Below are 72,089 nucleotides of genomic sequence, written 5' to 3'. Positions count from 1 at the left end.
GACTCTGATTCCCCAACTCTGATTCCCTGCCTCTGATTCCCCATCTCCGATTCCGCACATCGGATTCCCTGCCTCTGATACCCCGCCTCTGATTCCCCGCCTCTGATTCCCTGCTTCTGATTCCCAACCTCTGATTCCCCACCTCTGATTCCCCATATCTGATTCCCCGCCTCTGTTTCCCCGCCTCTGATTCCCCGCCTCTGATTCCCCATATCTGATTCCCCGCCTCTGATTCCCCAAGTCTGATTCCCCGCCTCTGATTCCCCATATCTAATTCCCTGCCTCTGATTCCCCGCCTCTGATTCCCCGCCTCTGATTCCCTGCCACTGATTCCCTGCCCCTGATACCCCACCTCTGATTCCCCATATCTGATTCCCTGCCTCTGTTTCCCCGCCTCTGATTCCCCGCCTCTGATTTCCCATATCTGATTCCCCGCCTCTGATTCCCCAAGTCTGATTCCCCGCCTCTGATTCCCCAGCTCTGAATCCCCGCCTCTGATTCCCCGCGTCTGTTTCCCCGCCTCTGATTCCCCGCCTCTGTTTCCCCATATCTAAGTCCCCGACTCTGATTCCCCAACTCTGATTCCCCACCTCTGATTCCCCAGCTCTGATTCCCCGCCTCTGATTCCCCGCATCTGATTCCCTGCATCTGATTCCCAGCCTCTGATTCCCTGCCTCTGATTCCCAACCTCTGATTCCCCACCTCTGATTCCCCATATCTGATTCCCCGCCTCTGTTTCCCCGCCTTTGATTCCCCGCCTCTGTTTCCCCATATCTGATTCCCGGCCTCTGATTTTCCGCCTCTGATTCCCCGCCTCTGATTCCCTGCCTCTGATTCCCCATCTCCGATTCCGCACATCGGATTCCCCGCATCTGATTCCCTGCATCTGATTCCCAGCCTCTGATTCCCTGCCTCTGATTCCCAACCTCTGATTCCCCGCCTCTGTTTCCCCATATCTAAGTCCCCGACTCTGATTCCCCAACTCTGATTCCCCACCTCTGATTCCCCAGCTCTGATTCCCCGCCTCTGATTCCCCGCATCTGATTCCCTGCATCTGATTCCCAGCCTCTGATTCCCTGCCTCTGATTCCCAACCTCTGATTCCCCACCTCTGATTCCCCATATCTGATTCCCCGCCTCTGTTTCCCCGCCTTTGATTCCCCGCCTCTGATTCCCCAAGTCTGATTCCCCGCCTCTGATTCCCCATATCTAATTCCCTGCCTCTGATTCCCCGCCTCTGATTCCCCGCCTCTGATTCCCTGCCACTGATTCCCTGCCCCTGATACCCCACCTCTGATTCCCCATATCTGATTCCCCGCGTCTGTTTCCCCGCCTCTGATTCCCCGCCTCTGTTTCCCCATATCTAAGTCACCGACTCTGATTCCCCAACTCTGATTCCCCACCTCTGATTCCCCAGCTCTGATTCCCCGCCTCTGATTCCCAGCATCTGATTCCCTGCATCTGATTCCCAGCCTCTGATTCCCTGCCTCTGATTCCCAACCTCTGATTCCCCACCTCTGATTCCCCATATCTGATTCCCCGCCTCTGTTTCCCCGCCTTTGATTCCCCGCCTCTGTTTCCCCATATCTGATTCCCGGCCTCTGATTTTCCGCCTCTGATTCCCCGCCTCTGATTCCCTGCCTCTGATTCCCCATTTCCGATTCCGCACATCGGATTCCCTGCCTCTGATTCCCCGCCTCTGATTCCCCGCCTCTGATTCCCTGCTTCTGATTCCCAACCTCTGATTCCCCACCTCTGATTCCCCATATCTGATTCCCTGCCTCTGTTTCCCCGCCTCTGATTCCCCAACTCTGAATCCCCGCCTCTGATTCCCCAGCTCTGATTCCCTGCCTCTGATTCCCCGTGTTTGATTCCCTGCCTCTGATTCCCTGCCCTGATTCCCCATCTCTGATACACCGCCTTTAATTCGCCACCGCTGATTCCCCATATCTGATTCCCCGCCTCTGTTTCCCCGCCTCTGATTCCCCGCCCCTGTTTCCCCATATCTGATTCCCCACCTCTGATTCTCCTACTCTGCTTCCCCGCCTCTGATTCCCCAGCTCTGATTCCCCGCCTCTGATTCCCCATTTTTGATTCCCTGCCTCTGATTCCCCGCCTCTGATTCCCCATCTCTGATTCACCGCCTTTGATTTGCCACCTCTGTTTCCCCATATCTGATTCCCCACCTCTGTTTCCCCGCCTCTGATTCCCCGCCTCTGATTCCCCATATCTGATTCCCCGGCTCTGATTGTCCACCTCTAATTCCCCGCCTCCGATTCGCCAGCTCTGATTCCCAGCCTCTGATTCCCCGCATCTGATTCCCTGCCTCTGATTCCCCGCCTCTGATTCCCCATCTCTGATTCACCGCCTTTGATTCGCCACCTCTGATTCCCCATATCTGATTCCCCACCTCTGTTTCCCGGCCTCTGATTCCCCGCCTCTGATTCTCCATATCTCATTCCCCGCCTCTGAATCCCCATCTCTGATTCCCGGACTCTGATTCCCCACCTCTGATTCCCGGCCTCTGATTCCCCGCCTCTGATTCCCCGCCCCTGATTCCCTGCCTCTGATTCCCCATCTCCGATTCCGCACATCGGATTTCCTGCCTCTGATTCCCCGCCTCTGATTCCCCGCCTCTGATTCCCTGCTTCTGATTCCCAACCTCTGATTCCCCACCTCTGATTCCCCATATCTGATTCCCCGCCTCTGTTTCCCCGCCTCTGATTCCCCGCCTCTGATTCCCCAACTCTGAATCCCCGCCTCTGATTCCCCAGCTCTGATTCCACGCCTCTGATTCCCCGTGTTTGATTCCCTGCCTCTGATTCCCTGCCATGATTCCCCATCTCTGATTCACCGCCTTTAAATCGCCACCTCTGATTCCCCATATCTGATTCCCCGCCTCTGTTTCCCCGCATCTGATTCCCCGCCCCTGTTTCCCCATATCTGATTCCCCACCTCTGATTCTCCTACTCTGCTTCCCCGCCTCTGATTCCCCAGCTCTGATTCCCCGCCTCTGATTCCCCATTTTTGATTCCCTGCCTCTGATTCCCCGCCTCTGATTCCCCATCTCTGATTCACCGCCTTTGATTTGCCACCTCTGTTTCCCCATATCTGATTCCCCACCTCTGTTTCCCCGCCTCTGATTCCCCGCCTCTGATTCCCCATATCTGATTCCCCGGCTCTGATTGCCCACCTCTGATTCCCCGCCTCCGATTCGCCAGCTCTGATTGCCCGCCTCTGATTCCCCGCATCTGATTCCCTGCCTCTGATTCCCCGCCTCTGATTCCCCATCTCTGATTCACCGCCTTTGATTCGCCACCTCTGATTCCCCATATCTGATTCCCCACCTCTGTTTCCCGGCCTCTGATTCCCCGCCTCTGATTCTCCATATCTCATTCCCCGCCTCTGAATCCCCATCTCTGATTCCCGGACTCTGATTCCCCACCTCTGATTCCCGGCCTCTTATTCCCAGCATCTGATTCCCGGCCTCTGATTCCCGGCCTCTGATTCCCCGCTTCTGATTCTGATTCCCTGCCTCTGATTCCCCATCTCTGATTCCGCACATCTGATTCCCTGCCTCTGATTCCCTACCTCTTATACCCCATATCTGATTCCCCACCTCTGTTTCCCCGCCTCTGATTCCCCGCCTCTGTTTCCCTATATCAAATTCCCCACCTCTGATGCCCCAACTCTGATTCCCCGCCTCTGATTCCCCAGCTCTGATTCCCCGCCTCTGATTCCCCGCATCCGATTCCCCATATCTGATTCCCCGCCTCTGTTTCCCCGCCTCTGATTCCCCGCCTCTGTTTCCCCATATCTGATTCCCCGCCTCTGATTCCCAACTATGATTCCCCGCCTCTGATTCCCCAGCTCTGATTCCCTGCCTCTGATTCCCTGCGTTCTATTCCCTGCCTCTGATTCCCCGCCTGTGATTCCCCATCACTGATTCACCACCTCTGATTCCCCACATCTGATTCCCCATATCTAATTCCCCGCCTCTCTTTGCCCGCCTCTGATTCCCCGCCTCTGTTTCCCCATATCTGATTCCCCGTCTCTGAATCCCCAACTCTGATTCCCTGCCTCTGATTCCCCAGCTCTGATTCCCCGCCTTTGATTCCCCCCGTCTGATTCCCAGCCTCTGAATCCCCGTGTCTGATTTCCTGCCTCTGATTCCCCGCTCTGATTCCCCATCTCTGATTCACCGCCTCTGATTCCCCACCTCTGATTCCCCATCTCTGATTCCGCACATCCGATTCCCTGCCTCTGATTCCCCAACTCTGATTCCCCGCCTCTGATTCCCCATCTCTGATTCCCCACCTCTGATTCCCCGTGTTTGATTCCCTGCCTCTGATTCCCCGCCTCTGAATACCAGCCTCTGATTCCCCATATCTGATTCCCCGCCTCTGATTCCCTGCCTCTGATTCCCCAGCTCTGATTCCCCGCCTTTGATTCCCCCCGTCTGATTCCCAGCCTCTGAATCCCCGTGTCTGATTTCCTGATTCTGATTCCCCGCCTCTGATTCCCCATCTCTGATTCACCGCCTCTGATTCCCCATCTCTGATTCCCCACCTCTGATTCCCCGTGTCTGATTCCCCGTGTCTGATTCCCTGCCTCTGATTCCACGCCTCTGATTCCCCATATCTGATTCCCTGCCACTGATTCCCCGCCTCTGATTCCCCATCTCTGATTCACCACCTCTGATTCCCGGCCTCTGATTGCCCACCTCTGATTCCCCGCCTCTGATTCGCCAGCTATGATTCCCCCCCTCTGATTCCCCGCGTCTGATTCCCCGCCTCTGATTCCCCAACTCTAATACCCCGCCTCTGATTCCCCAGCTCTGATTCCCCTCCTCTGATTCCCCGCATCTGATTCCCTGCCTCTGATTCCACGCCTCTGATTCCAGGCCTCTGATTCCCAACCTCTGATTCCCCACCTCTGATTCCCAATATCTGATTCCCCGCCTCTGTTTCACCGCCTCTGATTCCCCGCCTCTGTTTCCCCGCCTGTGATTCCCCAGCTCTGATTCCCCGCCTCTGATTCCCCATATCTGATTCCCATCCTCTGATTGCCCACCTCTGATTCCCCGCCTCTGATTCGCCAGCTCTGATTCCCCGCCTCTGATTCCCCGCATCTGATTCCCTGCCTCTGATTCCCTGCCTCTGATTCCCCATCTCTGATTCCCCGCCTGTGATTCCCCAGCTCTGATTCCCCACCTCTGATTCCCCAGCTCTGATTCCCAGCCTCTGATTCCCCGTGTTTGATCCCCTGCCTCTGATTACCTTCCTCTGATTCCCGGCCACTGATATCCCGCTTCTGATTCTGATTCCCTGCCTCTGATTCCCCATCTCTGATTCAACACATCTGAATCCCCGCCTCTGTTTCCACGCCTCTGATTCGCTGCCTCTGATTCCCAACCTCTGATTCCCCACCCCTGATTCCCCATATCTGATTCCCCGCCTCTGTTTCCCTGCCTCTGATTCCCCGCCCCTGTTTCCCCATATCTGATTCCCCGCCTCTGATTCCCCAACTCTGATTCCCCGCCTCTGATTCCCCAGCTCTGATTCCCCGCCTCTGATTCCCCGTGTTTGATTCCCTGCCTCTGATTCCCCGCCTCTGATTCCCCATCTCTGATTCACCGCCTTTGATTCGCCACCTCTGATTCCCCATATCTGATTCCCCACCTCTGTTACCCCGCCTCTGATTCCCCACCTCTGATTCCCCATATATCATTCCCCGCCTCTGAATCCCCATCTCTGATTCCCGGACTCTGATTCCCCACCTCTGATTCCCGGCCTCTTATTCCCGGCATCTGAATCCCGGCCTCTGATTCCCGGCCTCTGATTCCCCGCTTCTGATTCTGATTCCCTGCCTCTGATTCCCCATCTCTGATTCCGCACATCTGATTCCCTGCCTCTGATTCCCCACCTCTGATTCCCCATATCTGATTCCCCGCCTCTGTTTCCCCGCCTCTGATTTCCCGCCTCTGTTTCCCCATATCTAATTCCCCACCTCAGATGCCCCAACTCTGATACCCCGCCTCTGATTCCCCAGCTCTGATTCCCCGCCTCTGATTCCCCGCATCCGATTCCCCATATCTGATTCCCCGCCTCTGTTTCCCCGCCTTTGATTCCCCGCCTCTGTTTCCCCATATCTGATTCCCCGCCTCTGATTCCCAACTATGATTCCCCGCCTCTGATTCCCCAGCTCTGATTCCCCGCCTCTGATTCTCCAGCTCTGATTCCCCGCCTCTGATTCCCCGCGTTCTATTCCCTGCCTCTGATTCCCCGCCTGTGATTCCCCATCTCTGATTCACCACCTCTGATTCCCCACCTCTGATTCCCCATATCTAATTCCCTGCCTCTGATTCCCCGCCTCTGATTCCCCGCCTCTGATTCCCTGCCACTGATTCCCTGCCCCTGATACCCCACCTCTGATTCCCCATATCTGATTCCCTGCCTCTGTTTCCCCGCCTCTGATTCCCCGCCTCTGATTCCCCATATCTGATTCCCCGCCTCTGATTCCCCAAGTCTGATTCCCCGCCTCTGATTCCCCAGCTCTGAATCCCCGCCTCTGATTCCCCGCGTCTGATTCCCCGCCTCTGATTCCCCGCCTCTGTTTCCCCATATCTAAGTCCCCGACTCTGATTCCCCAACTCTGATTCCCCACCTCTGATTCCCCAGCTCTGATTCCCCGCCTCTGATTCCCCGCATCTGATTCCCTGCATCTGATTCCCAGCCTTTGATTCCCCGCCTCTGTTTCCCCATATCTGATTCCCGGCCTCTGATTTTCCGCCTCTGATTCCCCGCCTCTGATTCCCTGCCTCTGATTCCCCATCTCCGATTCCGCACATCGGATTCCCTGCCTCTGATTCCCCGCCTCTGATTCCCCGCCTCTGATTCCCTGCTTCTGATTCCCAACCTCTGATTCCCCACCTCTGATTCCCCATATCTGATTCCCCGCCTCTGTTTCCCCGCCTCTGATTCCCCGCCTCTGATTCCCCATATCTGATTCCCCGCCTCTGATTCCCCAAGTCTGATTCCCCGCCTCTGATTCCCCATATCTAATTCCCTGCCTCTGATTCCCCGCCTCTGATTCCCCGCCTCTGATTCCCTGCCACTGATTCCCTGCCCCTGATACCCCACCTCTGATTCCCCATATCTGATTCCCTGTCTCTGTTTCCCCGCCTCTGATTCCCCGCCTCTGATTCCCCATATCTGATTCCCCGCCTCTGATTCCCCAAGTCTGATTCCCCGCCTCTGATTCCCCAGCTCTGAATCCCCGCCTCTGATTCCCCGCATCTGTTTCCCCGCCTCTGATTCCCCGCCTCTGTTTCCCCATATCTAAGTCCCCGACTCTGATTCCCCAACTCTGATTCCCTTCCTCTGATTCCCCATCTCCGATTCCGCACATCGGATTCCCTGCCTCTGATTCCCCGCCTCTGATTCCCCGCCTCTGATTCCCTGCTTCTGATTCCCAACCTCTGATTCCCCACCTCTGATTCCCCATATCTGATTCCCCGCCTCTGTTTCCCCGCCTCTGATTCCCCGCCTCTGATTCCCCATATCTGATTCCCCGCCTCTGATTCCCCAAGTCTGATTCCCCGCCTCTGATTCCCCATATCTAATTCCCTGCCTCTGATTCCCCGCCTCTGATTCCCCGCCTCTGATTCCCTGCCACTGATTCCCTGCCCCTGATACCCCACCTCTGATTCCCCATATCTGATTCCCTGCCTCTGTTTCCCCGCCTCTGATTCCCCTCCTCTGATTCCCCATATCTGATTCCCCGCCTCTGATTCCCCAAGTCTGATTCCCCGCCTCTGATTCCCCAGCTCTGAATCCCCGCCTCTGATTCCCCGCGTCTGTTTCCCCGCCTCTGATTCCCCGCCTCTGTTTCCCCATATCTAAGTCCCCGACTCTGATTCCCCAACTCTGATTCCCCACCTCTGATTCCCCAGCTCTGATTCCCCGCCTCTGATTCCCCGCATCTGATTCCCTGCATCTGATTCCCAGCCTCTGATTCCCTGCCTCTGATTCCCAACCTCTGATTCCCCACCTCTGATTCCCCATATCTGATTCCCCGCCTCTGTTTCCCCGCCTTTGATTCCCCGCCTCTGTTTCCCCATATCTGATTCCCGGCCTCTGATTTTCCGCCTCTGATTCCCCGCCTCTGATTCCCTGCCTCTGATTCCCCATCTCCGATTCCGCACATCGGATTCCCTGCCTCTGATTCCCCGCCTCTGATTCCCCGCCTCTGATTCCCTGCTTCTGATTCCCAACCTCTGATTCCCAACCTCTGATTCCCCATATCTGATTCCCCGCCTCTGTTTCCCCGCCTCTGATTCCCCAACTCTGAATCCCCGCCTCTGATTCCCCAGCTCTGATTCCCTGCCTCTGATTCCCCGTGTTTGATTCCCTGCCTCTGATTCCCTGCCCTGATTCCCCATCTCTGATACACCGCCTTTAATTCGCCACCGCTGATTCCCCATATCTGATTCCCCGCCTCTGTTTCCCCGCCTCTGATTCCCCGCCCCTGTTTCCCCATATCTGATTCCCCACCTCTGATTCTCCTACTCTGCTTCCCCGCCTCTGATTCCCCAGCTCTGATTCCCCGCCTCTGATTCCCCATTTTTGATTCCCTGCCTCTGATTCCCCGCCTCTGATTCCCCATCTCTGATTCACCGCCTTTGATTTGCCACCTCTGTTTCCCCATATCTGATTCCCCACCTCTGTTTCCCCGCCTCTGATTCCCCGCCTCTGATTCCCCATATCTGATTCCCCGGCTCTGATTGCCCACCTCTAATTCCCCGCCTCCGATTCGCCAGCTCTGATTCCCCGCCTCTGATTCCCCGCATCTGATTCCCTGCCTCTGATTCCCCGCCTCTGATTCCCCATCTCTGATTCACCGCCTTTGATTCGCCACCTCTGATTCCCCATATCTAATTCCCCGCCTCTCTTTGCCCGCCTCTGATTCCCCGCCTCTGTTTCCCCATATCTGATTCCCCGTCTCTGAATCCCCAACTCTGATTCCCTGCCTCTGATTCCCCAGCTCTGATTCCCCGCCTTTGATTCCCCCCGTCTGATTCCCAGCCTCTGAATCCCCGTGTCTGATTTCCTGCCTCTGATTCCCCGCTCTGATTCCCCATCTCTGATTCACCGCCTCTGATTCCCCACCTCTGATTCCCCATCTCTGATTCCGCACATCCGATTCCCTGCCTCTGATTCCCCAACTCTGATTCCCCGCCTCTGATTCCCCATCTCTGATTCCCCACCTCTGATTCCCCGTGTTTGATTCCCTGCCTCTGATTCCCCGCCTCTGAATACCAGCCTCTGATTCCCCATATCTGATTCCCCGCCTCTGATTCCCTGCCTCTGATTCCCCAGCTCTGATTCCCCGCCTTTGATTCCCCCCGTCTGATTCCCAGCCTCTGAATCCCCGTGTCTGATTTCCTGATTCTGATTCCCCGCCTCTGATTCCCCATCTCTGATTCACCGCCTCTGATTCCCCATCTCTGATTCCCCACCTCTGATTCCCCGTGTCTGATTCCCCGTGTCTGATTCCCTGCCTCTGATTCCACGCCTCTGATTCCCCATATCTGATTCCCTGCCACTGATTCCCCGCCTCTGATTCCCCATCTCTGATTCACCACCTCTGATTCCCGGCCTCTGATTGCCCACCTCTGATTCCCCGCCTCTGATTCGCCAGCTATGATTCCCCCCCTCTGATTCCCCGCGTCTGATTCCCCGCCTCTGATTCCCCAACTCTAATACCCCGCCTCTGATTCCCCAGCTCTGATTCCCCTCCTCTGATTCCCCGCATCTGATTCCCTGCCTCTGATTCCACGCCTCTGATTCCAGGCCTCTGATTCCCAACCTCTGATTCCCCACCTCTGATTCCCAATATCTGATTCCCCGCCTCTGTTTCACCGCCTCTGATTCCCCGCCTCTGTTTCCCCGCCTGTGATTCCCCAGCTCTGATTCCCCGCCTCTGATTCCCCATATCTGATTCCCATCCTCTGATTGCCCACCTCTGATTCCCCGCCTCTGATTCGCCAGCTCTGATTCCCCGCCTCTGATTCCCCGCATCTGATTCCCTGCCTCTGATTCCCTGCCTCTGATTCCCCATCTCTGATTCCCCGCCTGTGATTCCCCAGCTCTGATTCCCCACCTCTGATTCCCCAGCTCTGATTCCCAGCCTCTGATTCCCCGTGTTTGATCCCCTGCCTCTGATTACCTTCCTCTGATTCCCGGCCACTGATATCCCGCTTCTGATTCTGATTCCCTGCCTCTGATTCCCCATCTCTGATTCAACACATCTGAATCCCCGCCTCTGTTTCCACGCCTCTGATTCGCTGCCTCTGATTCCCAACCTCTGATTCCCCACCCCTGATTCCCCATATCTGATTCCCCGCCTCTGTTTCCCTGCCTCTGATTCCCCGCCCCTGTTTCCCCATATCTGATTCCCCGCCTCTGATTTCCCAACTCTGATTCCCCGCCTCTGATTCCCCAGCTCTGATTCCCCGCCTCTGATTCCCCGTGTTTGATTCCCTGCCTCTGATTCCCCGCCTCTGATTCCCCATCTCTGATTCACCGCCTTTGATTCGCCACCTCTGATTCCCCATATCTGATTCCCCACCTCTGTTACCCCGCCTCTGATTCCCCACCTCTGATTCCCCATATATCATTCCCCGCCTCTGAATCCCCATCTCTGATTCCCGGACTCTGATTCCCCACCTCTGATTCCCGGCCTCTTATTCCCGGCATCTGAATCCCGGCCTCTGATTCCCGGCCTCTGATTCCCCGCTTCTGATTCTGATTCCCTGCCTCTGATTCCCCATCTCTGATTCCGCACATCTGATTCCCTGCCTCTGATTCCCCACCTCTGATTCCCCATATCTGATTCCCCGCCTCTGTTTCCCCGCCTCTGATTCCCCGCCTCTGTTTCCCCATATCTAATTCCCCACCTCAGATGCCCCAACTCTGATACCCCGCCTCTGATTCCCCAGCTCTGATTCCCCGCCTCTGATTCCCCGCATCCGATTCCCCATATCTGATTCCCCGCCTCTGTTTCCCCGCCTTTGATTCCCCGCCTCTGTTTCCCCATATCTGATTCCCCGCCTCTGATTCCCAACTATGATTCCCCGCCTCTGATTCCCCAGCTCTGATTCCCCGCCTCTGATTCCCCAGCTCTGATTCCCCGCCTCTGATTCCCCGCGTTCTATTCCCTGCCTCTGATTCCCCGCCTGTGATTCCCCATCTCTGATTCACCACCTCTGATTCCCCACCTCTGATTCCCCATATCTAATTCCCTTCCTCTGATTCCCCGCCTCTGATTCCCCGCCTCTGATTCCCTGCCACTGATTCCCTGCCCCTGATACCCCACCTCTGATTCCCCATATCTGATTCCCTGCCTCTGTTTCCCCGCCTCTGATTCCCCGCCTCTGATTCCCCATATCTGATTCCCCGCCTCTGATTCCCCAAGTCTGATTCCCCGCCTCTGATTCCCCAGCTCTGAATCCCCGCCTCTGATTCCCCGCGTCTGTTTCCCCGCCTCTGATTCCCCGCCTCTGTTTCCCCATATCTAAGTCCCCGACTCTGATTCCCCAACTCTGATTCCCCACCTCTGATTCCCCAGCTCTGATTCCCCGCCTCTGATTCCCCGCATCTGATTCCCTGCATCTGATTCCCAGCCTTTGATTCCCCGCCTCTGTTTCCCCATATCTGATTCCCGGCCTCTGATTTTCCGCCTCTGATTCCCCGCCTCTGATTCCCTGCCTCTGATTCCCCATCTCCGATTCCGCACATCGGATTCCCTGCCTCTGATTCCCCGCCTCTGATTCCCCGCCTCTGATTCCCTGCTTCTGATTCCCAACCTCTGATTCCCCACCTCTGATTCCCCATATCTGATTCCCCGCCTCTGTTTCCCCGCCTCTGATTCCCCGCCTCTGATTCCCCATATCTGATTCCCCGCCTCTGATTCCCCAAGTCTGATTCCCCGCCTCTGATTCCCCATATCTAATTCCCTGCCACTGATTCCCCGCCTCTGATTCCCTGCCTCTGATTCCCTGCCACTGATTCCCTGCCCCTGATACCCCACCTCTGATTCCCCATATCTGATTCCCTGCCTCTGTTTCCCCGCCTCTGATTCCCCGCCTCTGATTCCCCATATCTGATTCCCCGCCTCTGATTCCCCAAGTCTGATTCCCCGCCTCTGATTCCCCAGCTCTGAATCCCCGCCTCTGATTCCCCGCATCTGTTTCCCCGCCTCTGATTCCCCGCCTCTGTTTCCCCATATCTAAGTCCCCGACTCTGATTCCCCAACTCTGATTCCCTTCCTCTGATTCCCCATCTCCGATTCCGCACATCGGATTCCCTGCCTCTGATTCCCCGCCTCTGATTCCCCGCCTCTGATTCCCTGCTTCTGATTCCCAACCTCTGATTCCCCACCTCTGATTCCCCATATCTGATTCCCCGCCTCTGTTTCCCCGCCTCTGATTCCCCGCCTCTGATTCCCCATATCTGATTCCCCGCCTCTGATTCCCCAAGTCTGATTCCCCGCCTCTGATTCCCCATATCTAATTCCCTGCCTCTGATTCCCCGCCTCTGATTCCCCGCCTCTGATTCCCTGCCACTGATTCCCTGCCCCTGATACCCCACCTCTGATTCCCCATATCTGATTCCCTGCCTCTGTTTCCCCGCCTCTGATTCCCCTCCTCTGATTCCCCATATCTGATTCCCCGCCTCTGATTCCCCAAGTCTGATTCCCCGCCTCTGATTCCCCAGCTCTGAATCCCCGCCTCTGATTCCCCGCGTCTGTTTCCCCGCCTCTGATTCCCCGCCTCTGTTTCCCCATATCTAAGTCCCCGACTCTGATTCCCCAACTCTGATTCCCCACCTCTGATTCCCCAGCTCTGATTCCCCGCCTCTGATTCCCCGCATCTGATTCCCCGCATCTGATTCCCAGCCTCTGATTCCCTGCCTCTGATTCCCAACCTCTGATTCCCCACCTCTGATTCCCCATATCTGATTCCCCGCCTCTGTTTCCCCGCCTTTGATTCCCCGCCTCTGTTTCCCCATATCTGATTCCCGGCCTCTGATTTTCCGCCTCTGATTCCCCGCCTCTGATTCCCTGCCTCTGATTCCCCATCTCCGATTCCGCACATCGGATTCCCTGCCTCTGATTCCCCGCCTCTGATTCCCCGCCTCTGATTCCCTGCTTCTGATTCCCAACCTCTGATTCCCAACCTCTGATTCCCCATATCTGATTCCCCGCCTCTGTTTCCCCGCCTCTGATTCCCCAACTCTGAATCCCCGCCTCTGATTCCCCAGCTCTGATTCCCTGCCTCTGATTCCCCGTGTTTGATTCCCTGCCTCTGATTCCCTGCCCTGATTCCCCATCTCTGATACACCGCCTTTAATTCGCCACCGCTGATTCCCCATATCTGATTCCCCGCCTCTGTTTCCCCGCCTCTGATTCCCCGCCCCTGTTTCCCCATATCTGATTCCCCACCTCTGATTCTCCTACTCTGCTTCCCCGCCTCTGATTCCCCAGCTCTGATTCCCCGCCTCTGATTCCCCATTTTTGATTCCCTGCCTCTGATTCCCCGCCTCTGATTCCCCATCTCTGATTCACCGCCTTTGATTTGCCACCTCTGTTTCCCCATATCTGATTCCCCACCTCTGTTTCCCCGCCTCTGATTCCCCGCCTCTGATTCCCCATATCTGATTCCCCGGCTCTGATTGCCCACCTCTAATTCCCCGCCTCCGATTCGCCAGCTCTGATTCCCCGCCTCTGATTCCCCGCATCTGATTCCCTGCCTCTGATTCCCCGCCTCTGATTCCCCATCTCTGATTCACCGCCTTTGATTCGCCACCTCTGATTCCCCATATCTGATTCCCCACCTCTGTTTCCCGGCCTCTGATTCCCCGCCTCTGATTCTCCATATCTCATTCCCCGCCTCTGAATCCCCATCTCTGATTCCCGGACTCTGATTCCCCACCTCTGATTCCCGGCCTCTTATTCACAGCATCTGATTCCTGGCCTCTGATTCCCGGCCTCTGATTCCCCGCTTCTGATTCTGATTCCCTGCCTCTAATTCCCCATCTCTGATTCCGCACATCTGATTCCCTGCCTCTGATTCCCTACCTCTGATACCCCATATCTGATTCCCCGCCTCTGTTTCCCCGCCTCTGATTCCCCGCCTCTGTTTCCCTATATCTAATTCCCCACCTCTGATGCCCCAACTCCTATTCCCCGCCTCTGATTCCCCAGCTCTGATTCCCCGCCTCTGATTCCCCGCATCCGATTCCCCATATCTGATTCCCAGCCTCTGTTTCCCCGCCTCTGATTCCCCGCCTCTGTTTCCCCATATCTGATTCCCCGCCTCTGATTCCCAACTATGATTCCCTGCCTCTGATTCCCCAGCTCTGATTCCCTGCCTCTGATTCCCTGCGTTCTATTCCCTGCCTCTGATTCCCCGCCTGTGATTCCCCATCACTGATTCACCACCTCTGATTCCCCACATCTGATTCCCCATATCTAATTCCCCGCCTCTCTTTGCCCGCCTCTGATTCCCTGCCTCTGTTTCCCCATATCTGATTCCCCGTCTCTGAATCCCCAACTCTGATTCCCTGCCTCTGATTCCCCAGCTCTGATTCCCCGCCTTTGATTCCCCCCGTCTGATTCCCAGCCTCTGAATCCCCGTGTCTGATTTCCTGCCTCTGATTCCCCGCCTCTGATTCCCCATCTCTGATTCACCGCCTCTGATTCCCCACCTCTGATTCCCCATCTCTGATTCCGCACATCCGATTCCTGCCTCTGATTCCCCAACTCTGATTCCCCGCCTCTGATTCCCCATCTCTGATTCCCCACCTCTGATTCCCCGTGTTTGATTCCCTGCCTCTGATTCCCCGCCTCTGAATACCAGCCTCTGATTCCCCATATCTGATTCCCCGCCTCTGATTCTTTGCCTCTGATTCCCCAGCTCTGATTCCCCGCCTTTGATTCCCCCCGTCTGATTCCCAGCCTCTGAATCCCCGTGTCTGATTTCCTGATTCTGATTCCCCGCCTCTGATTCCCCATCTCTGATTCACCGCCTCTGATTCCCCATCTCTGATTCCCCACCTCTGATTCCCCGTGTCTGATTCCCCGTGTCTGATTCCCTGCCTCTGATTCCACGCCTCTGATTCCCCATATCTGATTCCCTGCCACTGATTCCCCGCCTCTGATTCCCCATCTCTGATTCACCACCTCTGATTCCCGGCCTCTGATTGCCCACCTCTGATTCCCCGCCTCTGATTCGCCAGCTATGATTCCCCCCCTCTGATTCCCCGCGTCTGATTCCCCGCCTCTGATTCCCCAACTCTAATACCCCGCCTCTGATTCCCCAGCTCTGATTCCCCTCCTCTGATTCCCCGCATCTGATTCCCTGCCTCTGATTCCACGCCTCTGATTCCAGGCCTCTGATTCCCAACCTCTGATTCCCCACCTCTGATTCCCAATATCTGATTCCCCGCCTCTGTTTCACCGCCTCTGATTCCCCGCCTCTGTTTCCCCGCCTGTGATTCTCCAGCTCTGATTCCCCGCCTCTGATTCCCCATATCTGATTCCCATCCTCTCATTTCCCACCTCTGATTCCCCGCCTCTGATTCGCCAGCTCTGATTCCCCGCCTCTGATTCCCCGTATCTGATTCCCTGCCTCTGATTCCCCGCCTCTGATTCCCCATCTCTGATTCCCCGCCTGTGATTCCCCAGCTCTGATTCCCCACCTCTGATTCCCCAGCTCTGATTCCCAGCCTCTGATTCCCCGTGTTTGATCCCCTGCCTCTGATTACCTTCCTCTGATTCCCGGCCACTGATATCCCGCTTCTGATTCTGATTCCCTGCCTCTGATTCCCCATCTCTGATTCAACACATCTGAATCCCCGCCTCTGTTTCCACGCCTCTGATTCCCTGCCTCTGATTCCCAACCTCTGATTCCCCACCCCTGATTCCCCATATCTGATTCCCCGCCTCTGTTTCCCTGCCTCTGATTCCCCGCCCCTGTATCCCCATATCTGATTCCCCGCCTCTGATTCCCCAACTCTGATTCCCCGCCTCTGATTCCCCAGCTCTGATTCCCCGCCTCTGATTCCCCGTGTTTGATTCCCTGCCTCTGATTCCCCGCCTCTGATTCCCCATCTCTGATTCACCGCCTTTGATTCGCCACCTCTGATTCCCCATATCTGATTCCCCACCTCTGTTACCCCGCCTCTGATTCCCCGCCTCTGATTCCCCATATATCATTCCCCGCCTCTGAATCCCCATCTCTGATTCCCGGACTCTGATTCCCCACCTCTGATTCCCGGCCTCTTATTCCCGGCATCTGAATCCCGGCCTCTGATTCCCGGCCTCTGATTCCCCGCTTCTGATTCTGATTCCCTGCCTCTGATTCCCCATCTCTGATTCGGCACATCTGATTCCCTGCCTATGATTCCCCACCTCTGATTCCCCATATCTGATTCCCCGCCTCTGTTTCCCCGCCTCTGATTCCCCGCCTCTGTTTCCCCATATCTAATTCCCCACCTCAGATGCCCCAACTCTGATACCCCGCCTCTGATTCCCTAGCTCTGATTCCCCGCCTCTGATTCCCCGCATCCGATTCCCCATATCTGATTCCCCGCCTCTGTTTCCCCGCCTTTGATTCCCCGCCTCTGTTTCCCCATATCTGATTCCCCGCCTCTGATTCCCAACTATGATTCCCCGCCTCTGATTCCCCAGCTCTGATTCCCCGCCTCTGATTCCCCAGCTCTGATTCCCCGCCTCTGATTCCCCGCGTTCTATTCCCTGCCTCTGATTCCCCGCCTGTGATTCCCCATCTCTGATTCACCACCTCTGATTCCCCACCTCTGATTCCCCATATCTAATTCCCTGCCTCTGATTCCCCGCCTCTGATTCCCCGCCTCTGATTCCCTGCCACTGATTCCCTGCCCCTGATACCCCACCTCTGATTCCCCATATCTGATTCCCTGCCTCTGTTTCCCCGCCTCTGATTCCCCGCCTCTGATTCCCCATATCTGATTCCCCGCCTCTGATTCCCCAAGTCTGATTCCCCGCCTCTGATTCCCCAGCTCTGAATCCCCGCCTCTGATTCCCCGCGTCTGTTTCCCCGCCTCTGATTCCCCGCCTCTGTTTCCCCATATCTAAGTCCCCGACTCTGATTCCCCAACTCTGATTCCCCACCTCTGATTCCCCAGCTCTGATTCCCCGCCTCTGATTCCCCGCATCTGATTCCCTGCATCTGATTCCCAGCCTCTGATTCCCTGCCTCTGATTCCCAACCTCTGATTCCCCACCTCTGATTCCCCATATCTGATTCCCCGCCTCTGTTTCCCCGCCTTTGATTCCCCGCCTCTGTTTCCCCATATCTGATTCCCGGCCTCTGATTTTCCGCCTCTGATTCCCCGCCTCTGATTCCCTGCCTCTGATTCCCCATCTCCGATTCCGCACATCGGATTCCCTGCCTCTGATTCCCCGCCTCTGATTCCCCACCTCTGATTCCCTGCTTCTGATTCCCAACCTCTGATTCCCCACCTCTGATTCCCCATATCTGATTCCCCGCCTCTGTTTCCCCGCCTCTGATTCCCCAACTCTGAATCCCCGCCTCTGATTCCCCAGCTCTGATTCCCCGCCTCTGATTCCCCGTGTTTGATTCCCTGCCTCTGATTCCCTGCCCTGATTCCCCATCTCTGATACACCGCCTTTAATTCGCCACCGCTGATTCCCCATATCTGATTCCCCGCCTCTGTTTCCCCGTCTCTGATTCCCCTCCTCTGTTTCGCCATATCTAATTCCACGCCTCTGATTCCCCAACTCTGATTCCCCGCCTCTGATTCCCCAGCTCTGATTCCCTGCCTCTGATTCCCCGCATCTGATTCCCTGCCTCTGATTCCCCGCCTCTGATTCCCTGCCTCTGATTCCCAACCTCTGATTCCCCACCTCTGAATCCCCATATCTGATTCCCCGCCTCTGTTTCCCCGCCTCTGATTCCCCGCCTCTGTTTCCCCATATCTGATTCCCCGCCTCTGATTCCCCAACTCTGATTCCCCTCCTCTGATTCGCCAGCTATGATTCCCCGCCTCTGATTCCCTGCATCTGATTCCCTGCATCTGATTCCCCGCCTCTGATTCCCCTTCTCTGATTCTCCACCTCTGATTCCCCACCTCTGATTCCCCATCTCTGATTCCGCTCATCCGATTCCCTGCCTCTGATTCCCCGCCTCTGATTCCCCGCCTCTGATTCCCTGCCTCTGATTCGCAACCTCTAATTCCCCACCTCTGATTCCCCATATCTGATTCCCCGCCTCTGTTTTCCTGCCTCTGATTCCCGGCCTCTGTTTCCCCATATCTGATTCCCCTCCTCTGATTCCCCAACTCTGATTCCCCGCCTCTGTTACCCCGCCTCTGATTCCCCATCTCTAATTCATCACATCTGATTCCCCACCTCTGCTTCCCCATCTCTGATTCTCTACCTCTGATTCGCCACCTCTGATTGCCCATATCTGATTCACCGCCTCTGTTTCCCCGCATCTGATTCCCCGCCTCTGATTCCCCATATTTGATTCCCCGCCTCTGATTCCCCATCTCTGATTCCCGGACTCATTCCCCAACTCTGATTCCCCGCCTCTGATTCCCCATATTTGATTCCCCTCCTCTGATTTCCCATCTCTGATTCCCGGACTCTGATTCCCCAACTCTGATTTCCCCGCCTCTGAATCCCCAGCTCTGATTTCCCGCCTCTGATTCCCCACCTGTGATACAACATATCTGATTCCCGGCCTCTGTTTCCCCGCCTCTGATTCCCCACCTCTGATTCACCATATCTGATTCCCCGCCTCTGATTCCCCACCACTGATTCCCCTCCTCTGATTCGCCAGTTATGATTGCCCGCCTCTGATTCCCCGTTTCTGATTCCCTGCCTCTGATTCCCCGCCTCTGATTCCCCATGTCTGACTCACCACCTCTGATTCCCCACCTCTGATACCCCATCTCTGATTCCGCACATCCGATTCCCTGCCTCTGATTCCCCGCCTCTGATTCCCCGCCTCTGATTCCCTGCCTCTGATTGGCACCTCTGATACCCCGCCTCTGATTCCCCATCTCTAATTCATCACATCTGATTCCCCACCTCTGCTTCCCCAGCTCCGATTCTCTACCTCTGATTCGCCACCTCTGATTCCCAATATCTGATTCACCGCCTCTGTTTCCCTGCCTCTGATTCCCCATATCTGATTCCCCGCCTCTGATTCCCCATCACTGATTCCCGGTCTCTGATTCCCCACCTCTGTTTCCCGGCCTCTGATTCCCAATCCCTGATTCACCGCCTCTGACTCCCAGTGTCTGATTCCCTGCCTCTGATTCCCCGCCTCTGAATCCCCTCCTCTGATTCCCTGCCTCTGATTCCCCGCCTCTGATTCCCCATGTCTGACTCACCACCTCTGATTCCCCACGTCTGATACCCCATCTCTGATTCCGCACATCCGATTCCCTGCCTCTGATTCCCCGCCTCTGATTCCCCGCCTCTGATTCCCTGCCTCTGATTCGCAACCTCTTATTCCCCACCTCTGATTCCCCATATCTGATTCCCCGCCTCTGTTTCCCCGCCTCTGATTGGCACCTCTGATACCCCGCCTCTGATTCCCCATCTCTAATTCATCACATCTGATTCCCCACCTCTGCTTCCCCATCTCCGATTCTCTACCTCTGATTCGCCACCTCTGATTCCCAATATCTGATTCCCCGCCTCTGTTTCCCCGCCTCTGATTCCCCACCTCTGATTCCCCATATCTGATTCCCTGCCTCTGATTCCCCAACTCTGATTCCCCGCCTCTGATTCCCCAGCTCTGATTCCCCGCCTCTGATTCCCCACCTCTGATCCAACATATCTGATTCCCCGCCTCTGTTTCCCCGCCTCTGATTCCCCACCTCTGATTCCCCATATCTGATTCCCCGCCAATGATTCCCCACCTCTGATTCCCCGCCTCTGATTCGCCAGCTATGATTCCCCTCCTCTGGTTCCCCGCATCTGATTCCCCGCCTCTGATTCCCCGTGTCTGACCCTGCCTCTGATTCCACGCCTTTGATTCCCCATCTCTGATTCACCACCTCTGATTCCCCACCTCTGATTCCCCATCTCTGATTCTGCACATCCGATTCCCTGCCTCTGATTCCCCGCCTCTGATTCCCCGCCTCTGATTCCCTGCCTCTGATTCGCAACCTGTTATTCCCCACCTCTGAATCCCCATATCTGATTCCCCGCCTCTGTTTCCCTGCCTCTGATTCCCCGCCTCTGTTTCCCCATATCTGATTCCCCGCCTCTTTTTCACCGCCTCTGATTGGCACCTCTGATACCCCGCCTCTGATTCCCCATCTCTAATTCATCACATCTGATTCCCCACCTCTGCTTCCCCATCTCTGATTCTCTACCTCTGATTCGCAACCTCTGCTTCCGAATATCTGATTCACAGCCTCTGTTTCCCCGCTTCTGATTCCCCGCCTCTGATTCCCCATATCTGATTCCCCGCCTCTGATTCCCCATCTCTGATTCCCGGTCTCTGATTCCCCACCTCTGTTTCCCGGCCTCTCATTCCCCATCCCTGATTCACCGCCTCTGATTCCCAGTGTCTGATTCCCTGCCTCTGATTCCCCGCCTCTGAATCCCCTCCTCTGATTCCCTGCCACTGATTCCCCGCCCCTGATTCCCCACCTCTGATACCCCATATCTGATTCCCCGCCTCTGTTTCCCCGCCTCTGATTCCCCACCTCTGATTTCCCATATCTGATTCCACGACTCTGATTCCCCGCCTCTGATTGGCCGCCTCTGATACCCCGCCTCTGATTCCCCATCTCTAATTCATCACATCTGATTCCCCACCTCTGCTTCCCCATCTCTGATTCTCAACCTCTGATTCGCCACCTCTGATTCCCCATATCTGATTCACCGCCTCTGTATCCCCGCCTCTGATTCCCCGCCTCTGATTCCCCATATTTGATTCCCCGCCTCTGATTCCCCATCTCTGATTCCCGGACTCTGATTCCCCAACTCTGATTCCCCGCCTCTGATTCCCCAGCTCTGATTTCCCGCCTCTGATTCCCCACGTCTGCTTCCCCATCTCTGATTCTCTACCTCAGATTCGCCACCTCTGATTGCCCATATCTGATTCACCGCCTCTGTTTCCCCGCCTCTGATTCCCCGCCTCTGATTCCCCATATTTGATTCCCCTCCTCTGATTTCCCATCTCTGATTCCCGGACTCTGATTCCCCAACTCTGATTTCCCCGCCTCTGATTCCCCAGCTCTGATTTCCCGCCTCTGATTCCCCACCTCTGATACAACATATCTGATTCCCGGCCTCTGTTTCCCCGCCTCTGATTCCCCACCTCTGATTCACCATATCTGATTCCCCGCCTCTGATTCCCCACCACTGATTCCCCTCCTCTGATTCGCCAGTTATGATTGCCCGCCTCTGATTCCCCGTTTCTGATTCCCTGCCTCTGATTCCCCGCCTCTGATTCCCCATCTCTGACTCACCGCCTCTGTTCCCCTGCCTCTGATTCCCCGCCTCTGATTCCCCATATCTGATTCCCCGCCTCTGATTCCCCATCTCTGATTCCCGGTCTCTGATTCCCCACCTCTGTTTCCCGGCCTCTGATTCCCAATCCCTGATTCCCCGCCTCTGAATCCCCTCCTCTGATTCCCTGCCACTGATTCCCCGCCCCTGATTCCCCACCTCTGATACCCCATATCTGATTCCCCGCCTCTGTTTCCCCGCCTCTGATTCCCCACCTCTGATTCCCCATATCTGATTCCCTGCCTCTGATTCCCCAACTCTGATTCCCCGCCTCTGATTCCCCAGCTCTGATTCCCCGCCTCTGATTCCCCACCTCTGATCCAACATATCTGATTCCCCGCCTCTGTTTCCCCGCCTCTGAATCCCCACCTCTGATTCCCCATATCTGATTCCCCGCCTATGATTCCCCACCTCTGATTCCCCGCCTCTGATTCGCCACCTCTGATTCCCCATCTCTGATTCTGCACATCCGATTTCCCTGCCTCTGATTCCCCGCCTCTGATTCCCCGCCTCTGATTCCCTGCCTCTGATTCGCAACCTGTTATTCCCCACCTCTGAATCCCCATATCTGATTCCCTGCCTCTGTTTCCCTGCCTCTGATTCCCCGCCTCTGTTTCCCCATATCTGATTCCCCGCCTCTGTTTCACCGCCTCTGATTGGCACCTCTGATTCCCCGCCTCTGATTCCCCATCTCTCATTCACCGCCTCTGATTCCCCATCTCTGATTCCCCACCTCTGATTCCCCGCCTCTGTTTCACCGCCTCTGATTGGCACCTCTGATACCCCGCCTCTGATTCCCCATCTCGAATTCATCACATCTGATTCCCCACCTCTGCTTCCCCATCTCTGATTCTCTACCTCTGAATCGCAACCTCTGATTCCGAATATCTGATTCACTGCCTCTGTTTCCCCGCTTCTGTTTCCCGGCCTCTCATTCCCCATCCCTGATTCACCGCCTCTGGTTCCCAGTGTCTGATTCCCTGCCTCTGATTCCCCGCCTCTGAATCCCCTCCTCTGATTCCCTGCCACTGATTCCCCGCCCCTGATTCCCCACCTCTGATACCCCATATCTGATTCCCCGCCTCTGTTTCCCCACCTCTGATTCCCCACCTCTGATTTCCCATATCTGATTCCACGACTCTGATTCCCCGCCTCTGATTGGCCGCCTCTGATACCCCGCCTCTGATTCCCCATCTCTAATTCATCACATCTGATTCCCCACCTCTGCTTCCCCATCTCTGATTCTCAACCTCTGATTCGCCACCTCTGATTCCCCATATCTGATTCTCCGCCTCTGTATCCCCGCCTCTGATTCCCCGCCTCTGATTCCCCACATTTGATTCCCCGCCTCTGATTCCCCATCTCTGATTCCCGGACTCTGATTCCCCAACTCTGATTCCCCGCCTCTGATTCCCCGCCTCTGATTCGCCAACTATGATTCCCCTCCTCTGGTTCCCCGCATCTGATTCCCCGCCTCTGATTCCCCGTGTCTGACCCTGCCTCTGATTCCACGCCTTTGATTCCCCATCTCTGATTCACCACCTCTGATTCCCCACCTCTGATTCCCCATCTCTGATTCTGCACATCCGATTCCCTGCCTCTGATTCCCCGCCTCTGATTCCCCGCCTCTGATTCCCTGCCTCTGATTCGCAACCTGTTATTCCCCACCTCTGAATCCCCATATCTGATTCCCTGCCTCTGTTTCCCTGCCTCTGATTCCCCGCCTCTGTTTCCCCATATCTGATTCCCCGCCTCTGTTTCACCGCCTCTGATTGGCACCTCTGATTCCCCGCCTCTGATTCCCCATCTCTCATTCACCGCCTCTGATTCCCCATCTCTGATTCCCCACCTCTGATTCCCCGCCTCTGTTTCACCGCCTCTGATTGGCATCTCTGATACCCCGCCTCTGATTCCCCATCTCTAATTCATCACATCTGATTCCCCACCTCTGCTTCCCCATCTCTGATTCTCTACCTCTGAATCGCAACCTCTGATTCCGAATATCTGATTCACTGCCTCTGTTTCCCCGCTTCTGTTTCCCGGCCTCTCATTCCCCATCCCTGATTCACCGCCTCTGATTCCCAGTGTCTGATTCCCTGCCTCTGATTCCCCGCCTCTGAATCCCCTCCTCTGATTCCCTGCCACTGATTCCCCGCCCCTGATTCCCCACCTCTGATACCCCATATCTGATTCCCCGCCTCTGTTTCCCCACCTCTGATTCCCCACCTCTGATTTCCCATATCTGATTCCACGACTCTGATTCCCCGCCTCTGATTGGCCGCCTCTGATACCCCGCCTCTGATTCCCCATCTCTAATTCATCACATCTGATTCCCCACCTCTGCTTCCCCATCTCTGATTCTCAACCTCTGATTCGCCACCTCTGATTCCCCATATCTGATTCTCCGCCTCTGTATCCCCGCCTCTGATACCCCGCCTCTGATTCCCCATCTCTAATTCATCACATCTGATTCCCCACCTCTGCTTCCCCATCTCTGATTCTCAACCTCTGATTCGCCACCTCTGATTCCCCATATCTGATTCTCCGCCTCTGATTCCCTGCCTCTGATTCGCAACCTGTTATTCCCCACCTCTGAACCCCCATATCTGATTCCCTGCCTCTGTTTCCCTGCCTCTGATTCCCCGCCTCTGTTTCCCCATATCTGATTCCCCGCCTCTGTTTCACCGCCTCTGATTGGCACCTCTGATTCCCCGCCTCTGATTCCCCATCTCTCATTCACCGCCTCTGATTCCCCATCTCTGATTCCCCACCTCTGATTCCCCGCCTCTGTTTCACCGCCTCTGATTGGCACCTCTGATACCCCGCCTCTGATTCCCCATCTCTAATTCATCACATCTGATTCCCCACCTCTGCTTCCCCATCTCTGATTCTCTACCTCTGAATCGCAACCTCTGATTCCGAATATCTGATTCACTGCCTCTGTTTCCCCGCTTCTGTTTCCCGGCCTCTCATTCCCCATCCCTGATTCACCGCCTCTGATTCCCAGTGTCTGATTCCCTGCCTCTGATTCCCCGCCTCTGAATCCCCTCCTCTGATTCCCTGCAACTGATTCCCCGCCCCTGATTCCCCACCTCTGATACCCCATATCTGATTCCCCGCCTCTGTTTCCCCACCTCTGATTCCCCACCTCTGATTTCCCATATCTGATTCCACGACTCTGATTCCCCGCCTCTGATTGGCCGCCTATGATACCCCGCCTCTGATTCCCCATCTCTAATTCATCACATCTGATTCCCCACCTCTGCTTCCCCATCTCTGATTCTCAACCTCTGATTCGCCACCTCTGATTCCCCATATCTGATTCTCCGCCTCTGTATCCCCGCCTCTGATTCCCCGCCTCTGATTCCCCATATTTGATTCCCCGCCTCTGATTCCCCATCTCTGATTCCCGGACTCTGATTCCCCAACTCTGATTCCCCGCCTCTGATTCCCCAGCTCTGATTTCCCGCCTCTGATTCCCCACCTCTGCTTCCCCATCTCTGATTCTCTACCTCTGATTCGCCACCTCTGATTGCCCATATCTGATTCACCGCCTCTGTTACCCCGCCTCTGATTCCCCGCCTCTTATTCCCCATATTTGATTCCCCGCCTCTGATTCCCCATCTCTGATTCCCGGACTCTGATTCCCCAACTCTGATTCCCCGCATCTGATTCCCCATATTTGATTCCCCTCCTCTGATTTCCCATCTCTGATTCCCGGACTCTGATTCCCCAACTCTGATTTCCCCGCCTCTGATTCCCCAGCTCTGATTTCCCGCCTCTGATTCCCCACCTCTGATACAACATATCTGATTCCCGGCCTGTGTTTCCCCGCCTCTGATTCCCCACCTCTGATTCACCATATCTGATTCCCCGCCTCTGATTCCCCACCACTGATTCCCCTCCTCTGATTCGCCAGTTATGATTGCCCGCCTCTGATTCCCCGTTTCTGATTCCCTGCCTCTGATTCCCCGCCTCTGATTCCCCATCTCTGACTCACCGCCTCTGTTTCCCTGCCTCTGATTCCCCGCCTCTGATTCCCCATATCTGATTCCCCGCCTCTGATTCCCCATCTCTGATTCCCGGTCTCTGATTCCCCACCTCTGTTTCCCGGCCTCTGATTCCCAATCCCTGATTCCCCGCCTCTGAATCCCCTCCTCTGATTCCCTGCCACTGATTCCCCGCCCCTGATTCCCCACCTCTGACACCCCATATCTGATTCCCCGCCTCTGTTTCCCCGCCTCTGATTCCCCACCTCTGATTCCCCATATCTGATTCCCTGCCTCTGATTCCCCAACTCTGATTCCCCGCCTCTGATTCCCCAGCTCTGATTCCCCGCCTCTGATTCCCCACCTCTGATCCAACATATCTGATTCCCCGCCTCTGTTTCCCCGCCTCTGATTCCCCACCTCTGATTCCCCATATCTGATTCCCCGCCTATGATTCCCCACCTCTGATTCCCCGCCTCTGATTCGCCAGCTATGATTCCCCTCCTCTGGTTCCCCGCATCTGATTCCCCGCCTCTGATTCCCCGTGTCTGACCCTGCCTCTGATTCCACGCCTTTGATTCCCCATCTCTGATTCACCACCTCTGATTCCCCACCTCTGATTCCCCATCTCTGATTCTGCACATCCGATTCCCTGCCTCTGATTCCCCGCCTCTGATTCCCCGCCTCTGATTCCCTGCCTCTGATTCGCAACCTGTTATTCCCCACCTCTGAATCCCCATATCTGATTCCCCGCGTCTGTTTCCCTGCCTCTGATTCCCCGCCTCTGTTTCCCCATATCTGATTCCCCGCCTCTGTTTCACCGCCTCTGATTGGCACCTCTGATACCCCGCCTCTGATTCCCCATCTCTAATTCATCACATCTGATTCCCCACCTCTGCTTCCCCATCTCTGATTCTCTACCTCTGATTCGCAACCTCTGATTCCGAATATCTGATTCACCACCTCTGTTTCCCCGCTTCTGATTCCCCGCCTCTGATTCCCCATATCTGATTCCCCGCCTCTGATTCCCCATCTCTGATTCCCGGTCGCTGATTCCCCACCTCTGTTTCCCGGCCTCTCATTCCCCATCCCTGATTCACCGCCTCTGATTCCCAGTGTCTGATTCCCTGCCTCTGATTCCCCGCCTCTGAATCCCCTCCTCTGATTCCCTGCCACTGATTCCCCGCCCCTGATTCCCCACCTCTGATACCCCATATCTGATTCCCCGCCTCTGATTCCCCGCCTCTGATTCCCCATCTCTCATTCACCGCCTCTGATTCCACATCTCTGATTCCCCACCTCTGATTCCCCGTGTCTGATTCCCCGTGTCTGATTCCCTGCCACTGATTCCCCGCCTCTGATTCCCCATCTCTGATTCACCACCTCTGATTCCCGGCCTCTGATTGCCCACCTCTGATTCCCCGCCTCTGATTCGCCAGCTATGATTCCCCCCCTCTGATTCCCCGCGTCTGATTCCCCGCCTCTGATTCCCCAACTCTAATACCCCGCCTCTGATTCCCCAGCTCTGATTCCCCTCCTCTGATTCCCCGCATCTGATTCCCTGCCTCTGATTCCACGCCTCTGATTCCAGGCCTCTGATTCCCAACCTCTGATTCCCCACCTCTGATTCCCAATATCTGATTCCCCGCCTCTGTTTCACCGCCTCTGATTCCCCGCCTCTGTTTCCCCGCCTGTGATTCCCCAGCTCTGATTCCCCGCCTCTGATTCCCCATATCTTATTCCCATCCTCTGATTGCCCACCTCTGATTCCCCGCCTCTGATTCGCCAGCTCTGATTCCCCGCCTCTGATTCCCCGCATCTGATTCCCTGCCTCTGATTCCCCGCCTCTGATTCCCCATCTCTGATTCCCCGCCTGTGATTCCCCAGCTCTGATTCCCCGCCTCTGATTCCCCAGCTCTGATTCCCAGCCTCTGATTCCCCGTGTTTGATCCCCTGCCTCTGATTACCTTCCTCTGATTCCCGGCCACTGATACCCCGCTTCTGATTCTGATTCCCTGCCTCTGATTCCCCATCTCTGATTCACCACATCTGAATCCCCGCCTCTGTTTCCACGCCTCTGATTCCCTGCCTCTGATTCCCAACCTCTGATTCCCCACCCCTGATTCCCCATATCTGATTCCCCGCCTCTGTTTCCCTGCCTCTGATTCCCCGCCCCTGTTTCCCCATATCTGATTCCCCGCCTCTGATTCCCCAACTCTGATTCCCCGCCTCTGATTCCCCAGCTCTGATTCCCCGCCTCTGATTCCCCGTGTTTGATTCCCTGCCTCTGATTCCCCGCCTCTGATTCCCCATCTCTGATTCACCGCCTTTGATTCGCCACCTCTGATTCCCCATATCTGATTCCCCACCTCTGTTACCCCGCCTCTGATTCCCCACCTCTGATTCCCCATATATCATTCCCCGCCTCTGAATCCCCATCTCTGATTCCCGGAATCTGATTCCCCACCTCTGATTCCCGGCCTCTTATTCCCGGCATCTGAATCCCGGCCTCTGATTCCAAGCCTCTGATTCCCCGCTTCTGATTCTGATTCCCTGCCTCTGATTCCCCATCTCTGATTCTGCACATCTGATTCCCTGCCTCTGATTCCCCACCTCTGATTCCCCATATCTGATTCCCCGCCTCTGTTTCCCCGCCTCTGATTCCCCGCCTCTATTTCCCCATATATAATTCCCCACCTCAGATGCCCCAACTCTGATACCCCGCCTCTGATTCCCCAGCTCTGATTCCCCGCCTCTGACTCCCCGCATCCGATTCCCCATATCTGATTCCCCGCCTCTGTTTCCCCGCCTTTGATTCCCCGCCTCTGTTTCCCCATATCTGATTCCCCGCCTCTGATTCCCAACTATGATTCCCTGCCTCTGATTCCCCAGCTCTGATTCCCCGCGTTCTATTCCCTGCCTCTGATTCCCCGCCTGTGATTCCCCATCTCTGATTCACCACCTCTGATTCCCCACCTCTGATTCCCCATATCTAATTCCCCGCCTCTGTTTGCCCGCCTCTGATTCCCCGCCTCTGTTACCCCATATCTGATTCCCCGTGTCTGATTCCCTGCCTCTGATTCCCCGCCTCTGATTCCCCGCCTCTGATTCCCTGCCACTGATTCCCTGCCCCTGATACCCCACCTCTGATTCACCATATCTGATTCCCTGCCTCTGTTTCCCCGCCTCTGATTCCCCGCCTCTGATTCCCCATATCTGATTCCCCGCCTCTGATTCCCCAACTCTGATTCCCCGCCTCTGATTCCCCAGCTCTGAATCCCCGCCTCTGATTCCCCGCGTCTGTTTCCCAGCCTCTGATTCCCCGCCTCTGTTTCCCCATATCTAAGTCCCCGACTCTGATTCCCCAACTCTGATTCCCCACCTCTGATTCCCCAGCTCTGATTCCCCGCCTCTGATTCCCCGCATCTGATTCCCTGCATCTGATTCCCAGCCTCTGATTCCCTGCCTCTGATTCCCAACCTCTGATTCCCCACCTCTGATTCCCCATATCTGATTACCCGCCTCTGTTTCCCCGCCTCTGATTCCCCGCCTCTGTTTCCCCATATCTGATTCCCGGCCTCTGATTCTCCGCCTCTGATTCCCCGCCTCTGATTCCCTGCCTCTGATTCCCCATCTCCGATTCCGCACATCGGATTCCCTGCCTCTGATTCCCCGCTTCTGATTCCCCGCCTCTGATTCCCTGCTTCTGATTCCCAACCTCTGATTCCCCACCTCTGATTCCCCATATCTGATTCCCCGCCTCTGTTTCCCCGCCTCTGATTCCCCAACTCTGAATCCCCGCCTCTGATTCCCCAGCTCTGATTCCCCGCCTCTGATTCCCCGTGTTTGATTCCCTGCCTCTGATTCCCTGCCCTGATTCCCCATCTCTGATACACCGCCTTTAATTCGCCACCGCTGATTCCCCATATCTGATTCCCCGCCTCTGTTTCCCCGTCTCTGATTCCCCTCCTCTGTTTCGCCATATCTAATTCCACGCCTCTGATTCCCCAACTCTGATTCCCCGCCTCTGATTCCCCAGCTCTGATTCCCTGCCTCTGATTCCCCGCATCTGATTCCCTGCCTCTGATTCCCCGCCTCTGATTCCCTGCCTCTGATTCCCAACCTCTGATTCCCCACCTCTGAATCCCCATATCTGATTCCCCGCCTCTGATTCCCCGCCTCTGATTCCCCGCCTCTGTTTCCCCATATCTGATTCCCCGCCTCTGATTCCCCAACTCTGATTCCCCTCCTCTGATTCGCCAGCTATGTTTCCCCGCCTCTGATTCCCTGCATCTGATTCCCTGCATCTGATTCCCCACCTCTGATTCCCCAACTCTGATTCTGCTCATCCGATTCCCTGCCTCTGATTCCCCGCCTCTGATTCCCCGCCTCTGATTCCCTGCCTCTGATTCGCAACCTCTAATTCCCCACCTCTGATTCCCCATATCTGATTCCCCGCCTCTGTTTCCCTGCCTCTGATTCCCGGCCTCTGTTTCCCCATATCTGAATCCCCTCCTCTGATTCCCCAACTCTGATTCCCCGCCTCTGATACCCCGCCTCTGATTCCCCATCTCTAATTCATCACATCTGATTCCCCACCTCTGCTTCCCCATCTCTGATTCTCTACCTCTGATTCGCCACCTCTGATTGCCCATATCTGATTCACCGCCTCTGTTTCCCCGCATCTGATTCCCCGCCTCTGATTCCCCATATTTGATTCCCCGCCTCTGATTCCCCATCTCTGATTCCCGGACTCATTCCCCAACTCTGATTCCCCGCCTCTGATTCCCCATATTTGATTCCCCTCCTCTGATTTCCCATCTCTGATTCCCGGACTCTGATTCCCCAACTCTGATTTCCCCGCCTCTGAAACCCCAGCTCTGATTTCCCGCCTCTGATTCCCCACCTGTGATACAACATATCTGATTCCCGGCCTCTGTTTCCCCGCCTCTGATTCCCCACCTCTGATTCACCATATCTGATTCCCCGCCTCTGATTCCCCACCACTGATTCCCCTCCTCTGATTCGCCAGTTATGATTGCCCGCCTCTGATTCCCCGTTTCTGATTCCCTGCCTCTGATTCCCCGCCTCTGATTCCCCATGTCTGACTCACCACCTCTGATTCCCCACCTCTGATACCCCATCTCTGATTCCGCACATCCGATTCCCTGCCTCTGATTCCCCGCCTCTGATTCCCCGCCTCTGATTCCCTGCCTCTGATTCGCAACCTCTTATTCCCCACCTCTGATTCCCCATATCTGATTCCCCGCCTCTGTTTCCCCGCCTCTGATTGGCACCTCTGATACCCCGCCTCTGATTCCCCATCTCTAATTCATCACATCTGATTCCCCACCTCTGCTTCCCCATCTCCGATTCTCTACCTCTGATTCGCCACCTCTGATTCCCAATATCTGATTCACCGCCTCTGTTTCCCTGCCTCTGATTCCCCGCCTCTGATTCCCCATATCTGATTCCCCGCCTCTGATTCCCCATCTCTGATTCCCGGTCTCTGATTCCCCACCTCTGTTTCCCGGCCTCTGATTCCCAATCCCTGATTCACCGCCTCTGACTCCCAGTGTCTGATTCCCTGCCTCTGATTCCCCGCCTCTGAATCCCCGCCTCTGATTCCCTGCCACTGATTCCCCGCGCCTGATTCCCCACCTCTGATACCCCATATCTGATTCCCCGCCTCTGTTTCCCCGCCTCTGATTCCCCACCTCTGATTCCCCATATCTGATTCCCTGCCTCTGATTCCCCAACTCTGATTCCCCGCCTCTGATTCCCCAGCTCTGATTCCCCGCCACTGATTCCCCACCTCTGATCCAACATATCTGATTCCCCGCCTCTGTTTCCCCGCCTCTGATTCCCCACCTCTGATTTCCCATATCTGATTCCCCGCCTATGATTCCCCACCTCTGATTCCCCGCCTCTGATTCGCCAGCTATGATTCCCCTCCTCTGGTTCCCCGCATCTGATTCCCCGCCTCTGATTCCCCGTGTCTGACCCTGCCTCTGATTCCACGCCTTTGATTCCCCATCTCTGATTCACCACCTCTGATTCCCCACCTCTGATTCCCCATCTCTGATTCTGCACATCCGATTCCCTGCCTCTGATTCCCCGCCTCTGATTCCCCGCCTCTGATTCCCTGCCTCTGATTCGCAACCTGTTATTCCCCACCTCTGAATCCCCATATCTGATTCCCCGCCTCTGTTTCCCTGCCTCTGATTCCCCGCCTCTGTTTCCCCATATCTGATTCCCCGCCTCTGTTTCACCGCCTCTGATTGGCACCTCTGATACCCCGCCTCTGATTCCCCATCTCTAATTCATCACATCTGATTCCCCACCTCTGCTTCCCCATCTCTGATTCTCTACCTCTGATTCGCAACCTCTGATTCCGAATATCTGATTCACCGCCTCTGTTTCCCCGCTTCTGATTCCCCGCCTCTGATTCCAAATATCTGATTCCCCGCCTCTGATTCCCCATCTCTGATTCCCGGTCTCTGATTCCCCACCTCTGTTTCCCGGCCTCTCATTCCCCCTCCCTGATTCACCGCCTCTGATTCCCAGTGTCTGATTCCCTGCCTCTGATTCCCCGCCTCTTAATCCCCTCCTCTGATTCCCTGCCACTGATTCCCCGCCCCTGATTCCCCACCTCTTATACCCCATATCTGATTCCCCGCCTCTGATTCCCTGCCTCTGATTCCCCATCTCTCATTCACCGCCTCTGATTCCCCATCTCTGATTCCCCACCTCTGATTCCCCGTGTCTGATTCCCCGTGTCTGATTCCCTGCCTCTGATTCCACGCCTCTGATTCCCCATATCTGATTCCCTGCCACTGATTCCCCGCCTCTGATTCCCCATCTCTGATTCACCACCTCTGATTCCCGGCCTCTGATTGCCCACCTCTGATTCCCCGCCTCTGATTCGCCAGCTATGATTCCCCCCCTCTGATTCCCCGCGTCTGATTCCCCGCCTCTGATTCCCCAACTCTAATACCCCGCCTCTGATTCCCCAGCTCTGATTCCCCTCCTCTGATTCCCCGCATCTGATTCCCTGCCTCTGATTCCACGCCTCTGATTCCAGGCCTCTGATTCCCAACCTCTGATTCCCCACCTCTGATTCCCAATATCTGATTCCCCGCCTCTGTTTCACCGCCTCTGATTCCCCGCCTCTGTTTCCCCGCCTGTGATTCCCCAGCTCTGATTCCCCGCCTCTGATTCCTCATATCTGATTCCCATCCTCTGATTGCCCACCTCTGATTCCCCGCCTCTGATTCGCCAGCTCTGATTCCCCGCCTCTGATTCCCCGCATCTGATTCCCTGCCTCTGATTCCCCGCCTCTGATTCCCCATCTCTGATTCCCCGCCTGTGATTCCCCAGCTCTGATTCCCCGCCTCTGATTCCCCAGCTCTGATTCCCAGCCTCTGATTCCACGTGTTTGATCCCCTGCCTCTGATTACCTTCCTCTGATTCCCGGCCACTGATACCCCGCTTCTGATTCTGATTCCCTGCCTCTGATTCCCCATCTCTGATTCACCACATCTGAATCCCCGCCTCTGTTTCCACGCCTCTGATTCCCTGCCTCTGATTCCCAAGCTCTGATTCCCCACCCCTGATTCCCCATATCTGATTCCCCGCCTCTGTTTCACTGCCTCTGATTCCCCGCCCCTGTTTCCCCATATCTGATTCCCCGCCTCTGATTCCCCAACTCTGATTCCCCGCCTCTGATTCCCCAGCTCTGATTCCCCGCCTCTGATTCCCCGTGTTTGATTCCCTTCCTCTGATTCCCCGCCTCTGATTCCCCATCTCTGATTCACCGCCTTTGATTCGCCACCTCTGATTCCCCATATCTGATTCCCCACCTCTGTTACCCCGCCTCTGATTCCCCGCCTCTGATTCCCCATATATCATTCCCCGCCTCTGAATCCCCATCTCTGATTCCCGGACTCTGATTCCCCACCTCTGATTCCCGGCCTCTTATTCCCGGCATCTGAATCCCGGCCTCTGATTCCCGGCCTCTGATTCCCCGCTTCTGATTCTGATTCCCTGCCTCTGATTCCCCATCTCTGATTCCGCACATCTGATTCCCTGCCTCTGATTCCCCACCTCTGATTCCCCATATCTGATTCCCCGCCTCTGTTTCCCCGCCTCTGATTCCCCGCCTCTGTTTCCCCATATCTAATTCCCCACCTCAGATGCCCCACTCTGATACCCCGCCTCTGATTCCCCAGCTCTGATTCCCCGCCTCTGATTCCCCGCAACCGATTCCCCATATCTGATTCCCCGCCTCTGTTTCCCCGCCTTTGATTCCCCGCCTCTGTTTCCCCATATCTGATTCCCCGCCTCTGATTCCCAACTATGATTCCCCGCCTCTGATTCCCCAGCTCTGATTCCCCGCCTCTGATTCCCCGCGTTCTATTCCCTGCCTCTGATTCCCCGCCTGTGATTCCCCATCTCTGATTCACCACCTCTGATTCCCCACCTCTGATTCCCCATATCTAATTCCCCGCCTCTGTTTGCCCGCCTCTGATTCCCCGCCTCTGTTTCCCCATATCTGATTCCCCGTGTCTGATTCCCTGCCTCTGATTCCCCGCCTCTGATTCCCCGCCTCTGAATCCCTGCCACTGATTCCCTGCCCCTGATACCCCACCTCTGATTCCCCATATCTGATTCCCTGCCTCTGTTTCCCCGCCTCTGATTCCCCGCCTCTGATTCCCCATATCTGATTCCCCGCCTCTGATTCCCCAACTCTGATTCCCCGCCTCTGATTCCCCAGCTCTGAATCCCCGCCTCTGATTCCCCGCGTCTGTTTCCCCGCCTCTGATTCCCCGCCTCTGTTTCCCCATATCTAAGTCCCCGACTCTGATTCCCCAACTCTGATTCCCCACCTCTGATTCCCCAGCTCTGATTCCCCACCTCTGATTCCCCGCATCTGATTCCCTGCATCTGATTCCCAACCTCTGATTCCCTGCCTCTGATTCCCAACCTCTGATTCCCCACCTCTGATTCCCCATATCTGATTCCCCGCCTCTGTTTCCCCGCCTCTGATTCCCCGCCTCTGTTTCCCCATATCTGATTCCCGGCCTCTGATTCTCCGCCTCTGATTCCCCGCCCCTGATTCCCTGCCTCTGATTCCCCATCTCCGATTCCGCACATCAGATTCCCTGCCTCTGATTCCCCGCCTCTGATTCCCCGCCTCTGATTCCCTGCTTCTGATTTCCAACCTCTGATTCCCCACCTCTGATTCCCCATCTCTGATTCTCAACCTTTGATTCGCCACCTCTGATTCCCCATATCTGATTCACCGCCTCTTTTTCCCCGCCTCTGATTCCCCACCTCTGATTCCCCATATTTGATTCCCCGCCTCTGATTCCCCATCTCTGATTCCCGGACTCTGATTCCCCAACTCTGATTCCCCGCCTCTGATTCCCCAGCTCTGATTCCCCGCCTCTGATTCCCCATCTCTGATTCCCGGACTCTGATTCCCCAACTCTGATTCCCCGCCTCTGATTCCCCAGCTCTGGTTTCCCGCCTCTGATTCCCCATCTCTGCTTCCCCATCTCTGATTCTCTACCTCTGATTCGCCACCTCTGATTGCCCATATCTGATTCACCGCCTCTGTTTCCCCGCCTCTGATTCCCCGCCTCTTATTCCCCATATTTGATTCCCCGCCTCTGATTCCCCATCTCTGATTCCCGGACTCTGATTCCCCAACTCTGATTCCCCGCCTCTGATTCCCCATATTTGATTCCCCTCCTCTGATTTCCCATCTCTGATTCCAGGACTCTGATTCCCCAACTCTGATTTCCCCGCCTCTGATTCCCCAGCTCTGATTTCCCGCCTCTGATTCCCCACCTCTGATACAACATATCTGATTCCCGGCCTCTGTTTCCCCGCCTCTGATTCCCCACCTCTGATTCACCATATCTGATTCCCCGCCTCTGATTCCCCACCACTGATTCCCCTCCTCTGATTCGCCAGTTATGATTGCCCGCCTCTGATTCCCCGTTTCTGATTCCCTGCCTCTGATTCCCCGCCTCTGATTCCCCATCTCTGACTCACCACCTCTGATTCCCCACCTCTGACACCCCATCTCTGATTCCGCACATCCGATTCCCTGCCTATGATTCCCCACCTCTGTTTCCCCGCCTCTGATTCCCCATATCTGATTCCCTGCCTCTGTTTCCCCGCCTCTGATTCCCCACCTCTGTTTCCCCATATCTGATTCCCCGCCTCTGATTCCCCAACTCTAATACCCTGCCTCTGATTCCCCAGCTCTGATTCCCCGCCTCTGATTCCCCGCATCTGATTCCCTGCCTCTGATTCCCCGCCTCTCATTCCAGGCCTCTGATTCCCAGCATCTGATTCCGGCCTCTGATTCCCGGCCTCTGATTCCCTGCTTCTGATTCTGATTCCCTGCCTCTGATTCCCCATCTCTGATTCCGCACATCTGATTCCCTGCCTCTGATTCCCCACCTCTGATTCCCCATATCTGATTCCCCGCCTCTGTTTCCCCGCCTCTGATTCCCCGCCTCTGTTTCTCCATATCTGATTCCCCGCCTCTGATTCCCCAACTCTGATTCCCCTCCTCGAATTCGCCAGCTATGATTCCCCGCCTCTGATTCCCTGCGTCTGATTCCATGCCTCTGATACCCAGCCTCTGATTCCCCTTCTCTGATTCACCACCTCTGAATCCCCACCTCTGATTACCCATCTCTGATTCCGCACATCCGATTCCGTGCCTCTGATTCCCCGCCTCTGATTCCCCGCCTCTGATTCGCAACCTCTAATTCCCCACCTCTGATTCCCCATATCTGATTCCCCGCCTCTGTTTCCCTGCCTCTGATTCCCGGCCTCTGTTTCCCGATATCTGATTCCCCTCCTCTGATTCCCAAACTCTGATTCCCCGCCTCTGATTCCCCAGCTTTGATTCTCCGTCTTTTATTCCCGGCCTCTGATTCCCTGCCACTGATTCCCCGCCCCTGATTCCCCACCTCTGATTCCCCATATCTGATTCCCCGCCTCTGTTTCCCCACCTCTGATTCCCGGCCTCTTATTCCCAGCATCTGATTCCCGGCCACTGATTCCCTGCCTCTGATTCCCCGCCTCTGATTCCCCATCTCTGATTCCCCGCCTCTGATTCCCCGTGTCTGATTCCCTGCCTCTGATTCCCCGCCTCTGATTCCCCGCGTCTGATTCCCTGCCACTGATTCCCTGCCCCTGATTCCCTACCTCTGATTCCCCATATCTGATTCCCCGCCTCTGTTTCCCCAACTCTGATTCCCTTCCTCTAATTCACCAGCTATGATTCCCCACCTCTGATTCCCTGCCACTGATTCCCTGCCCCTGATTCCCCACCTCTGATTCCCCATATATGATTCCCCGCCTCTGATTCCCCAACTCTGATACCCCTCCTCTAATTCGCCAGCTATGATTCCCCGCCTCTTATTCCCTGCGTCTAATTCCCTGCCTCTGATTCCCAGCCTCTGATTCCCCTTCTCTGATTCACCACCTCTGAATCCCCAACTCTGATTCCCCATCTCTGATTCCGCACATCCGATTCCCTGCCTCTGATTCCCCGCCTCTGATTCCCCGCCTCTGATTCCCCGCCTCTGATTCCCCGCGTCTGATTCCCTGCCACTGATTCCCTGCCCCTGATTCCCCACCTCTGATTCCCCATCTCTGATTCCCCGCCTCTGTTTCCCCACCTCTGATTCCCCGCCTCTGTTTCCCCATATCTGATTCCCCGCCTCTGATTCCCCAACTCTGATTCCCCTCCTCTAATTCGCCAGCTATGATTCCCCACCTCTGATTCCCTGCATCTGATTCCCTGCCTCTGATTCCCAGCCTCTGATTCCCCTTCTCTGATTCACCACCTCTGAATCCCCACCTCTGACTCCCCATCTCTGATTCCGCACATCCGATTCCCTGCCTCTGGTTCCCCGCCTTTTATTCCCGGCCTCTGATTCCCTGCCACTGATTCCCTGCTTCTGATTCTGATTCCCTGCCTCTGATTCCCCATCTCTGATTCTGCACATCTGATTCCCTGCCTCTGATTCCCCACCTCTGATTCCCCATATCTGATTCCCCGCCTCTGTTTCCCCGCCTCTGATTCCCCGCCTCTGTTTCCCCATATCTGATTCCCCGCCTCTGATTCCCCAACTCTGATTCCCCTCCTCTAATTCGCAAGCTATGATTCCCCGCCTCTGATTCCCTGCGTCTGATTCCCTGCCTCTGATTCCCAGCCTCTGATTCCCCTTCTCTGATTCACCACCTCTGAATCCCCACCTCTGATTCCCCATCTCTGATTCCGCACATCCGATTCCCTGCCTCTGATTCCCCGCCTCTGATACCCCGCCTCTGATACGCAACCTCTAATTCCCCACCTCTGATTCCCCATATCTGATTCCCTGCCTCTGTTTCCCTGCCTCTGATTCCCGGCCTCTGTTTCCCCATATCTGATTCCCCTCCTCTGATTCCCCAACTCTGATTCCCCGCCTCTGATTCCCCAGCTCTGATTCCCCGCCTTTTATTCCCGGCCTCTGATTCCCTGCCACTGATTCCCCGCCCCTGATTCCCCACCTCTGATTCCCCATATCTGATTCCCCGCCTCTGTTTCCCCAGCTCTGATTCCCCACCTCTGATTCCCCAGCTCTGATTCCCTGCCACTGATTCCCCGCCCCTGATTCCCCACCTCTGATTCCCCATATCTGATTCCCCGCCTCTGTTTCCCCAGCTCTGATTCCCTGCCTCTGATTCCCTGCCCTGATTCCCCATCTCTGTTTCACCGCCTTTGATTCGCCACCTCTGATTCCCCATATCTGATTCCCCGCCTCTGTTTCCCCGCCTCTGATTCCCTGCCTCTGATTCCCAACCTCTGATTCCACACTTCTGATTCCCCATATCTGATTCCCCGCCTCTATTTCCCCATATCTGATTCCCCGCCTCTGATTCCCCAACTCTGATTCCCCGCCTCTGATTCCCCAGCTCTGATTCCCCGCCTCTGATTCCCGGCGTCCGATTCCCTGCCTCTGATTCCCCGCCTCTGATTCCCGGCGTCCGATTCCCTGCCTCTGATTCCCCGCCTCTGATTCGCCATCTCTGATTCCCCGCCTCTGATTCCCCGTGTCTGATTCCCTGCCTCTGATTCCCCGTCTCAGATTCCCCGCCTCTGATTCCCTGCCACTGATTCCCTGCCCCTGATTCCCCACCTCTGATTCCCCATATCTGATTCCCCGCCTCTGTTTCTCCGACTCTGATTCCCCGCCTCTGATTCCCCATATCTGATTCCCTGCCTCTGATTCCACAACTCTGATTCCCCGCCTCTGATTCCCCAGCTCTGAATCCCCGCCTCTGATTCCCAGCATCTGATTCCCTCCCTCTGATTCACAACCTCTGATTCCCCACCTCTGATTCCCCATATCTGATTCCCCGCCTCTGTTTCCCCGCCTCTGATTCCCCGCATCTGATTCCCCATATCTGATTCCCCGGCTCTGATTGCCCACCTCTGATTCCCCGCCTCTGATTCGCCAGCTCTGATTCCCCGCCTCTGAATCCCCGCATCTGATTCCCTGCCTCTGATTCCCCGCCTCTGAATCCCCGCATCTGATTCCCTGCCTCTGATTCCCCGCCTCTGATTCCCCATCTCTGATTCACCGCCTTTGATTCGCCACCTGTGATTCCCCATATCTGATTCCCCACCTCTGTTTCCCCGCCTCTGATTCCCCGCCTCTGATTCTCCATATCTCATTCCCCCCCTCTGAATCCCCATTTCTGATTCCCGGACTCTGATTCCCCACCTCTGATTCCCGGCCTCTTATTCCCAGCATCTGATTCCCGGCCTCTGATTCCCGGCCTCTGATTCCCCGCTTCTGATTCTGATTCCCTGCCTCTGATTCCCCATCTCTGATTCCGCAAATCTGATTCCCTGCCTCTGATTCCCCACCTCTGATTCCCCATATCTGATTCCCCGCCTCTGTTTCCCCGCCTCTGATTCCCCGCCTCTGTTTCCCCATATCTAATTCCCCACCTCTGATGCCCCAACTCTGATTCCCCGCCTCTGATTCCCCAGCTCTGATTCCCCGCCTCTGATTCCCCGCATCCGATTCCCCATGTCTGATTCCCCGCCTCTGTTTCCCCGCCTCTGATTCCCCGCCTCTATTTCCCCATATCTGATTCCCCGCCTCTGATTCCCCAGCTCTGATTCCCTGCCTCTGATTCCCCAGCTCTGATTCCCAGCCTCTGATTCCCCGTGTTTGATCCCCTGCCTCTGATTACCTTCCTCTGATTCCCGGCCACTGATACCCCGCTTCTGATTCTGATTCCCTGCCTCTGATTCCCCATCTCTGATTCACCACATCTGAATCCCCGCCTGTGTTTCCACGCCTCTGATTCCCTGCCTCTGATTCCCAACCTCTGATTCCCCACCCCTGATTCCCCATATCTGATTCCCCGCCTCTGTTTCCCTGCCTCTGATTCCCCGCCCCTGTTTCCCCATATCTGATTCCCCGCCTCTGATTCCCCAACTCTGATTCCCCGCCTCTGATTCCCCAGCTCTGATTCCCCGCCTCTGATTCCCCGTGTTTGATTCACTGCCTCTGATTCCCTGCCTCTGATTCCCCATCTCTGATTCACCGCCTTTGATTCGCCACCTCTGATTCCCCATATCTGATTCCCCACCTCTGTTACCCCGCCTCTGTTTCCCCGCCTCTGATTCCCCATATATCATTCCCCGCCTCTGAATCCCCATCTCTGATTCCCGGACTCTGTTTCGCCACCTCTGATTCCTGGCCTCTTATTCCCAGCATCTGAATCCCGGCCTCTGATTCCCGGCCTCTGATTCCCCGCTTCTGATTCTGATTCCCTGCCTCTGATTCCCCATCTCTGATTCCGCACATCTGATTCCCTGCCTCTGATTCCCCACCTCTGATTCCCCATATCTGATTCCCCGCCTCTGTTTCCCCGCCTCTGATTCCCCGCCTCTGTTTCCCCATATCTAATTCCCCACCTCAGATGCCCCAACTCTGATACCCCGCCTCTGATTCCCCAGCTCTGATTCCCCGCCTCTGATTCCCCGCATCCGATTCCCCATATCTGACTCCCCGCCTCTGTTTCCCCGCCTTTGAATCCCCGCCTCTGTTTCCCCATATCTGATTCCCCGCCTCTGATTCCCAACTATGATTCCCCGCCTCTGATTCCCCAGCTCTGATTCCCCGCCTCTGATTCCCCGCGTTCTATTCCCTGCCTCTGATTCCCCGCCTGTGATTCCCCATCTCTGATTCACCACCTCTGATTCCCCACCTCTGATTCCCCATATCTAATTCCCCGCCTCTGTTTGCCCGCCTCTGATTCCCCGCCTCTGTTTCCCCATATCTGATTCCCCGTGTCTGATTCCCTGCCTCTGATTCCCCGCCTCCGATTCCCCGCCTCTGATTCCCTGCCACTGATTCCCTGCCCCTGATACCCCACCTCTGATTCCCCATATCTGATTCCCTGCCTCTGTTTCCCCGCCTCTGATTCCCCGCCTCTGATTCCCCATATCTGAATCCCCGCCTCTGATTCCCCAACTCTGATTCCCCGCCTCTGATTCCCCAGCTCTGAATCCCCGCCTCTGATTCCCGCGTCTGTTTCCCCGCCTCTGATTCCCCGCCTCTGTTTCCCCATATCTAAGTCCCCGACTCTGATTCCCCAACTCTGATTCCCCACCTCTGATTCCCCAGCTCTGATTCCCCGCCTCTGATTCCCCGCATCTGATTCCCTGCATCTGATTCCCAGCCTCTGATTCCATGCCTCTGATTCCCAACCTCTGATTCCCCACCTCTGATTCCCCATATCTGATTCCCCGCCTCTGTTTCCCCGCCTCTGATTCCCCGCCTCTGTTTCCCCATATCTGATTCCCGGCCTCTGATTCTCCGCCTCTGATTCCCCGCCTCTGATTCCCTGCCTCTGATTCCCCATCTCCGATTCCGCACATCGGATTCCCTGCCTCTGATTCCCCGCCTCTGATTCCCCGCCTCTGATTCCCTGCTTCTGATTCCCAACCTCTAATTCCGCACCTCTGATTCCCCATATCTGATTCCCCGCCTCTGTTTCCCCGCCTCTGATTCCCCAACTCTGAATCCCCGCATCTGATTCCCCAGCTCTGATTCCCCGCCTCTGTTTCCCCGCCTCTGATTCCCCGCATCTGATTCCCCATATCTGATTCCCCGGCTCTGATTGCCCACCTCTGATTCCCCGCCTCTGATTCGCCAGCTCTGATACCCCGCCTCTGAATCCCCGCATCTGATTCCCTGCCTTTGATTCCCCGCCTCTGATTCCCCATCTCTGATTCACCGCCTTTGATTCGCCACCTCTGATTCCCCATATCTGATTCCCCACCTCTGTTTCCCCGCCTCTGATTCCCCGCCTCTGATTCTCCATATCTCATTCCCCGCCTCTGAATCCCCATCTCTGATTCCCGGACTCTGATTCCCCACCTCTGATTCCCGGCCTCTTATTCCCAGCATCTGATTCCCGGCCTCTGATTCCCGGCCTCTGATTCCCCGCTTCTGATTCTGATTCCCAGCCTCTGATTCCCCATCTCTGATTCCGCACATCTGATTCCCTGCCTCTGATTCCCCACCTCTGATTCCCCATATCTGATTCCCCGCCTCTGTTTCCCCGCCTCTGATTCCCCGCCTCTGTTTCCCCATATCTAATTCCCCACCTCTGATGCCCCAACTCTGATTCCCCGCCTCTGATTCCCCAACTCTGATTCCCCGCCTCTGATTCCCCGCATCCGATTCCCCATGTCTGATTCCCCGCCTCTGTTTCCCCGCCTCTGAATCCCCGCCTCTATTTCCCCATATCTGATTCCCCGCCTCTGATTCCCCAGCTCTGATTCCCTGCCTCTGATTCCCCGCGTTCTATTCGCTGCCTCTGATTCCCCGCCTGTGATTCCCCATCTCTGATTCACCACCTCTGATTCCCCACCTCTGATTCCCCATATCTAATTCCCCGCCTCTGCTTGCCCGCCTCTCATTCCCCGCCTCTGTTTCCCCATATCTGATTCCCCGCCTCTGAATCCCCAACTCTGATTCCCTGCCTCTGATTCCCTGCCACTGATTCCCCGCCCCTGATTCCCCACCTCTGATTCCCCATATCTGATTCCCCGCCTCTGTTTCCCCACCTCTGATTCCCGGCCTCTTATTCCCAGCATCTGATTCCCGGCCACTGATTCCCTGCCTCTGATTCCCCGCCTCTGATTCCCCATCTCTGATTCCCCGCCTCTGATTCCCCGTGTCTGATTCCCTGCCTCTGATTCCCCGCCTCTGATTCCCCGCGTCTGATTCCCTGCCACTGATTCCCTGCCCCTGATTCCCTACCTCTGATTCCCCATATCTGATTCCCCGCCTCTGTTTCCCCAACTCTGATTCCCTTCCTCTAATTCACCAGCTATGATTCCCCACCTCTGATTCCCTGCCACTGATTCCCTGCCCCTGATTCCCCACCTCTGATTCCCCATATATGATTCCCCGCCTCTGATTCCCCAACTCTGATACCCCTCCTCTAATTCGCCAGCTATGATTCCCCGCCTCTTATTCCCTGCGTCTAATTCCCTGCCTCTGATTCCCAGCCTCTGATTCCCCTTCTCTGATTCACCACCTCGGAATCCCCACCTCTGATTCCCCATCTCTGATTCCGCACATCCGATTCCCTGCCTCTGATTCCCCGCCTCTGATTCCCCGCCTCTGATTCCCCGCCTCTGATTCCCCGCGTCTGATTCCCTGCCACTGATTCCCTGCCCCTGATTCCCCAACTCTGATTCCCTTCCTCTAATTCACCAGCTATGATTCCCCGCCTCTGATTCCCTGCCACTGATTCCCTGCCCCTGATTCCCCACCTCTGATTCCCCATATATGATTCCCCGCCTCTGATTCCCCAACTCTGATACCCCTCCTCTAATTCGCCAGCTATGATTCCCCGCCTCTTATTCCCTGCGTCTAATTCCCTGCCTCTGATTCCCAGCCTCTGATTCCCCTTCTCTGATTCACCACCTCTGAATCCCCACCTCTGATTCCCCATCTCTGATTCCGCACATCCGATTCCCTGCCTCTGATTCCCCGCCTCTGATTCCCCGCCTCTGATTCCCCGCCTCTGATTCCCCGCGTCTGATTCCCTGCCACTGATTCCCTGCCCCTGATTCCCCACCTCTGATTCCCCATCTCTGATTCCCCGCCTCTGTTTCCCCACCTCTGATTCCCCGCCTCTGTTTCCCCATATCTGATTCCCCGCCTCTGATTCCCCAACTCTGATTCCCCTCCTCTAATTCGCCAGCTATGATTCCCCGCCTCTGATTCCCTGCATCTGATTCCCTGCCTCTGATTCCCAGCCTCTGATTCCCCTTCTCTGATTCACCACCTCTGAATCCCCACCTCTGACTCCCCATCTCTGATTCCGCACATCCGATTCCCTGCCTCTGGTTCCCCGCCTTTTATTCCCGGCCTCTGATTCCCTGCCACTGATTCCCTGCTTCTGATTCTGATTCCCTGCCTCTGATTCCCCATCTCTGATTCTGCACATCTGATTCCCTGCCTCTGATTCCCCACCTCTGATTCCCCATATCTGATTCCCCGCCTCTGTTTCCCCGCCTCTGATTCCCCGCCTCTGTTTCCCCATATCTGATTCCCCGCCTCTGATTCCCCAACTCTGATTCCCCTCCTCTAATTCGCAAGCTATGATTCCCCGCCTCTGATTCCCTGCGTCTGATTCCCTGCCTCTGATTCCCAGCCTCTGATTCCCCTTCTCTGATTCACCACCTCTGAATCCCCACCTCTGATTCCCCATCTCTGATTCCGCACATCCGATTCCCTGCCTCTGATTCCCCGCCTCTGATACCCCGCCTCTGATACGCAACCTCTAATTCCCCACCTCTGATTCCCCATATCTGATTCCCTGCCTCTGTTTCCCTGCCTCTGATTCCCGGCCTCTGTTTCCCCATATCTGATTCCCCTCCTCTGATTCCCCAACTCTGATTCCCCGCCTCTGATTCCCCAGCTCTGATTCCCCGCCTTTTATTCCCGGCCTCTGATTCCCTGCCACTGATTCCCCGCCCCTGATTCCCCACCTCTGATTCCCCATATCTGATTCCCCGCTTCTGTTTCCCCAGCTCTGATTCCCCACCTCTGATTCCCCAGCTCTGATTCCCTGCCACTGATTCCCCGCCCCTGATTCCCCACCTCTGATTCCCCATATCTGATTCCCCGCCTCTGTTTCCCCAGCTCTGATTCCCTGCCTCTGATTCCCTGCCCTGATTCCCCATCTCTGTTTCACCGCCTTTGATTCGCCACCTCTGATTCCCCATATCTGATTCCCCGCCTCTGTTTCCCCGCCTCTGATTCCCTGCCTCTGATTCCCAACCTCTGATTCCACACTTCTGATTCCCCATATCTGATTCCCCGCCTCTATTTCCCCATATCTGATTCCCCGCCTCTGATTCCCCAACTCTGATTCCCCGCCTCTGATTCCCCAGCTCTGATTCCCCGCCTCTGATTCCCGGCGTCCGATTCCCTGCCTCTGATTCCCTGCCTCTGATTCCCGGCGTCCGATTCCCTGCCTCTGATTCCCCGCCTCTGATTCGCCATCTCTGATTCCCCGCCTCTGATTCCCCGTGTCTGATTCCCTGCCTCTGATTCCCCGCCTCAGATTCCCCGCCTCTGATTCCCTGCCACTGATTCCCTGCCCCTGATTCCCCACCTCTGATTCCCCATATCTGATTCCCCGCCTCTGTTTCTCCGACTCTGATTCCCCGCCTCTGATTCCCCATATCTGATTCCCTGCCTCTGATTCCACAACTCTGATTCCCCGCCTCTGATTCCCCAGCTCTGAATCCCCGCCTCTGATTCCCAGCGTCTGATTCCCTCCCTCTGATTCACAACCTCTGATTCCCCACCTCTGATTCCCCATATCTGATTCCCCGCCTCTGTTTCCCCGCCTCTGATTCCCCGCATCTGATTCCCCATATCTGATTCCCCGGCTCTGATTGCCCACCTCTGATTCCCCGCCTCTGATTCGCCAGCTCTGATTCCCCGCCTCTGAATCCCCGCATCTGATTCCCTGCCTCTGATTCCCCGCCTCTGAATCCCCGCATCTGATTCCCTGCCTCTGATTCCCCGCCTCTGATTCCCCATCTCTGATTCACCGCCTTTGATTCGCCACCTCTGATTCCCCATATCTGATTCCCCACCTCTGTTTCCCCGCCTCTGATTCCCCGCCTCTGATTCTCCATATCTCATTCCCCGCCTCTGAATCCCCATTTCTGATTCCCGGACTCTGATTCCCCACCTCTGATTCCCGGCCTCTTATTCCCAGCATCTGATTCCCGGCCTCTGATTCCCGGCCTCTGATTCCCCGCTTCTGATTCTGATTCCCTGCCTCTGATTCCCCATCTCTGATTCCGCAAATCTGATTCCTGCCTCTGATTCCCCACCTCTGATTCCCCATATCTGATTCCCCGCCTCTGTTTCCCCGCCTCTGATTCCCCGCCTCTGTTTCCCCATATCTAATTCCCCACCTCTGATGCCCCAACTCTGATTCCCCGCCTCTGATTCCCCAGCTCTGATTCCCCGCCTCTGATTCCCCGCATCCGATTCCCCATGTCTGATTCCCCGCCTCTGTTTCCCCGCCTCTGATTCCCCGCCTCTATTTCCCCATATCTGATTCCCCGCCTCTGATTCCCCAGCTCTGATTCCCTGCCTCTGATTCCCCAGCTCTGATTCCCAGCCTCTGATTCCCCGTGTTTGATCCCCTGCCTCTGATTACCTTCCTCTGATTCCCGGCCACTGATACCCCGCTTCTGATTCTGATTCCCTGCCTCTGATTCCCCATCTCTGATTCACCACATCTGAATCCCCGCCTGTGTTTCCACGCCTCTGATTCCCTGCCTCTGATTCCCAACCTCTGATTCCCCACCCCTGATTCCCCATATCTGATTCCCCGCCTCTGTTTCCCTGCCTCTGATTCCCCGCCCCTGTTTCCCCATATCTGATTCCCCGCCTCTGATTCCCCAACTCTGATTCCCCGCCTCTGATTCCCCAGCTCTGATTCCCCGCCTCTGATTCCCCGTGTTTGATTCACTGCCTCTGATTCCCTGCCTCTGATTCCCCATCTCTGATTCACCGCCTTTGATTCGCCACCTCTGATTCCCCATATCTGATTCCCCACCTCTGTTACCCCGCCTCTGTTTCCCCGCCTCTGATTCCCCATATATCATTCCCCGCCTCTGAATCCCCATCTCTGATTCCCGGACTCTGTTTCGCCACCTCTGATTCCCGGCCTCTTATTCCCAGCATCTGAATCCCGGCCTCTGATTCCCGGCCTCTGATTCCCCGCTTCTGATTCTGATTCCCTGCCTCTGATTCCCCATCTCTGATTCCGCACATCTGATTCCCTGCCTCTGATTCCCCACCTCTGATTCCCCATATCTGATTCCCCGCCTCTGTTTCCCCGCCTCTGATTCCCCGCCTCTGTTTCCCCATATCTAATTCCCCACCTCAGATGCCCCAACTCTGATACCCCGCCTCTGATTCCCCAGCTCTGATTCCCCGCCTCTGATTCCCCGCATCCGATTCCCCATATCTGACTCCCCGCCTCTGTTTCCCCGCCTTTGAATCCCCGCCTCTGTTTCCCCATATCTGATTCCCCGCCTCTGATTCCCAACTATGATTCCCCGCCTCTGATTCCCCAGCTCTGATTCCCCGCCTCTGATTCCCCGCGTTCTATTCCCTGCCTCTGATTCCCCGCCTGTGATTCCCCATCTCTGATTCACCACCTCTGATTCCCCACCTCTGATTCCCCATATCTAATTCCCTGCCTCTGTTTGCCCGCCTCTGATTCCCCGCCTCTGTTTCCCCATATCTGATTCCCCGTGTCTGATTCCCTGCCTCTGATTCCCCGCCTCCGATTCCCCGCCTCTGATTCCCTGCCACTGATTCCCTGCCCCTGATACCCCACCTCTGATTCCCCATATCTGATTCCCTGCCTCTGTTTCCCCGCCTCTGATTCCCCGCCTCTGATTCCCCATATCTGAATCCCCGCCTCTGATTCCCCAACTCTGATTCCCCGCCTCTGATTCCCCAGCTCTGAATCCCCGCCTCTGATTCCCGCGTCTGTTTCCCCGCCTCTGATTCCCCGCCTCTGTTTCCCCATATCTAAGTCCCCGACTCTGATTCCCCAACTCTGATTCCCCACCTCTGATTCCCCAGCTCTGATTCCCCGCCTCTGATTCCCCGCATCTGATTCCCTGCATCTGATTCCCAGCCTCTGATTCCATGCCTCTGATTCCCAACCTCTGATTCCCCACCTCTGATTCCCCATATCTGATTCCCCGCCTCTGTTTCCCCGCCTCTGATTCCCCGCCTCTGTTTCCCCATATCTGATTCCCGGCCTCTGATTCTCCGCCTCTGATTCCCCGCCTCTGATTCCCTGCCTCTGATTCCCCATCTCCGATTCCGCACATCGGATTCCCTGCCTCTGATTCCCCGCCTCTGATTCCCCGCCTCTGATTCCCTGCTTCTGATTCCCAACCTCTAATTCCGCACCTCTGATTCCCCATATCTGATTCCCCGCCTCTGTTTCCCCGCCTCTGATTCCCCAACTCTGAATCCCCGCATCTGATTCCCCAGCTCTGATTCCCCGCCTCTGTTTCCCCGCCTCTGATTCCCCGCATCTGATTCCCCATATCTGATTCCCCGGCTCTGATTGCCCACCTCTGATTCCCCGCCTCTGATTCGCCAGCTCTGATACCCCGCCTCTGAATCCCCGCATCTGATTCCCTGCCTTTGATTCCCCGCCTCTGATTCCCCATCTCTGATTCACCGCCTTTGATTCGCCACCTCTGATTCCCCATATCTGATTCCCCACCTCTGTTTCCCCGCCTCTGATTCCCCGCCTCTGATTCTCCATATCTCATTCCCCGCCTCTGAATCCCCATCTCTGATTCCCGGACTCTGATTCCCCACCTCTGATTCCCGGCCTCTTATTCCCAGCATCTGATTCCCGGCCTCTGATTCCCGGCCTCTGATTCCCCGCTTCTGATTCTGATTCCCAGCCTCTGATTCCCCATCTCTGATTCCGCACATCTGATTCCCTGCCTCTGATTCCCCACCTCTGATTCCCCATATCTGATTCCCCGCCTCTGTTTCCCCGCCTCTGATTCCCCGCCTCTGTTTCCCCATATCTAATTCCCCACCTCTGATGCCCCAACTCTGATTCCCCGCCTCTGATTCCCCAACTCTGATTCCCCGCCTCTGATTCCCCGCATCCGATTCCCCATGTCTGATTCCCCGCCTCTGTTTCCCCGCCTCTGATTCCCCGCCTCTATTTCCCCATATCTGATTCCCCGCCTCTGATTCCCCAGCTCTGATTCCCTGCCTCTGATTCCCCGCGTTCTATTCGCTGCCTCTGATTCCCCGCCTGTGATTCCCCATCTCTGATTCACCACCTCTGATTCCCCACCTCTGATTCCCCATATCTAATTCCCCGCCTCTGCTTGCCCGCCTCTCATTCCCCGCCTCTGTTTCCCCATATCTGATTCCCCGCCTCTGAATCCCCAACTCTGATTCCCTGCCTCTGATTCACCAGCTCTGATTCCCCGCCTTTGATTCCCCCCGTCTGATTCCCAGCTTCTGAATCCCCGTCTGATTTCTTGCCTCTGATTCCCCGCCTCTGATTCCCCATCTCTGATTCACTGCCTCTGATTCCCCATCTCTGATTCCCCGCCTGTGATTCCCCAGCTCTGATTCCCCACCTCTGATTCCCCAGCTCTGATTCCCAGCCTCTGATTCCCCGTGTTTGATCCCCTGCCTCTGATTACCTTCCTCTGATTCCCGGCCACTGATACCCCGCTTCTGATTCTGATTCCCTGCCTCTGATTCCCCATCTCTGATTCACCACATCTGAATCCCCGCCTGTGTTTCCACGCCTCTGATTCCCTGCCTCTGATTCCCAACCTCTGATTCCCCACCCCTGATTCCCCATATCTGATTCCCCGCCTCCGTTTCCCTGCCTCTGATTCCCCGCCCCTGTTTCCCCATATCTGATTCCCCGCCTCTGATTCCCCAACTCTGATTCCCCGCCTCTGATTCCCCAGCTCTGATTCCCCGCCTCTGATTCCCCGTGTTTGATTCCCTGCCTCTGATTCCCCGCCTCTGATTCCCCATCTCTGATTCACCGCCTTTGATTCGCCACCTCTGATTCCCCATATCTGATTCCCCACCTCTGTTACCCCGCCTCTGATTCCCCGCCTCTGATTCCCCATATATCATTCCCCGCCTCTGAATCCCCACCTCTGATTCCCGGACTCTGATTCCCCACCTCTGATTCCCGGCCTCTTATTCCCGGCATCTGAATCCCGGCCTCTGATTCCCGGCCTCTGATTCCCCGCTTCTGATTCTGATTCCCTGCCTCTGATTCCCCATCTCTGATTCCGCACATCTGATTCCCTGCCTCTGATTTCCCACCTCTGATTCCCCATATCTGATTCCCCGCCTCTGTTTCCCCGCCTCTGATTCCCCGCCTCTGTTTCCCCATATCTAATTCCCCACCTCAGATGCCCCAACTCTGATACCCCGCCTCTGATTCCCCAGCTCTGATTCCCCGCCTCTGATTCCCCGCATCCGATTCCCCATATCTGACTCCCCGCCTCTGTTTCCCCGCCTTTGATTCCCCGCCTCTGTTTCCCCATATCTGATTCCCCGCCTCTGATTCCCAACTATGATTCCCCGCCTCTGATTCCCCAGCTCTGATTCCCCGCCTCTGATTCCCCGCGTTCTATTCCCTGCCTCTGATTCCCCGCCTGTGATTCCCCATCTCTGATTCACCACCTCTGATTCCCCACCTCTGATTCCCCATATCTAATTCCCCGCCTCTGTTTGCCCGCCTCTGATTCCCCGCCTCTGTTTCCCCATATCTGATTCCCCTTGTCTGATTCCCTGCCTCTGATTCCCCGCCTCCGATTCCCCGCCTCTGATTCCCTGCCACTGATTCCCTGCCCCTGATACCCCACCTCTGATTCCCCATATCTGATTCCCTGCCTCTGTTTCCCCGCCTCTGATTCCCCGCCTCTGATTCCCCATATCTGAATCCCCGCCTCTGATTCCCCAACTCTGATTCCCTGCCTCTGATTCCCCAGCTCTGAATCCCCGCCTCTGATTCCCCGCGTCTGTTTCCCCGCCTCTGATTCCCCGCATCTGTTTCCCCATATCTAAGTCCCCGACTCTGATTCCCCAACTCTGATTCCCCACCTCTGATTCCCCAGCTCTGATTCCGCGCCTCTGATTCCCCGCATCTGATTCCCTGCATCTGATTCCCAGCCTCTGATTCCCTGCCTCTGATTCCCAACCTCTGATTCCCCACCTCTGATTCCCCATATCAGATTCCCCGCCTCTGTTTCCCCGCCTCTGATTCCCCGCCTCTGTTTCCCCATATCTGATTCCCGGCCTCTGATTCTCCGCCTCTGATTCCCCGCCTCTGATTCCCTGCCTCTGATTCCCCATCTCCGATTCCGCACATCGGATTCCCTGCCTCTGATTCCCCGCCTCTGATTCCCCGCCTCTGATTCCCTGCTTCTGATTCCCAACCTCTAATTCCCCACCTCTGATTCCCCATATCTGATTCCGCGCCTCTGTTTCCCCGCCTCTGATTCCCCAACTCTGAATCCCCGCCTCTGATTCCCCAGCTCTGATTCCCCGCCTCTGATTCCCCGTGTTTGATTCCCTGCCTCTGATTCCCTGCCCTGATTCCCCATCTCTGATACACCGCCTTTAATTCGCCACCGCTGATTCCCCATATCTGATTCCCCGCCTCTGTTTCCCCGTCTCTGATTCCCCTCCTCTGTTTCGCCATATCTAATTCCACGCCTCTGATTCCCCAACTCTGATTCCCCGCCTCTGATTCCCCAGCTCTGATTCCCTGCCTCTGATTCCCCGCATCTGATTCCCTGCCTCTGATTCCCCGCCTCTGATTCCCTGCCTCTGATTCCCAACCTCTGATTCCCCACCTCTGAATCCCCATATCTGATTCCCCGCTTCTGATTCCCCAACTCTGATTCCCCTCCTCTGATTCGCCAGCTATGATTCCCCGCCTCTGATTCCCTGCATCTCATTCCCTGCATCTGATTCCCCGCCTCTGATTCCCCTTCTCTGATTCTCCACCTCTGATTCCCCACCTCTGATTCCGCTCATCCGATTCCCTGCCTCTGATTCCCCGCCTCTGATTCCGCGCCTCTGATTCCCTGCCTCTGATTCGCAACCTCTAATTCCCTACCTCTGATTCCCCATATCTGATTCCCCGCCTCTGTTTCCCTGCCTCTGATTCCCGGCCTCTGTTTCCCCATATCTGATTCCCCTTTTCTGATTCCCCAACTCTGATTCCCCGCCACTGATACCCCGCCTCTGATTCCCCATCTCTAATTCATCACATCTGATTCCCCACCTCTGCTTCCCCATCTCTGATTCTCTACCTCTGATTCGCCACCTCTGATTGCCCATATCTGATTCACCGCCTCTGTTTCCCCGCATCTGATTCCCCGCCTCTGATTCCCCATATTTGATTCCCCGCCTCTGATTCCCCATCTCTGATTCCCGGACTCATTCCCCAACTCTGATTCCCCGCCTCTGATTCCCCATATTTGATTCCCCTCCTCTGATTTCCCATCTCTGATTCCCGGACTCTGATTCCCCAACTCTGATTTCCCCGCCTCTGAATCCCCAGCTCTGATTTCCCGCCTCTGATTCCCCACCTGTGATACAACATATCTGATTCCCGGCCTCTGTTTCCCCGCCTCTGATTCCCCACCTCTGATTCACCATATCTGATTCCCCGCCTCTGATTCCCCACCACTGATTCCCCTCCTCTGATTCGCCAGTTATGATTGCCCGCCTCTGATTCCCCGTTTCTGATTCCCTGCCTCTGATTCCCCGCCTCTGATTCCCCATGTCTGACTCACCACCTCTGATTCCCCACCTCTGATACCCCATCTCTGATTCCGCACATCCGATTCCCTGCCTCTGATTCCCCGCCTCTGATTCCCCGCCTCTGATTCCCTGCCTCTGATTCGCAACCTCTTATTCCCCACCTCTGGTTCCCCATATCTGATTCCCCGCCTCTGTTTCCCCGCCTCTGATTGGCACCTCTGATACCCCGCCTCTGATTCCCCATCTCTAATTCATCACATCTGATTCCCCACCTCTGCTTCCCCATCTCCGATTCTCTACCTCTGATTCGCCACCTCTGATTCCCAATATCTGATTCACCGCCTCTGTTTCCCTGCCTCTGATTCCCCGCCTCTGATTCCCCATATCTGATTCCCCGCCTCTGATTCCCCATCTCTGATTCCCGGTCTCTGATTCCCCACCTCTGTTTCCCTGCGTCTGATTCCCAATCCCTGATTCACCGCCTCTGACTCCCAGTGTCTGATTCCCTGCCTCTGATTCCCTGCCTCTGAATCCCCTCCTCTGATTCCCTGCCACTGATTCCCCGCCCCTGATTCCCCATCTCTGATACCCTATATCTGATTCCCCGCCTCTGTTTCCCCGCCTCGGATTCCCCACCTCTGATTCCCCATATCTGATTCCCTGCCTCTGATTCCCCAACTCTGATTCCCCGCCTCTGATTCCCCAGCTCTGATTCCCTGCCTCTGATTCCCCACCTCTGATCCAACATATCTGATTCCCCGCCTCTGTTTCCCCGCCTCTGATTCCCCACCTCTGATTCCCCATATCTGATTCCCCGCCTATGATTCCCCACCTCTGATTCCCCGCCTCTGATTCGCCAGCTATGATTCCCCTCCTCTGATTCCCGGACTCTGATTCCCCAACTCTGATTCCCCGTCTCTGATTCCCCATATTTGATTCCCCGCCTCTGATTCCCCATCTCTGATTCCCGGACTCTGATTCCCCAACTCTGATTCCCCGCCTCTGATTCCCCATATTTGATTCCCCTCCTCTGATTTCCCATCTCTGATTCCCGGACTCTGATTCCCCAACTCTGATTTCCCCGCCTCTGATTCCCGGCCTCTGTTTCCCCGCCTCTGATTCCCCACCTCTGATTCACCATATCTGATTCCCCGCCTCTGATTCCCCACCACTGATTCCCCTCCTCTGATTCGCCAGTTATGATTGCCCGCCTCTGATTCCCCGTTTCTGATTCCCTGCCTCTGATTCCCCGCCTCTGATTCCCCATCTCTGACTCACCACCTCTGTTTCCCTGCCTCTGATTCCCCGCCTCTGATTCCCCATATCTGATTCCCCGCCTCTGATTCCCCATCTCTGATTCCCGGTCTCTGATTCCCCACCTCTGTTTCCCGGCCTCTGATTCCCAATCCCTGATTCACCGCCTCTGACTCCCAGTGTCTGATTCCCTGCCTCTGATTCCCCGCCTCTGAATCCCCTCCTCTGATTCCCTGCCACTGATTCCCCGCCCCTGATTCCCCACCTCTGATACCCCATATCTGATTCCCCGCCTCTGTTTCCCCGCCTCTGATTCCCCACCTCTGATTCCCCATATCTGATTCCCTGCCTCTGATTCCCCAACTCTGATTCCCCGCCTCTGATTCCCCAGCTCTGATTCCCCGCCTCTGATTCCCCACCTCTGATCCAACATATCTGATTCCCCGCCTCTGTTTCCCCGCCTCTGATTCCCCACCTCTGATTCCCCATATCTGATTCCCCGCCTATGATTCCCCACCTCTGATTCCCCGCCTCTGATTCGCCAGCTATGATTCCCCTCCTCTGGTTCCCCGCATCTGATTCCCCGCCTCTGATTCCCCGTGTCTGACCCTGCCTCTGATTCCACGCCTTTGATTCCCCATCTCTGATTCACCACCTCTGATTCCCCACCTCTGATTCCCCATCTCTGATTCTGCACATCCGATTCCCTGCCTCTGATTCACCGCCTCTGATTCCCCGCCTCTGATTCCCTGCCTCTGATTCGCAACCTGTTATTCCCCACCTCTGAATCCCCATATCTGATTCCCCGCCTCTGTTTCCCTGCCTCTGATTCCCCGCCTCTGTTTCCCCATATCTGATTCCCCGCCTCTGTTTCACCGCCTCTGATTGGCACCTCTGATACCCCGCCTCTGATTCCCCATCTCTAATTCATCACATCTGATTCCCCACCTCTGCTTCCCCGCTTCTGATTCCCCGCCTCTGATTCCCCATATCTGATTCCCCGCCTCTGATTCCCCATCTCTGATTCCCGGTCTCTGATTCCCCACCTCTGTTTCCCGGCCTCTCATTCCCCATCCCTGATTCACCGCCTCTGATTCCCAGTGTCTGATTCCCTGCCTCTGATTCCCCGCCTCTGAATCCCCTCCTCTGATTCCCTGCCACTGATTCCTTGCCCCTGATTCCCCACCTCTGATACCCCATATCTGATTCCCCGCATCTGTTTCCCCGCCTCTGATTCCCCACCTCTGATTTCCCATATCTGATTCCACGCCTCTGATTCCCCGCCTCTGATTGGCCGCCTCTGATACCCCGCCTCTGATTCCCCATCTCTAATTCATCACATCTGATTCCCCACCTCTGCTTCCCCATCTCTGATTCTCAACCTCTGATTCGCCACCTCTGATTCCCCATATCTGATTCACCGCCTCTGTTTCCCCGCCTCTGATTCCCCGCCTCTGATTCCCCATATTTGATTCCCCGCCTCTGATTCCCCATCTCTGATTCCCGGACTCTGATTCCCCAACTCTGATTCCCCGCCTCTGATTCCCCAGCTCTGATTTCCCGCCTCTGATTCCCCATCTCTGCTTCCCCATCTCTGATTCTCTACCTCTGATTCGCCACCTCTGATTGCCCATATCTGATTCACCGCCTCTGTTTCCCCGCCTCTGATTCCCCGCCTCTTATTCCCCATATTTGATTCCCCGCCTCTGATTCCCCATCTCTGATTCCCGGACTCTGATTCCCCAACTCTGATTCCCCGCCTCTGATTCCCCATATTTGATTCCCCTCCTCTGATTTCCCATCTCTGATTCCCGGACTCTGATTCCCCAACTCTGATTTCCCCGCCTCTGATTCCCCAGCTCTGATTTCCCGCCTCTGATTCCCCACCTCTGATACAACATATCTGATTCCCGGCCTCTGTTTCCCCGCCTCTGATTCCCCACCTCTGATTCACCATATCTGATTCCCCGCCTCTGATTCCCCACCACTGATTCCCCTCCTCTGATTCGCCAGTTATGATTGCCCGCCTCTGATTCCCCGTTTCTGATTCCCTGCCTCTGATTCCCCGCCTCTGATTCCCCATCTCTGACTCACCACCTCTGATTCCCCACCTCTGACAACCCATCTCTGATTCCGCACATCCAATTCCCTGCCTATGATTCCCCACCTCTGATTCCCCGCCTCTGATTCCCCATATCTGATTCCCTGCCTCTGTTTCCCCGCCTCTGATTCCCCTCCTCTGTTTCGCCATATCTAATTCCACGCCTCTGATTCCCCAACTCTGATTCCCCGCCTCTGATTCCCCAGCTCTGATTCCCTGCCTCTGATTCCCCGCATCTGATTCCCTGCCTCTGATTCCCCGCCTCTGATTCCCTGCCACTGATTCCCAACCTCTGATTCCCCACCTCTGAATCCCCATATCTGATTCCCCGCCTCTGTTTCCCCGCCTCTGATTCCCCGCCTCTGTTTCCCCATATCTGATTCCCCGCTTCTGATTCCCCAACTCTGATTCCCCTCCTCTGATTCGCCAGCTATGATTCCCCGCCTCTGATTCCCTGCATCTGATTCCCTGCATCTGATTCCCCGCCTCTGACTCCCCTTCTCTGATTCTCCACCTCTGATTCCCCACCTCTGATTCCGCTCATCCGATTCCCTGCCTCTGATTCCCCGCCTCTGATTCCCCGCCTCTGATTCCCTGCCTCTGATTCGCAACCTCTAATTCCCCACCTCTGATTCCCCATATCTGATTCCCTGCCTCTGATTCCCTGCCTCTGATTCCCGGCCTCTGTTTCCCCAGCTCTGATTCCCTGCCTCTGATTTCCCACATCTGATCCAACATATCTGATTCCCCGCCTCTGTTTCCCCGCCTCTGATTCCCCACCTCTGATTCCCCATATCTGATTCCCCGCCTATGATTCCCCACCTCTGATTCCCCGCCTCTGATTCGCCAGCTATGATTCCCCTCCTCTGATTCCCGGACTCTGATTCCCCAACTCTGATTCCCCGTCTCTGATTCCCCATATTTGATTCCCCGCCTCTGATTCCCCATCTCTGATTCCCGGACTCTGATTCCCCAACTCTGATTCCCCGCCTCTGATTCCCCATATTTGATTCCCCTCCTCTGATTTCCCATCTCTGATTCCCGGACTCTGATTCCCCAACTCTGATTTCCCCGCCTCTGATTCCCCAGCTCTGATTTCCCGCCTCTGATTCCCCACCTCTGATACAACATATCTGATTCCCGGCCTCTGTTTCCCCGCCTCTGATTCCCCACCTCTGATTCACAATATCTGATTCCCCCCTCTGATTCCCCACCACTGATTCCCCTCCTCTGATTCGCCAGTTATGATTGCCCGCCTCTGATTCCCCGTTTCTGATTCCCTGCCTCTGATTCCCCGCCTCTGATTCCCCATCTCTGACTCACCACCTCTGTTTCCCTGCCTCTGATTACCCGCCTCTGATTCCCCATTTCTGATTCCCCGCCTCTGATTCCCCATCTCTGATTCACGGTCTCTGATTCCCCACCTCTGTTTCCCGGCCTCTGATTCCCAATCCCTGATTCACCGCCTCTGACTCCCAGTGTCTGATTCCCTGCCTCTGATTCCCCGCCTCTGAATCCCCTCCTCTGATTCCCTTCCACTGATTCCCCGCCCCTGATTCCCCACCTCTGATACCCCATATCTGATTCCCCGCCTCTGTTTCCCCGCCTCTGATTCCCCACCTCTGATTCCCCATATCTGATTCCCTGCCTCTGATTCCCCAACTCTGATTCCCCGCCTCTGATTCCCCAGCTCTGATTCCCCGCCTCTGATTCCCCACCTCTGATCCAACATATCTGATTCCCCGCCTCTGTTTCCCCGCCTCTGATTCCCCACCTCTGATTCCCCATATCTGATTCCCCGCCTATGATTCCCCACCTCTGATTCCCCGCCTCTGATTCGCCAGCTATGATTCCCCTCCTCTGGTTCCCCGCATCTGATTCCCCGCCTCTGATTCCCCGTGTCTGACCCTGCCTCTGATTCCACGACTTTGATTCCCCATCTCTGATTCACCACCTCTGATTCCCCACCTCTGATTCCCCATCTCTGATTCTGCACATCCGATTCCCTGCCTCTGATTCCCCGCCTCTTATTCCCCGCCTCTGATTCCCTGCCTCTGATTCGCAACCTGTTATTCCCCACCTCTGAAACCCCATATCTGATTCCCCGCCTCTGTTTCCCTGCCTCTGATTCCCCGCCTCTGTTTCCCCATATCTGATTCCCCGCCTCTGTTTCACCGCCTCTGATTGGCACCTCTGATACCCCGCCTCTGATTCCCCATCTCTAATTCATCACATCTGATTCCCCACCTCTGCTTCCCCATCTCTGATTCTCTACCTCTGATTCGCAACCTCTGATTCCGAATATCTGATTCACCGCCTCTGTTTCCCCGCTTCTGATTCCCCGCCTCTGATTCCCCATATCTGATTCCCCGCCTCTGATTCCCCATCTCTGATTCCCGGTCTCTGATACCCCACCTCTGTTTCCCGGCCTCTCATTCCCCATCCCTGATTCACCGCCTCTGATTCCCAGTGTCTGATTCCCTGCCTCTGATTCCCCGCCTCTGAATCCCCTCCTCTGATTCCCTGCCACTGATTCCTCGCCCCAGATTCCCCACCTCTGATACCCCATATCTGATTCCCCGCCTCTGTTTCCCCGCCTCTGATTCCCCACCTCTGATTTCCCATATCTGATTCCACGCCTCTGATTCCCCGCCTCTGATTGGCCGCCTCTGATACCCCGCCTCTGATTCCCCATCTCTAATTCATCACATCTGATTCCCCACCTCTGCTTCCACATCTCTGATTCTCAACCTCTGATTCGCCACCTCTGATTCCCCATATCTGATTCACCGCCTCTGTTTCCCCGCCTCTGATTCCCCGCCTCTGATTCCCCATATTTGATTCCCCGCCTCTGATTCCCCATCTCTGATTCCCGGACTCTGATTCCCCAACTCTGATTCCCCGCCTCTGATTCCCCAGCTCTGATTTCCCGCCTCTGATTCCCCATCTCTGCTTCCCCATCTCTGATTCTCTACCTCTGATTCGCCACCTCTGATTGCCCATATCTGATTCACCGCCTCTGTTTCCCCGCCTCTGATTCCCCGCCTCTGATTCCCCATATTTGATTCCCCGCCTCTGATTCCCCATCTCTGATTCCCGGACTCTGATTCCCCAACTCTGATTCCCCGCCTCTGATTCCCCAGCTCTGATTTCCCGCCTCTGATTCCCCATCTCTGCTTCCCCATCTCTGATTCTCTACCTCTGATTCGCCACCTCTGATTGCCCATATCTGATTCACCGCCTCTGTTTCCCCGCCTCTGATTCCCCGCCTCTTATTCCCCATATTTGATTCCCCGCCTCTGATTCCCCATCTCTGATTCCCGGACTCTGATTCCCCAACTCTGATTCCCCGCCTCTGATTCCCCATATTTGATTCCCCTCCTCTGATTTCCCATCTCTGATTCCCGGACTCTGATTCCCCAACTCTGATTTCCCCTCCTCTGATTCGCCAGTTATGATTGCCCGCCTCTGATTCCCCGTTTCTGATTCCCTGCCTCTGATTCCCCGCCTCTGATTCCCCATCTCTGACTCACCACCTCTGATTCCCCACCTCTGACAACCCATCTCTGATTCCGCACATCCAATTCCCTGCCTATGATTCCCCACCTCTGATTCCCCGCCTCTGATTCCCCATATCTGATTCCCTGCCTCTGTTTCCCCGCCTCTGATTCCCCTCCTCTGTTTCGCCATATCTAATTCCACGCCTCTGATTCCCCAACTCTGATTCCCCGCCTCTGATTCCCCAGCTCTGATTCCCTGCCTCTGATTCCCCGCATCTGATTCCCTGCCTCTGATTCCCCGCCTCTGATTCCCTGCCACTGATTCCCAACCTCTGATTCCCCACCTCTGAATCCCCATATCTGATTCCCCGCCTCTGTTTCCCCGCCTCTGATTCCCCGCCTCTGTTTCCCCATATCTGATTCCCCGCTTCTGATTCCCCAACTCTGATTCCCCTCCTCTGATTCGCCAGCTATGATTCCCCGCCTCTGATTCCCTGCATCTGATTCCCTGCATCTGATTCCCCGCCTCTGATTCCCCTTCTCTGATTCTCCACCTCTGATTCCCCACCTCTGATTCCGCTCATCCGATTCCCTGCCTCTGATTCCCCGCCTCTGATTCCCCGCCTCTGATTCCCTGCCTCTGATTCGCAACCTCTAATTCCCTACCTCTGATTCCCCATATCTGATTCCCCGCCTCTGTTTCCCTGCCTCTGATTCCCGGCCTCTGTTTCCCCATATCTGATTCCCCTTTTCTGATTCCCCAACTCTGATTCCCCGCCTCTGATACCCCGCCTCTGATTCCCCATCTCTAATTCATCACATCTGATTCCCCACCTCTGCTTCCCCATCTCTGATTCTCTACCTCTGATTCGCCACCTCTGATTGCCCATATCTGATTCACCGCCTCTGTTTCCCCGCATCTGATTCCCCGCCTCTGATTCCCCATATTTGATTCCCCGCCTCTGATTCCCCATCTCTGATTCCCGGACTCATTCCCCAACTCTGATTCCCCGCCTCTGATTCCCCATATTTGATTCCCCTCCTCTGATTTCCCATCTCTGATTCCCGGACTCTGATTCCCCAACTCTGATTTCCCCGCCTCTGAATCCCCAGCTCTGATTTCCCGCCTCTGATTCCCCACCTGTGATACAACATATCTGATTCCCGGCCTCTGTTTCCCCGCCTCTGATTCCCCACCTCTGATTCACCATATCTGATTCCCCGCCTCTGATTCCCCACCACTGATTCCCCTCCTCTGATTCGCCAGTTATGATTGCCCGCCTCTGATTCCCCGTTTCTGATTCCCTGCCTCTGATTCCCCGCCTCTGATTCCCCATGTCTGACTCACCACCTCTGATTCCCAACCTCTGATACCCCATCTCTGATTCCGCACATCCGATTCCCTGCCTCTGATTCCCCGCCTCTGATTCCCCGCCTCTGATTCCCTGCCTCTGATTCGCAACCTCTTATTCCCCACCTCTGATTCCCCATATCTGATTCCCCGCCTCTGTTTCCCCGCCTCTGATTGGCACCTCTGATACCCCGCCTCTGATTCCCCATCTCTAATTCATCACATCTGATTCCCCACCTCTGCTTCCCCATCTCCGATTCTCTACCTCTGATTCGCCACCTCTGATTCCCAATATCTGATTCACCGCCTCTGTTTCCCTGCCTCTGATTCCCCGCCTCTGATTCCCCATATCTGATTCCCCGCCTCTGATTCCCCATCTCTGATTCCCGGTCTCTGATTCCCCACCTCTGTTTCCCGGCGTCTGATTCCCAATCCCTGATTCACCGCCTCTGACTACCAGTGTCTGATTCCCTGCCTCTGATTCCCCGCCTCTGAATCCCCTCCTCTGATTCCCTGCCACTGATTCCCCGACCCTGATTCCCCACCTCTGATACCCTATATCTGATTCCCCGCCTCTGTTTCCCCGCCTCTGATTCCCCACCTCTGATTCCCCATATCTGATTCCCTGCCTCTGATTCCCCAACTCTGATTCCCCGCCTCTGATTCCCCAGCTCTGATTCCCTGCCTCTGATTCCCCACCTCTGATCCAACATTTCTGATTCCCCGCCTCTGTTTCCCCGCCTCTGATTCCCCACCTCTGATTCCCCATATCTGATTCCCCGCCTATGATTCCCCACCTCTGATTCCCCGCCTATGATTCGCCAGCTATGATTACCCTCCTCTGATTCCCGGACTCTGATTCCCCAACTCTGATTCCCCGCCTCTGATTCACCATATTTGATTCCCCGCCTCTGATTCCCCATCTCTGATTCCCGGACTCTGATTCCCCAACTCTGATTCCCCGCCTCTGATTCCCCATATTTGATTCCCCTCCTCTGATTTTCCATCTCTGATTCCCGGACTCTGATTCCCCAACTCTGATTTCCCCGCCTCTGATTCCCCAGCTCTGATTTCCCGCCTCTGATTCCCCACCTCTGATACAACATATCTGATTCCCGGCCTCTGTTTCCCCGCTTCTGATTCCCCACCTCTGATTCACCATATCTGATTCCCCGCCTCTGATTCCCCACCACTGATTCCCCTCCTCTGATTCGCCAGTTATGATTGCCCGCCTCTGATTCCCCGTTTCTGATTCCCTGCCTCTGATTCCCCGCCTCTGATTCCCCATCTCTGACTCACCGCCTCTGTTTCCCTGCCTCTGATTCCCCGCTTCTGATTCCCCATATCTGATTCCCCGCCTCTGATTCCCCATCTCTGATTCCCGGTCTCTGATTCCCCACCTCTGTTTCCCGGCCTCTGATTCCCAATCCCTGATTCACCGCCTCTGACTCCCAGTGTCTGATTCCCTGCCTCTGATTCCCCGCCTCTGAATCCCCTCCTCTGATTCCCTGCCACTGATTCCTCGCCCCTGATTCCCCACCTCTTATACCCCATATCTTATTCCCCGCCTCTGTTTCCCCGCCTCTGATTCCCCACCTCTGATTCCCCATATCTGATTCCCTGCCTCTGATTCCCCAACTCTGATTCCCCGCCTCTTATTCCCCAGCTCTGATTCCCCGCCTCTGATTCCCCACCTCTGATCCAACATATCTGATTCCCAGCCTCTGTTTCCCCGCCTCTGATTCCCCACCTCTGATTCCCCATATCTGATTCCCCGCCAATGATTCCCCACCTCTGATTCCCCGCCTCTGATTCGCCAGCTATGATTCCCCTCCTCTGGTTCCCCGCATCTGATTCCCCGCCTCTGATTTCCCGTGTCTGACCCTGCCTCTGATTCCACGCCTTTGATTCCCCATCTCTGATTCACCACCTCTGATTCCCCACCTCTGATTCCCCATCTCTGATTCTGCACATCCGATTCCCTGCCTCTGATTCCCCGCCTCTGATTCCCCGCCTCTGATTCCCTGCCTCTCATTCGCAACCTGTTATTCCCCACCTCTGAATCCCCATATCTTATTCCCCGCCTCTGTTTCCCTGCCTCTGATTCCCCGCCTCTGTTTCCCCATATCTGATTCACCACCTCTGATTCCCCACCTCTGATTCCCCATCTCTGATTCTGCACATCCGATTCCCTGCCTCTGATTCCCCGCCTCTGATTCCCCGCCTCTGATTCCCTGCCTCTCATTCGCAACCTGTTATTCCCCACCTCTGATTCCCCGCCTCTGATTCGCCAGCTATGATTCCCCTCCTCTGGTTCCCCGCATCTGATTCCCCGCCTCTGATTTCCCGTGTCTGACCCTGCCTCTGATTCCACGCCTTTGATTCCCCATCTCTGATTCACCACCTCTGATCCCCCACCTCTGATTCCCCATCTCTGATTCTGCACATCCGATTCCCCGCCTCTGATACCCCGCCTCTGATTCCCCATCTCTAATTCATCACATCTGATTCCCCACCTCTGCTTCCCCATCTCTGATTCTCTACCTCTGATTTGCAACCTCTGATTCCGAATATCTGATTCACCGCCTCTGTTTCCCCATATCTGATTCCCCACCTCTGATTCCCCATCTCTGATTCCCGGTCTCTGATTCCCCACCTCTGTTTCCCGGCCTCTCATTCCCCATCGCTGATTCACCGCCTCTGATTCCCAGTGTCTGATTCCCTGCCTCTGATTCCCCGCCTCTGAATCCCCTCCTCTGATTCCCTGCCACTGATTCCCCGCCCCTGATTCCCCACCTCTGATACCCCATATCTGATTCCCCGCCTCTGTTTCCCCGCCTCTGATTCCCCACCTCTGATTTCCCATATCTGATTCCACGCCTCTGATTCCCCGCCTCTGATTGGCCGCCTCTGATACCCCGCCTCTGATTCCCCATCTCTAATTCATCACATCTGATTCCCCACCTCTGCTTCCCCATCTCTGATTCTCAACCTCTGATTCGCCACCTCTGATTCCCCATATCTGATTCACCGCCTCTGTTTCCCCGCCTCTGATTCCCCGCCTCTGATTCCCCATATTTGATTCCCCGCCTCTGATTCCCCATCTCTGATTCCCGGACTCTGATTCCCCAACTCTGATTCCCCGCCTCTGATTCCCCAGCTCTGATTTCCCGCCTCTGATTCCCCATCTCTGCTTCCCCATCTCTGATTCTCTACCTCTGATTCGCCACCTCTGATTGCCCATATCTGATTCACCGCCTCTGTTTCCCCGCCTCTGATTCCCCGCCTCTTATTCCCCATATTTGATTCCCCGCCTCTGATTCCCCATCTCTGATTCCCGGACTCTGATTCCCCAACTCTGATTCCCGGACTCTGATTCCCCAACTCTGATTTCCCCGCCTCTGATTCCCCAGCTCTGATTTCCCGCCTCTGATTCCCCACCTCTGATACAACATATCTGATTCCCGGCCTCTGTTTCCCCGCCTCTGATTCCCCACCTCTGATTCACCATATCTGATTCCCCGCCTCTGATTCCCCACCACTGATTCCCCTCCTCTGATTCGCCAGTTATGATTGCCCGCCTCTGATTCCCCGTTTCTGATTCCCTGCCTCTGATTCCCCGCCTCTGATTCCCCATCTCTGACTCACCACCTCTGATTCCCCACCTCTGACAACCCATCTCTGATTCCGCACATCCGATTCCCTGCCTATGATTCCCCACCTCTGATTCCCCGCCTCTGATTCCCCATATCTGATTCCCTGCCTCTGTTTCCCCGCCTCTGATTCCCCACCTCTGTTTCCCCATATCTGATTCCCCGCCTCTGATTCCCCAACTCTAATACCCTGCCTCTGATTCCCCAGCTCTGATTCCCCGCCTCTGATTCCCCGCATCTGATTCCCTGCCTCTGATTCCCCGCCTCTGATTCCAGGCCTCTGATTCCCTGCTTCTGATTCTGATTCCCTGCCTCTGATTCCCCATCTCTGATTCCGCACATCTGATTCCCTGCCTCTGATTCCCCACCTCTGATTCCCCATATCTGATTCCCCGCCTCTGTTTCCCCGCCTCTGATTCCCCGCCTCAGTTTCCCCATATCTGATTCCCCGCCTCTGATTCCCCAACTCTGATTCCCCTCCTCTAATTCGCCAGCTATGATTCCCCGCCTCTGATTCCCTGCGTCTGATTCCATGCCTCTGATTCCCAGCCTCTGATTCCCCTTCTCTGATTCACCACCTCTGAATCCCCACCTCTGATTCCCCATCTCTGATTCCGCACATCCGATTCCCTGCCTCTGATTCCCCGCCTCTGATTCCCCGCCTCTGATTCGCAACCTCTAATTCCCCACCTCTGATTCCCCATATCTGATTCCCCGCCTCTGTTTCCCTGCCTCTGATTCCCGGCCTCTGTTTCCCCATATCTGATTCCCCTCCTCTGATTCCCCAACTCTGATTCCCCGCCTCTGATTCCCCAGCTTTGATTCCCCGTCTTTTATTCCCGGCCTCTGATTCCCTGCCACTGATTCCCCGCCCCTGATTCCCCACCTCTGATTCCCCATATCTGATTCCCCGCTTCTGTTTCCCCACCTCTGATTCCCGGCCTCTTATTCCCAGCATCTGATTCCCGGCCACTGATTCCCTGCCTCTGATTCCCCGCCTCTGATTCCCCATCTCTGATTCCCCGCCTCTGATTCCCCGTGTCTGATTCCCTGCCTCTGATTCCCCGCCTCTGATTCCCCGCGTCTGATTCCCTGCCACTGATTCCCTGCCCCTGATTCCCCACCTCTGATTCCCCATATCTGATTCCCCGCCTCTGTTTCCCCAACTCTGATTCCCTTCCTCTAATTCGCCAGCTATGATTCCCCGCCTCTGATTCCCTGCCACTGATTCCCTGCCCCTGATTCCCCACCTCTGATTCCCCATATATGATTCCCCGCCTCTGATTCCCCAACTCTGATTCCCCTCCTCTAATTCGCCAGCTATGATTCCCCGCCTCTTATTCCCTGCGTCTGATTCCCTGCCTCTGATTCCCAGCCTCTGATTCCCCTTCTCTGATTCACCACCTCTGAATCCCCACCTCTGATTCCCCATCTCTGATTCCGCACATCCGATTCCCTGCCTCTGATTCCCCGCATCTGTTTCCCCGCCTCTGATTCCCCGCCTCTGAATCCCCGCGTCTGATTCCCTGCCACTGATTCCCTGCCCCTGATTCCCCACCTCTGATTCCCCATCTCTGATTCCCCGCCTCTGTTTCCCCACCTCTGATTCCCCGCCTCTGTTTCCCCATATCTGATTCCCCGCCTCTGATTCCCCAACTCTGATTCCCCTCCTCTAATTCGCCAGCTATGATTCCCCGCCTCTGATTCCCTGCATCTGATTCCCTGCCTCTGATTCCCAGCCTCTGATTCCCCTTCTCTGATTCACCACCTCTGAATCCCCACCTCTGATTCCCCATCTCTGATTCCGCACATCCGATTCCCTGCCTCTGATTCCCCGCCTTTTATTCCCGGCCTCTGATTCCCTGCCACTGATTCCCTGCTTCTGATTCTGATTCCCTGCCTCTGATTCCCCATCTCTGATTCCGCACATCTGATTCCCTGCCTCTGATTCCCCACCTCTGATTCCCCATATCTGATTCCCCGCCTCTGTTTCCCCGCCTCTGATTCCCCGCCTCTGTTTCCCCATATCTGATTCCCCGCCTCTGATTCCCCAACTCTGATTCCCCTCCTCTAATTCGCAAGCTATGATTCCCCGCCTCTGATTCACTGCGTCTGATTCCCTGCCTCTGATTCACAGCCTCTGATTCCCCTTCTCTGATTCACCACCTCTGAATCCCCACCTCTGATTCCCCATCTCTGATTCCGCACATCCGATTCCCTGCCTCTGATTCCCCGCCTCTGATACCCCGTCTCTGATACGCAACCTCTAATTCCCCACCTCTAATTCCCCATATCTGATTCCCCGCCTCTGTTTCCCTGCCTCTGATTCCCGGCCTCTGTTTCCCCATATCTGATTCCCCTCCTCTGATTCCCCAACTCTGATTCCCCGCCTCTGATTCCCCAGCTCTGATTCCCCGCCTTTTATTCCCGGCCTCTGATTCCCTGCCACTGATTCCCCGCCCCTGATTCCCCACCTCTGATTCCCCATATCTGATTCCCCGCCTCTGTTTCCCCAGCTCTGATTCCCCACCTCTGATTCCCCAGCTCTGATTCCCTGCCACTGATTCCCCGCCCCTGATTCCCCACCTCTGATTCCCCATATCTGATTCCCCGCCTCTGTTTCCCCAGCTCTGATTCCCTGCCTCTGATTCCCTGCCCTGATTCCCCATCTCTGTTTCACCGCCTTTGATTCGCCACCTCTGATTCCCCATATCTGATTCCCCGCCTCTGTATCCCCGCCTCTGATTCCCTGCCTCTGATTCCCAACCTCTGATTTCACACCTCTGATTCCCTATATCTGATTCCCCGCCTCTATTTCCCCATATCTGATTCCCCGCCTCTGATTCCCCAACTCTGATTCCCCGCCTCTGATTCCCCAGCTCTGATTCCCCGCCTCTGATTCCCGGCGTCCGATTCCCTGCCTCTGATTCCCCGCCTCTGATTCGCCATCTCTGATTCCCCGCCTCTGATTCCCCGTGTCTGATTCCCTGCCTCTGATTCCCCGCCTCAGATTCCACGCCTCTGATTCCCTGCCACTGATTCCCTGCCCCTGATTCCCCACCTCTGATTCCCCATATCTGATTCCCCGCCTCTGTTTCTCCGCCTCTGATTCCCCGCCTCTGATTCCCCATATCTGATTCCCTGCCTCTGATTCCACAACTCTGATTCCCCGCCTCTGATTCCCCAGCTCTGAATCCCTGCCTCTGATTCCCCGCCTCTGATTCCCCAGCTCTGAATCCCTGCCTCTGATTCCCCGCCTCTGATTCCCCAGCTCTGAATCCCTGCCTCTGATTCCCCATATCTGATTCCCCGCCTCTGTTTCCCCGCCTCTGATTCCCCGCCTCTGATTCCCCATATCTGATTCCCCGGCTCTGATTGCCCACCTCTGATTCCCCGCCTCTGATTCGCCAGCTCTGATTCCCCGCCTCTGAATCCCCGCATCTGATTCCCTGCCTCTGATTCCCCGCCTCTGATTCCCCATCTCTGATTCACCGCCTTTGATTCGCCACCTCTGATTCCCCATATCTGATTCCCCACCTCTGTTTCCCCGCCTCTGATTCCCCACCTCTGTTTCCCCGCCTCTGATTCCCCGCCTCTGAATCCCCATCTCTGATTCCCGGACTCTGATTCCCCACCTCTGATTCCCGGCCTCTTATTCCCAGCATCTGATTCCCGGCCTCTGATTCCCGGCCTCTGATTCTCCGCTTCTGATTCTGATTCCCTGCCTCTGATTCCCCATCTCTGATTCCGCACATCTGATTCCCTGCCTCTGATTCCCCACCTCTGATTCCCCATATCTGATTCCCCGCCTCTGTTTCCCTGCCTCTGATTCCCCGCCTCAGATTCCCCGCCTCTGATTCCCTGCCACTGATTCCCTGCCCCTGATTCCCCACCTCTGATTCCACATATCTGATTCCCCACCTCTGTTTCTCCGCCTCTGATTCCCCGCCTCTGATTCCCCATATCTGATTCCCTGCCTCTGATTCCACAACTCTGATTCCCCGCCTCTGATTCCCCAGCTCTGAATCCCCGCCTCTGATTCCCCGCGTCTGATTCCCTCCCTCTGATTCACAACCTCTGATTCCCCACCTCTGATTCCCCATATCTGATTCCCCGCCTCTGTTTCCCCGCCTCTGATTCCCCGCCTCTGATTCCCCATATCTGATTCCCCGGCTCTGATTGCCCACCTCTGATTCCCCGCCTCTGATTCGCCAGCTCTGATTCACCGCCTTTGATTCGCCACCTCTGATTCCCCATATCTGATTCCCCACCTCTGTTTCCCCGCCTCTGATTCCCCGCCTCTGATTCTCCATATCTCATTCCCCGCCTCTGAATCCCCATCTCTGATTCCCGGACTCTGATTCCCCACCTCTGATTCCCGGCCTCTTATTCCCAGCATCTGATTCCCGGCCTCTGATTCCCGGCATCTGATTCCCCGCTTCTGATTCTGATTCCCTGCCTCTGATTCCCCATCTCTGATTCCGCACATCTGATTCCCTGCCTCTGATTCCCCACCTCTGATTCCCCATATCTGATTCCCCGCCTCTGTTTCCCCGCCTCTGATTCCCCGCCTCTGTTTCCCCATATCTAATTCCCGACCTCTGATGCCCCAACTCTGATTCCCCGCCTCTGATTCCCCAGCTCTGATTCCCCGCCTCTGATTCCCCGCATCCGATTCCCCATGTCTGATTCCCCGCCTCTGTTTCCCCGCCTCTGATTCCCCGCCTCTGTTTCCCCATATCTGATTCCCCGCCTCTGATTCCCCAGCTCTGATTCCCTGCCTCTGATTCCCCGCGTTCTATTCGCTGCCTCTGATTCCCCGCCTGTGATTCCCCATCTCTGATTCACCACCTCTGATTCCCCACCTCTGATTCCCCATATCTAATTCCCCGCCTCTGCTTGCCCGCCTCTCATTCCCCGCCTCTGTTTCCCCATATCTGATTCCCCGCCTCTGAATCCCCAACTCTGATTCCCTGCCTCTGATTCACCAGCTCTGATTCCCCGCCTTTGATTCCCCCCGTCTGATTCCCAGCCTCTGAATCCCCGTCTGATTTCTTGCCTCTGATTCCCCGCCTCTGATTCCCCATCTGATTCACTGCCTCTGATTCCCCACATCTGATTCCCCATCTCTGATTCCGCACAACCTATTCACTGCCTCTGACTCCCCGACTCTGATTCCCCACCTCTGATTCCCCAGCTCTGATTCCCCGCCTCTGATTCCCCGCGTCTGATTCCCTGCCTGTGATTCCCCGCCTCTGATTCCCCATCTCTGATTCCCCACCTCTGATGCCCCGTGTCTGATTCCCTTCGTTTGATTCCCCGCCTCTGATTCCCCGCCTCTGATTCCCTGCCACTGATTCCCCGCCCCTGATTCCCCACATCTGATTCCCCATATCTTATTCCCCGCCTCTGTTTCCCCCCCTCTGATTTCCAGCCTCTGATTCCCCATATCTGATTCCCCGCCTCTGATTCCCCATATCTGATTCCCCGCCTCTATTTCCCCATATCTGCTTCGCCGCCTCTGATTCCCCAACTCTGATTCCCCGCCTCTGATTCCCCAGCTCTTATTTCCCGCCTCTGATTCCCGGCATCCGATTCCCTGCCTCTGATTCCCCGCCTCTGATTCCCCGCCTCTGATTCCCCGCCTCTGATTCCCCGTGTCTGATTCCCTGCCTCTGATTCCCCAGCTCTGAATCCCCGCCTCTGATTCCCCGCGTCTGATTCCCTGCCTCTGATTCCCCGCCTCTGAATCCCCATCTGTGATTCACAACCTCTGATGCCCCACCTCTGATTCCCCATATCTGATTCCCCGCCTCTGTTTCCCTGCCTCTGATTCCCGGCCTCTGTTTCCCCATATCTGATTCCCCTCCTCTGATTCCCCAACTCTGATTCCCCGCCTCTGATTCCCCAGCTCTGATTCCCCGCCTTTTATTCCCGGCCTCTGATTCCCTGCCACTGATTCCCCGCCCCTGATTCGCCACCTCTGATTCCCCATATCTGATTCCCCGCCTCTGTTTCCCCAGCTCTGATTCCCCACCTCTGATTCCCCAGCTCTGATACCCTGCCACTGATTCCCCGCCCCTGATTCCCCACCTCTGATTCCCCATATCTGATTCCCCGCCTCTGTTTCCCCAGCTCTGATTCCCTGCCTCTGATTCCCTGCCCTGATTCCCCATCTCTGTTTCACCGCCTTTGATTCGCCACCTCTGATTCCCCATATCTGATTCCCCGCCTCTGTTTCCCCGCCTCTGATTCCCTGCCTCTGATTCCCAACCTCTGATTCCACACCTCTGATTCCCCATATTTGATTCCCCGCCTCTATTTCCCCATATCTGATTCCCCGCCTCTGATTCCCCAACTCTGATTCCCCGCCTCTGATTCCCCAGCTCTGATTCCGCGCCTCTGATTCCCGGCGTCCGATTCCCTGCCTCTGATTCCCCGCCTCTGATTCGCCATCTCTGATTCCCCGCCTCTGATTCCCCGTATCTGATTCCCTGCCTCTGATTCCCCGCCTCAGATTCCCCGCCTCTGATTCCCTGCCACTGATTCCCTGCCCCTGATTCCCCACCTCTGATTCCACATATCTGATTCCCCACCTCTGTTTCTCCGCCTCTGATTCCCCGCCTCTGATTCCCCATATCTGATTCCCTGCCTCTGATTCCACAACTCTGATTCCCCGCCTCTGATTCCCCAGCTCTGAATCCCCGCCTCTGATTCCCCGCGTCTGATTCCCTCCCTCTGATTCACAACCTCTGATTCCCCACCTCTGATTCCCCATATCTGATTCCCCGCCTCTGTTTCCCCGCCTCTGATTCCCCGCCTCTGATTCCCCATATCTGATTCCCCGGCTCTGATTGCCCACCTCTGATTCCCCGCCTCTGATTCGCCAGCTCTGATTCACCGCCTTTGATTCGCCACCTCTGATTCCCCATATCTGATTCCCCACCTCTGTTTCCCCGCCTCTGATTCCCCGCCTCTGATTCTCCATATCTCATTCCCCGCCTCTGAATCCCCATCTCTGATTCCCGGACTCTGATTCCCCACCTCTGATTCCCGGCCTCTTATTCCCAGCATCTGATTCCCGGCCTCTGATTCCCGGCCTCTGATTCCCCGCTTCTGATTCTGATTCCCTGCCTCTGATTCCCCATCTCTGATTCCGCACATCTGATTCCCTGCCTCTGATTCCCCACCTCTGATTCCCCATATCTGATTCCCCGCCTCTGTTTCCCCGCCTCTGATTCCCCGCCTCTGTTTCCCCATATCTAATTCCCCACCTCTGATGCCCCAACTCTGATTCCCCGCCTCTGATTCCCCAGCTCTGATTCCCCGCCTCTGATTCCCCGCATCCGATTCCCCATGTCTGATTCCCCGCCTCTGATTCCCCGCCTCTGATTCCCCAGCTCTGATTCCCTGCCTCTGATTTCCCGCGTTCTATTCGCTGCCTCTGATTCCCCGCCTGTGATTCCCCATCTCTGATTCACCACCTCTGATTCCCCACCTCTGATTCCCCATATCTAATTCCCCGCCTCTGCTTGCCCGCCTCTCATTCCCCGCCTCTGTTTCCCCATATCTGATTCCCCGCCTCTGAATCCCCAACTCTGATTCCCTGCCTCTGATTCACCAGCTCTGATTCCCCGCCTTTGATTCCCCCCGTCTGATTCCCAGCCTCTGAATCCCCGTCTGATTTCT

This window comes from Narcine bancroftii, chromosome 4 (assembly GCF_036971445.1).
Source record: "Narcine bancroftii isolate sNarBan1 chromosome 4, sNarBan1.hap1, whole genome shotgun sequence".
In the NCBI taxonomy this organism is placed as follows: Eukaryota; Metazoa; Chordata; class Chondrichthyes; order Torpediniformes; family Narcinidae; genus Narcine; species Narcine bancroftii.
Note: the sequence above shows the minus strand (reverse complement) of the source record.